We start from the raw sequence: 60,948 nt of genomic DNA, 5'->3' as shown, positions 1-60,948 counted from the left end.
GCAAGGTTTGGAGGAATATCAAGTTTTTAAAGCCAATGAAATTTCATTTTCGGAAATTTTCTTGAATGTCATGGGCAATCCAGGCACTTAAAGAAGTGAACCCCATATTGGGGTGTCCTCTATATCAGAAGTGAACCCCATATTGGGGTGTCCTCTATATCATTCAGAGGGAAGTGGCAAACCTTGAACTTTTAGAACCACATCTTGAGGTATGATAGTTGATAATTTAGTCAAATTCCAATCATTTGAATGGAAAATGAAACTTGAAACTAGTAGATTACAATCAATAGCTTCTATGCTACGATTATAATAAGTCATGAGATTACCCTGAACGACCAAACTATCTAGCCAAAAATTAATGGATTTCCAGAAGAAATTTCAATGCACTGTAATTTAGTAGGGTGATAGTTTTTTTGTAGAAGAAGGAAGAACAAACATATGCCGGTAAACCTTCTAAATTACTTTGGAGTTTGGATTAGGATAGTCCTTCCCGCCTTGGAGAGATAATTTGTATGCGATGGGTTAATTCTAGTTTCATTTGCATTATATTGTTGTAATCAGCTTTTGTGAGTTCATAAGATGAAAAGTAGGCACCCAGATATCTACCTTTGTAATACAATATTTGACAAAGTAACAAGTTATTCTTGTACAAAAGTTTGAAGAATTTTTGCATTTCCTGCAGATGTATTGAAATACAACTTAATAACAATAGCAATTTGCTAAGACATTATACTAAATCAACTCCCAAGAAAAAAAAGAAAGAAACAAAAAAAGGATCCTAGAGAAAAATAAATAAAATTAACCCATCTACACACTATTTTCACATAGTATACAACCACAAAGATCCATCTAACACCACCAAAGAACTTCCAATTTGTTCAAGAAATAACATCTACTTGTATTTAACACTATTTCTCACATAGTATACCACAACACCGATTCGCCTAGTAACCACCTAAATATAAGATATATTCCAATTGTTGAAGAAATGTCATCAACCAACATCTCCGGTTACAAGTTACCCTTCTTCCGGTTATGTATTATAGAAACAGTCGGAAACTTTAAGGTGATCTGCAAGCCGATGAATACACGATTCAACAGCTTCTGTATCAGGTGATACAAAACCGGGTAGCTGAGGTAGACAATCAGGCATGTATGAATCCCTTGTGTTGGGGGGGTGGAAGAGAGATAGCACAGCTCGGCAGAATATAAATCTGAATGGAATTAAACACACAAAAAAACAGTGTAAGCTTTGTAAGTCTCGAAAAGATTTTTTTCATGTTACTTTAAACTCCCTTCCTATATATAGTTCCCCTTCTTACTTTGTCTCAACCTTTCCACTCTGAGAGCATGTTTGGTATAGAGGTTTTAAGTGATGGAAATGGAATCAATTAACTATTCCCATTATCTAATGTTTGGAATGAGAGAAAATGGTAACTGTTACCACCCTTTGTTACCTCTCCCTACCATATGGTAACAACATTGTTACCCTCCTCAATCCCCAATTTCTTACAAGTGATTCCTTACATAAGGTATACCAAATAACTAATATTGGTAATAGCTAACACTACCCTTTTCCCCTTCTTATCTATTTCCTTTCCATTTCCTTTCCAAAGTTTATACCAAACATGTCCTTAAGTGTAATTAGTCATCCTTTACTACTTTTCTAAATCACCGTGCCAAAAGCTAACACGAGGATTACTTTGAGATCTTCATCCGTTTATGCGTCATTCATCAAAGAGTACTCAAAAGCCCAAGATATGATACATCTATCCAATTTTTTCTATGGGTGAGGAGTGATCTCAACTAAAAATAGAAAGAAGACCACTCGGCCTGTTATAGAGCTATATGAAATCATGAATATCAAGGAAATGAAACTTTTGCTTGTACATTTTCTGCAGGATAACAGTTGATCAGTTCAATGTGAATAGTTAAGTTGGAATTAGCTCAGTTAACATTCAGCCTCTCTATATTCAATTCTTCATCCCCCATTTCCCCAACATGTCAAGGCTCAACTCTCGAGCCTCTTTGATCCTTCTCTTGATCTAAGTTGAAAATTTACCAGGAGATGTCTTAAAGCAGATAATAAAAGGACCGAAATACTGTACCTAAGAATAATGCGACGGAGAAAAGGATCTGGAAGTACTTGAGCCCAAACAAGGTCGACTTTCGTTGATGAGCATAACATCACTTCCCATTTGGCGAAGGTATTTGCAATTATGTTTTCAGCCTCATCATAAATGTCCTGAAGAAATGCTTGTTGTTAGTTGTTACTTCTAAATCCAAACAATATACGAAGTAATTGAATTAAGTTCGCCAATCAAAAATTAAGAAGTTCAGAGTAAATGTTGAAAGCTCACTGTATCTCTATCAGATGCAGAGAGGCCAACCAATTGGCAAAACGCTAGCAGAGGGGATGTCAGAAACAGAGTGAACTGACTCCCATATTCAACTGCATCGACACTAGGCGGGCTCCTGAATGATGGCCTTGAGGGTGAAAGCAACAGCGCGGATGGCTCCCCTCTTTCAGAACCATGAATAACCTGCAGATAATATGAACAAAGCATGATCACCTCAAAAGGAATAACACATGTTTACATGAGATAGTCGGGGGAGAAAAAAATGTAGGGAAAAAAAAAACTTTTTTTCTTTTGCCTCTCAAAACTAAAGATAGCTGTGGGCCGACCCGGCACGAAAAAGCCCAGCCCAGCACGAGCATGAAGTCGACCCGGCACGAAAAAGCACGACCCGACCCGACAAAACACGCTAAATTTAGTAATATTAGACTTAGGCACAACGGCCAGGCCCGCCACGGCAGCCCGTGGGCATGGGCCCTGTTTTGAACTTTCTCGGCCCGGCACGATGCAGAGGGACCTAGCATGGGCCCGGCCCACGGCCATCTTTAACCATAAATGTCAAAACCAAGGGTCAATGGAACTTCAGAAGAGCAACTTTTAAGAGAAAAATCATCTGAAGCGAGTGATATACTCTTTTTTTATATGGATACTTGATTCCCTGTTTCCGATTTGTGTGCAATACATACCAGAATAATAACAAGGACAGGTAATAGAAATTTTGTAAAAAACAATCCATCTAGCAAGAACAAGTTTTGACAAACCTGCCTTGAATGCATGGCTGTTATCACTATCAATAACCAAGAAGAGAGGCCTTCTAGTGAAGGGTAATAGATCTCCAGGATAGAGGTTATTGGAACCTGAAAAACCCAAGAGTATTCTCATAAGTTACAGTTGAAGCTAAACAAGAAAGTTCGAGCCACGCCTCGTGAAATAAAGTAATGACAAACTTTTTCTGCATTGTGCACACCTCCGTTTCCACGTGGACTTAAACACAGGGAGTTATCATAAAAGCTACTTAAGTATCCCTTTTTATTATTATCTCCAGGAGACAGGGTTTGATCATGAACAGCTGAAAGCAACACTTTACTCTTTGAAAACCTTCTAGAGCCACCAGAGCTTTCAGCACTAGTAGAAGTAGAACTAGGTGTTCCTGCAAAAATATAGGTTGATCACAACATTAAGAAGATGAGACACCAAACGCATTATAAATGATGTTAAAAAGAAGCTATTTTACCCAAAGATGAGGACACGTATATTAGTATAATACTATCAGGTGGGAGCTCCTCACACATTGTTGCAATTACCTGCCAAAGAAGCATAATCATCAAAAGAGTTCCTGACCCGAAGATTGTAGACAACCCAAAAGAAAGAGGTCTATCACTATGACACCATTATGAACAAAATGATGTTGCTTATTGCCAATTATGAACGAAATGATGTTGCTTATTGCCAATTATAAACGAAATGATGTTGCTTATTGCCAATTATGAACGAAATGATGTTGCTTATTGCCAATTATGAACAAAATGATGTTGCTTATTGCCAATTATGAACAAAATGATGTTGCTTTTTGCCAATTGTGAATAAATGATGTTGCTTATTGCCAATTGTGAACAAAATGATGTTGCTTATTGCCAATTATGAACAAAATGATGTTCTTATTGCCAATTATGTACATACGAAGTACAACATTTCCCAGCAGTATCAAGCAAGATCATGTCAAAGACATTAAGACAACTAGACAAGGTTCTCAACATTTCATGCCTCCTATGGAGCAAAGTTCTGAATTATTAGCATAAACTATTCAGTTAATGCCCCTAAACCCAGAAACTCAGCAAAGAAAAAGCATAGAAGGAGCTATATGTTGGATACTCACAGCAACTACGTGTGTTGCAGTCGGCCGATACAGAACTGCTTTCCTTGGATTTGGGGGCAAGGTCGGGTCAGTCAAATCAGCAGCCAAATTTATGTCAATTAACCCAGAAGTGCCAGAAAAATCCTTATGAACACCATTTCCAATAGGTTCATTTTGATTCTTTTGGTAAAATGATCCGCTTGACTCCCATTCTAAACATTGCAGCATTCTATATGTGTCTAACGTAACTTCCGCAAACTTAACCTGAAACATATAGCAACCAGTCAAATGATTCTGAATTTAAAAGCTCTGCTTAAGAGTCCGACAGAGGTGGTCATCAAAGTCAACACAGCTCCACATAAATATGGCACTCACCTCATTCCGGTGATAACTAGTCAACACTGCATCTTTTAACTTTAATACTTTCTTTGCATGGAATCGAGCCACATACGGCAACGAGTCTGGATGAGTGTCAAACATGGCACAATAACGCAATGGCCGAGCATTTGGTAATGGCTTGTCAACATTTACAAAACGGACAATCTCTTGAACCACTTGCTTCCATTCTTTGAAGTTAGTTTCCTGAGAACACACTTTTTTTTTAAAATAAAATAAAACCTCAATGGGGAAAAATTCACATAGTATAAATATGATTCCGTGGAACATAGTCGCAACTAGTAGCAGAAAATAAACAGCCAGGCTGGCAATGGTTCCATAAAGTTATCCCCCGCAAAAGAAACTAAAACCTGCACTGGAAAGATCATAATTTCTTTTCTCCTATAGATGCTGAAAAGTTCATGGTAGTTACTTGACAACCAACTTAATCATTAATGAATAATCACATTGGATAGCCCTTTTCTAGAAATAAGTCCTTTTCAGCATTGACATGTGAAACACAGCTAAGGAATCACTTAAACCATCCAACCAACCCCAACCCCTTCTCAGATGCAATGTGTTGATACAAGTCAACGACAACGGAGATTGTTAACTAAAACCTTTACAGTGAACAATGTCAACAAATGAGATCAACCCCATTTTCTTGTTACTAGGTGGCAAAAGGACAACGATGTAGAAGTCATTTAACCTAAATTGTTGGAATTTACCCTCTAGAAACCTTAAAGCCCACATCTATTAATACTCCCAATTCTTCATCCCATCCTTCTTGCAACTTAAGAACCTAAACCCAGCCTAACCACAATTCCTTAATCAACCCGAAAAATACCCCACGATTTCGAGCAATCAAAGAAATTGCAACATTGAAAGCTATGGTCAACCCTGATCTCAACAGGCAACAGCAGTTTCACACTTTCACCTCTAAGCAAATTGCAACATAGTTACACAATCAACCCCATTTTGTTGTTACTAGGTGGCCAAAGGACAATGATGCATTGATACGTCACTTAACCTAAATTGTTGACCTTAAAACTCACATCTGTTATAACTCCCAATTCTTCCTCCCGTTCTTCCTGCAACTTAAGAACCTAACCCGAAAAATGCCTCACGATTACGAGCAATCAAACAAATTGCAAAATTGAAACCCATGGTCAACCCTGATCTCAACAGGCAACAGCAGTTTCACCTCTAACCAAATTGCAACATAGGTACACAGTCAACCCAACATATTCAATCACATACCATAAAAATTCAATTAATCATTACCCAATTCCTCTAAATTCAGCAATCGTAATCATAATCATCACAATAACAACCAAATCTTAATCCCAAAATGATTGGGGTTGGCTAACATGAACCATCATAAGAAATGCTAATCATAACAACTAAATTATAAAATTAAAAGGGGGAAAGAAAGAATTACCCGAAAAGTAGCACGGCTATCATCAACAAGAGCTTTAAACCGGTCAACGAGCAAATCAATAACATTACGGCGATTCAAAATCAAAGCAACCAACAAAAAACGAGCATAAAACCTCAATTCCTTAAACCTAACACTAACCCCACCATGTTCTTTCCCACCTTCAAAGTACCCTCGATTAAGAATAGCCTCATAGAAAACATACGACTCCAACAAAAACCTAGCCTCACTACTCCTCATGTACTGCCCGAAATACAGCTGCCCGATCCGAGACGCGATCTCCCCGATTTCCCACCTCTGCAGACCCGACCCGACAAGCTTCGCCCGGTTCTGCCGCTGGTACTTCCACACCCTCATGTACGCCTTGAACACCTTGTTCAGGTACCGGGCCGGGTTCGGGTCGGGCCCGAAGGACGGGAGGTCTCGAACCCTAGAAAACTTGCGGTCGGCCTTCTCCACTAAGGCCCGGAAGGTTCGGGATGGGTGGTCTTGGGTAGTGGTGTACTGTTGCTCCTGTGTGATTTCGACTCCGCCGTTTCGCAGGGCCATGTTGAGGGTTACTGCCGCCGCGTGGTGGCATTTATACGGCGGTGCGAGGTTGTGGTGTGCCGGGAACTTCCGCCATTTTTTTCTGGAGAGAGAAAATCAAAGTTATGTTCTGGTTCGATTGAGTAGTTTGGAGAAGAAGAAGAAGAAGTGGGTGGTGGGAATTGGCGTGGGCGTGAGCTGGGTGGTGTAGGTGAAGTTTCCCGGGAGTTGAAGAAGGAACACTCTTTTGTTGTGCTTAGCTATTTTAAGTAGTTTTTTCTTAATAAAAAATAATATACTTATGTAATTGAAAAGTACAAAATTAAGAAACCACTTTAGTTAAGAATCTACCAACTAATTTTGCTTTTGAAAAGGATAAGTGTTTTATTAGATCAAAAAGGTGTTGTGTGTGTAAGGAATTATGACAAATAACGAGAATAATTAGAACAAGCTTAACTGTAATAATGTTGAGGTGTGTGACATTAATCCTTCTCTAAAGTTGATTTTGGTCCGTTAAGTAGTAAGTATACGTAGCAACCGATTTCAGGGATACCGGTTATTTCTGTGTGCATCGTTTCTGAAAGTGAATGTGAAAATATATGGGGAAAAACAAAATCAAGGTAGTAAAAAAGGTCACGGCCGACCAGCACGTTATGGTTAATAGAACCACCTCTATTGTTTTCTAACAAGTCATCATTGAGTGGTAGTATATACGGAGTATAACGGAGGTAAGGAAATGTGTTTTTTTTTTTTTTTATCAATATGGAACAAAAGTAAGTTTCCTTCTTTTGAAGCATTATATTGGGGGAACAACTTCAATCGTATGCATCTGTAAGCGTTATAGAGGGACATATGATTACAAACGAATTTATATTATATCGGAGTAACTTTTAAGTACTTTTAATGTTTTTTTACATTCTTTACAATATTTACTGTACAACCGCTTTAATGTAATTGTTTGTGTTATTAGATTGGAACTAGTACTATGGACTAGACTTGTTTTACATTATGGAAATGTTGAGATAACTTTTAAGTATTTAAAAGCTAATACTTCAGTGTTATAATATTCATGATATCTACTGTTGTAACTTATTTTCTTTATCAAGTATGGGATATCAACATTTTCTCCCCCATAAATTAAACTTTTTGAAATAATTAGGAACAACATTATGAGATAAGACGAGCATACTTTCGGTCAAATGAATATAGTTAATCCGTACATGTTTTATGTTTTTTTACTATTTGTGTCTTAAAGAGTTAAGACCAAACTCGATTTATCTTTTTTTTTTCCCTACTATAAAGGGTTCCCCCCGCATTTACGAGTGGACTAATCTCTCACGGGAGTTTGCATGGGTACCTCGATGGACAACATCCCTTCCAGTTGAGATTTTTTCCATTCTCAAAGCTCGATTTATCTCATTTTAAAAGTCCTATTCGATTGTCTTAAGACCAAAATGTCCGGGTTAGTAGATGTCAATTTATGATAATTTGTTGTTGTAATGACTAAACACAAATTCTTATTTACAAGGGTTGTACAATAAATATTGTACACTGGAGTTAAAGTTAACTCAAAATGCTTAAAAGTTAAGGTATATATGTAAAAGTTATCTTTTTTTAGTGATAAATTTTTTTATTTTAATAAAACTTATTTCTTCAAAATCACTAATAATGTATAAAATTAATCATTTAACCCTTTGAAATGTTTATCTATCAACTATTTTTTTACTAATATAAAAGTTAATCAAAATTAAGTTAAAGTTACAAAAAATGGGTAAAAGTTATCTTGGTGTACAATAAATTTATTATACACCTTGTGCGCGCAAGACCTTTTGATGACTAAATGTGCTAAATTATTTGAAAATGCCATATTTTAATGTGCATTGTAGTATAGAAAGTGCACAATATCATTAATCGAATAAATTAAACTATAGATTTACTTCGCACAAATGGAATTAGAGGTTAATCAAGTGAGATGGATAAAGGTCATGTTCTTTTTGTATGGTCTGGATTTTACTGGTCTAATCTGATTTGAATTTTTTTTATTTTTTTTTCCAACTTGATCTTTTTTTCTGGGTTAGTCTAAATTTTCTTAACTAATTTAACCTGATCTAATTTAGAAAAATAAGTATAATACTCATATTTCGTATAAAGTAATCCGTAAACAATAAGAATAAAGCGAAGAAAAACTAGCATAAAGGAGGGAGGAGAAAGTCAACAGACAACTCGTACACAGTTTAAGTTTGATTGGATGATTGATCGTGGAGGTGACTTTGGATCCTGTAAATAATCAACATAATCAAGCACTTCTCGTGGCATTATTCAAATAATGGCCGACTTTGGGGACACACTTACACAGTTAAACACTAAAAAGAGAGTGATAATTATCATCAGAAAATATTACAGATGAAACTACAATATCTCATGTAAATATGTTTTTTTTTTAAAGTATAGATTATTAAAGATAAAATAGAGTATGTGGATCGGATATTAAAAAGCAAAGTGTTGCAAATAAAAGAAGCAGATAAAGTATTTTCTACGGTTTCGGTAACAAGGTTAAATATAAAGTGTGTATAAGACCTTGTAATAGCCTAAGGTAATGTTTGATTAACATGAAAAATCATTAGAAGTATGATTTCCTAAGAAATTGAAGATTGTAGGATTGTTTGGTTGACAAAAATATGAGAATTCATACTTCCTAAGAATTTCCACTTCCTATAAAATGGAGGAAGTTGCTTACCTAGGTTCCCCTAGGTAAGTTGAACTTCCCATGGGAAGTAAATTCTCATGTTTAACTAAACAACATCACCCAATTCCTAGGAAATGCTTATACATGGAAAATACCTCTTCCTAAGAAGTTCTATTTCCCACGATCAACCTAGGAGTGTGCACAGTCCGGTCCGGACCGGACCAATAGATTCCGGCCTGGTCCCCGGTCCTTGAAAATATACGATTCCGGTTTTCCGGCCCGGTCCGGTCAAAATCCGTAATTTTCCGGTCCGGACCGGTGACCCGAAATATAATGTTAAAAATATAAATTTTAGATAGAAGATCCCAACTTGTAGCCCACATACATTAATCTCGCCCAAAAAAAAAAGACTTTGGAGATTTTTTGTATGTCATTGGCCTTTATCCCCTTTAAATTAAGTTTATGATGTGATGTATGACATACTTAAAGAGAAATATAGGTTGTAAAAAGATAAAATGTAAAAACAATTTGAGTTTAAGATTGTAAATCGCAAAAAATCTGTCCGAGCCGGTCCGGACCGGATCTGAATTTTCTGGTCCGGGTCCGCTCCGGTCCGGTCCTCGGTCTGTGAATTTTGAAAATTTCGGTCCACCAGTCCAACCGATTCCGGTCCGGTCCAGTTTTGAACCTGTGCACACCCCTAGATCAACCAAACGACCCCTAATACTATGTACGACGTTGGAAATAGATCAATATAGGTGTGTTATTTTCATCTGAAATCTCTTAAATTTATTTAAATTAGCTTGATGGTCTCGTTGGGATTAGTAAATCTAAGTGCCATAAAGTAAACTTGATTAGGGAAACTTGTTGTACATGATTGGAGATAATTGCAAAAGAATAAACTTGAAAGAGAAAATATATAAGTGTTTTTTAAGTTCATAATTCAATGTAAATCATATAATTTGTAAAATAATAAAACAAAAAAGTTTAAAACTGACGGTGATACCGAACGAATTATGTAAAATCGGTCCCATTGGTTTTGGTTGGACCTTCTGAAAGAAAAAGATTATGTTGATTCTCGTGGGGTACAACTCCAGCTTTCTCCATAGTACAATGACTACAATCAGTTACTCCATAATCTATATGAGGGAAAAGAAAGTCATTTCTTTTGCTCTGCAACTAAGTACGTAGCACTTACTAGATGATAAAGGTCGCAAGTTGCAACAATATTTATTTGTCGCAATTTTACATGTCGAAGTTTAATTGGTACGTATAGGCGCCACGTAGATTATGCATCATCATAATATTTTTACTATCAATTCAATAATTTTACTATGAAAAAATGTAAATAACGTAGTCGATATAAAGAAGAAAATAAATTAGAATATTAAGATTTTCCTACCTTTTTTTGAAACATTTATAATAGGTTATATAAGTTAAATATTTTACTTTACAATTTAAATCATGACACATAAGAATGCCATGTCATCATTGTGACACGGCTTAAAGGTCGCATGTTGCGACCTTTATCATTTTCGATTGAACTATTGATATTGAACTAGTTTTTTTGGCCCGTGCGACGCACGGTTTATATATTATAAGCAAATTACATAATGATGTTGATATACAAATTAAAGGGGCAATGAACTAAATAATCATGTGTTTATTAATTGGGAGTTTTAAGAATGTTAAAGTTTTTCCATTCAATATTTAGGAGAGTTGCACAAAATAAGTTAAAATATACTCCTAAATTAAAAGAGATTTTAAGGTGGTGACAAGTTGCATGCAAATCTTCCTGGTTTAAAATATTAAGATAGGTGTATAGAAACAAAAAAGAAACAAAAACATTTTGGCCTCTCATTCGACCTGATAAGTCTGAGTCTAAGTCTAAATCTGGGTCTGAATCCCAATCCTATCGATTTTGAATACCTTAACCATAATTCTTGAGATTCGAAATGCTGTTGAATAAGTATAAATGGACTTGTTCCCGATGAGGATTTAGAACACTAATGGGGCCGACCAGATCTTCTCTGCTTTATGTCACCGACTGTAGCCTGCACAGTAAACGAGATTAACTAGATAGCCTCGGGGTGATTCAAGTATCCCATCCGATACTTACCTTAGTTAATATACATTGGCTGCTCTCTAATAAATGTAAACTCTAATGAACTAATGATCGTGGATTACATACCTTTGACAATAAATGACGATCCATATGGACCATATATATAGACGGGCGATCCGTATCGATAATAAGGTCTATAACATGTAAGATAACGATATGTACCTTTAGAACTGATGTGACTTATTCGACCTAATCAGTCCGAGTCGATCCGAGTCCATATCAATTTTGAATACCTTAACTATAGTTGGAATTTTTAGAGTAGTATTATCAGTAATTTGACTAATAGTTACAAAGGCATCAAAATTAAAGCCGTTGAACGAAATTGAATTGAAGTTAGCATAGCTTATGCGCTGTAAATCACATGGATAACGGATTCATCATAGTTGTGGTAGCAATTTGCCACTGCACGTCTGCACGTTTATAGTTGTGTAAGCTTTATTTAATTAATTCTTAATTAAACAACACCGTGAAAATAAAATAAAATAAAATATTTGGTCCCTAATAATCTAATACTCCCTCCGTCCCTTAATACTCGATCTGTTTTGACTTTTTGCACTATTCACGTTATTCACTTTGACCCCTATTTTATTTCTAGTATATAAAAATAAATGTTAGTATATAATTATATATTGTTGGCTTCATCTTAATATATATTTTCAAAATATTATATTTTTATAAGTTTTTATAATATGTAGTTAAAGAAATTGGTGGTCACAATTGTGCATCGACAAACGTGTCCGGTCAAAACAGGTCGAGTATTAAGGGACAGAGGGAGTAACAAATATAGTATACAAATGAATCATGATGCCTACGAGGGTGGTTGAAAACTTGAAAATACTCTTTTGGTTTCATAAATTTCCTCACAAGGAAAATGAATAAGTTAATGTAAATGAATACTTGTAAATTAATTTCCGAGAAAATAATTAAACTGTAACGTGGAAACTAGCACCATAAAGTGAATCAGGAACGAGTAAATTAATATGGAGTAGTTTTTCTTTGGCATGAATGAAATTAAATGAAAATAAGGAGACCTTTTTGAAACAGTCGAACCCGAACTTATATTTACATCACGTTTAAGTGTTTAACAATTAACACTTCAATAGTTTCATTATTTTGTGAAGTTTAAGAGTAACATACCCGTTAAAATGATGTGCATGGATAGCCCGTTAAAATGATGCTCATGTTAATTTCAACGTGGCTCTGATCGTGTTGTGTAAGACTAGATCTGGTTATTGGACACGGTAGTCCAATGAATATAGGGTTAGGGTCAAGTTAATAGGGCTTTTATTGGACAGGGCTCTTATTGGACAGGGCCAAACTTATACTACAATTATTTTGAAAATTAAAATCGTAATTATACAAAAAATTACGTGCATAGCTTCGTATTTACTTGTACTTGCACATGGCTCTTTTGTTTTTCATTTTTCATTGCTCGTTTATTGACCCGCCCACTAATGACCCGTTATTGACCCGCGACCCGCTTTTGACCCGCCTATTATCGACCCTCTAAAAATGACCCTTTCAATACCCGACCCTCTTTTGACCCGCACCGACCCTGACCCGCACCGACCGATAACCAGGTCTATGTAAGACTACTAGCAGACTCATGCAACTCAACTGCATCGGCCAATGGTAAGGACCACGTACGCGTGTTATCACATAATGAACGAGTTTAGCAATAGGTAGGTTAGGTAACCAAAGTAAACTGATAGAAGTGTCTATTTACATATTCTGAATACCTCGAGCAATTAGCTAGAAGACTATGTTATAAGTCGTGATTAAAACTGTAAACGAGACTATAAACTTTTTATAAACATCGTCGATCTTATAAGCAGAAAGCTACATATACACTAATATGATTAAATTGTTGTACTTTATAACTAGAAAGTTACACTAAATAGTACTTTTTTTTATATAAGAAAATAGTTATGTTTAGCTATTTACCTTTTATTAATAAAAAAATATGTATTAATATAAGTGTTAATAATATCAACATTTTACACAAAACTTAATCAAGAAGACGCACTAATCTTTGATGCGATGGTTTATGAATTTTCCAACACGAAATTCTTCATCATAAGGAATCTTCTAAAGTTCTAAAGCCACCCCCTCGACTCCTATTTCCAAAGTCAAAAAGGAGTAAAGTGAGAAAATAATAAAGAGATAAAAGGAGCATGAAAATATGGATAAATGATTATGATGATTACAATAACTTAAAAGAAACACCACAATATTGTTTTCAATTGCATAAGTAAACGCTTAATATGATAAAAGTTTCATTAAAGGTACAAATTTGTTTAAGTTCTGTTTTATTCCTTTTAGTTTCATTTATTTCAAGTTTAATAATAATAAAAGAACTAATAAGTTCAGAAAAATTAAGATAAGTTTAAAGGATATCTATTTACACCGATTTTTAAATGTACTAAAGTTATTGTGGACTTTGCCTAAAAGAAACGTCAATAGCTTGCTTTTAATTTCTTTTGGCATGTTTTTTTTGGTTCTACTACGAGGAGTTCCCACCGACTTTGGCGAGTGGACTAATCTTTCGCGGGAGTTTGCATGGGTACCTCGATGAGCAACATCCCTCCCAATTGAGGTTGTTTCCATTCGCAAGGCTCGAACCTGAGACCTTGGTTAAGGAGCAAGAGGCCATTAACCACTCATGTCAACCTCATTTGGTATGTTAATTGGGTTATTATGACATTAGTACAAGCCAAGATCGTTCACTTCAAAGGTCAATAAGATTAAAAAAAAATGTGAATATAATTGAACGGTACCTAAGTCGGTGGAAGTCATAGCTTAGACGAGAGAAGGATCTGAATGACTGACTATATATAAGCATGACATAGTTTCATCCTGCTCTATTTTTCAGCATGATAGTGAAAAGATCGGACGAAGTATCTCTATTATATAAGCCAACTCCTGGGGACATTTTAGTAAATTAACTTTTCGTGTCCTCATGAAATTTCTAATATACCCTTCAAACTTCAGCTCTTACCCAAACCCTTCGCACTCCCTCCCATAGTCCCGTTCGTTTTGTTCTCTCTCTCTCTCCTCCATCAGATCTCAAACCTCGCTTCTCCTTCGATCTTCGCCGTCTTCGCTTCTCAAACCTCACTGACCGCACAATCTCTCACACCTCTCAACTCACGCCTTTTCTCTCTCCTCTAAACTCCATGGTAATTCTGCAACTCCCAAACCCTAGAAATTCAATGAAGAACCCTAACAAATTTCGAAGATCTAGATTCCTCATTGTGGAAAAACAACGATGCAGGCGCACAAAGTACGGATTGCAAAATAGGGTTCCAAATCAAGACGGCATGTCGATTCTCGCAGCGGAGATGGCAACAGCGGGCTTCTCCTCCGCCGGGCTCTCCCAAACCCTCCAAACCCTACAATAAAAAATGAAATGCGATCCATAAAGCTATGAATCCGAATTACAGTATCTTTACAAATAATTCAAATCCTTACTCAAGCTTTTCGCGGATCAAGCGGCTCTCAGCTTCAATTCAGTTAGCGGCATTGCCTCTGACACACCTTGGTGATAAGGCCATGTTCTTGGCTCACATGACTCCGTTTTACCCTAAGGAGCTCACCGTTCTTCTTCGAACTTCCGGGAAGTCATTGTAAGTTCCCTTACAAACACTGATTTTATATTATGAATTTTTGCTATTTTTTTCCAGATTTTTTAAAATAGGATTCAACTGCAATTTTGAATTTTGCTCCAGAAATTTGTGGGTTCTTTAATCCGAAATTGAAGTTATATGTGAATTTATGAGCGTTAAACTTTGTAATTCTGAGAATTCTGGATGAAAATTCTGTTTATTTAGGTTAATTTATTGAACATCGATATCAATTTCTTTAAGCGTTAAACCGTTTAATTTGATTCCTGACACATACCCTAAATTTCTCGCTTTCAAAGAGGTAAGCTCCCTCCCTCTCTTAATTTCTTCGGGTTTGGCGACGGCGGTGATTGTTCAAAAAAATTGGAACTTTTTCTTTTTTCCAGTGGGATTGTTCTTGAAATTGTTAGATTTATTTGAATTAAGCAATGTGAAATTGGGTAGGACTCTAATATTTGATAGCTTGACTTGCATTTGCTGGGATTTTGATTTAAAAAAATCGATTTTTTTTCCTGGGTAATTGCAATCTGTCAAATTTCTTGCTGTTTGTTGCTGAACAGTCATTTGAATATAATATAGATTTGTTCAGGATTGAAATTAGTATGATAGGTTTTGATTATAAGGAAAAGAATTAAAATCTATCTAGCTGTTGATTCCTTCTGCCATTAGAATTTAGGAGTGGGAATGGTGAAAAGTGTCTCAATTGTTTGTAGGTGGGAATTTAATGATCAGGACAGGAAAGCGTTAGAAGAAGACCCTTCCGTATTTGATTATGATGATATAAAATCGAAAATGGTTCAGCTGAAAGCCGAAAATAAGCAGCAGCGCCAGGTAATTGTCTAATAATTCAGTCATGGTGTTTGTTAATTTGGATATCAATAATTTTTCTGATCTTTTTGTTATTTCATGTAGTTATTTGAACAAATGGAATGAATAAGAATGAAAATGCAACACAAATCCAACAGAGCATCTACATCTGGCACGACTACATGTATATTCAAATTTGCACTTATGTTCAACTTTTAGGTACTTCACGCTTCATAATACGTATTGTCAATATTTTGAACTAAAAAATTACGAATCAAGTTTACTAGACAACAGTTTAGTGTCATATTATAGTTTCTCTATGAATCATGGGTTTGTGCTTGACATCAGTTTAATGGACATAAATTTAGATAGTTTAGTGTCATATTATAGTTTCTCTATGAATCATGGGTTTGTGCTTGACATCAGTTTAATGGACATAAATGTAGCTTGGACTATTGGAGAAAATGTGATTTATGTCGTGTCTGCCCGATCATGTGTATTATTGGTTTGCTGAAGGAATGCAGTCATTTATGGTTCATCCTGTTAGAAATAAGTACTAATTTATGTAATTCATAGATTTTAATTATGGAATACCTACTACTTTGCAGTGTTTATCTTTTGAAATCGGTGTTATGAATCAATTAGACTGCATGTGTAACTTTTAGATTGTATATTTTGTTGATTTATTTGCAACGATGCCATTTTTAATTTAGAGTGAACGATGATGCGAAATTATACGGTAAAAACGGTGGATTATTTACATGCCATTTTCCGCCAAGAGGAGGAGAGAGAGTGAGAAAAACATGGGAGGAGGAGAGTGAGAACGTGGTTTATGGGGAGTGTAGGGGGAGAACTAGAAATGTCTGATTACTCAATATATTGCTGTAAAAATTATCAATCGAGCTGTAAAAATTACTCAATATTGTTTGCAACAGTTATTATTTGGATCGAATGATTTCTGGGAATATTTGTTGTTTTGATGCTTTATATGATTCTATGTTCATTTTCCTGTGAGTTAGATTACGAGTTTCGTTGATTTTTGCTGGTAATTTGATATTTAGGTTAAAAATGACTACAAATTCACTGTTTTGTTGTAGAAATATCAGAGATGTTGTATTAATCGATGTTAAAGTTCCCAGAAATTTTAGCAACCTAGCTTCTTCAATTCAATTCAGTTTTGATCAAATTGTGTGATTTTTCAAAATTTTCATCGATCTTTGTCTGGATTTGGTTGAATTTTTTGCAGGTCGAAGTCGAAGGATGACTCTGTTATATTTTTTGAGAGAATATCATGTGAGGAATCCGAAAAAGTTGAGATGATTAGCTTCGAGAAGAGCAGTGATACGACGCCCTGTCAACTCATCGCTCGATGCTTATGGCTTTTGTTGTTGCTCAAAACTGTGAGATAAAGGTTAAGGTAATTTTTCTGGATTTCCCCCCTCTCTCTCTTTAGCTGAGGTCTTTTTGGTGATTTGGAGATATTGACAAAATCAGAATAACTGGGATTTATTTAGAATGCAATGGCAATAGCCTATTATAGACTTAGCTCAAATAAATGTATTTTTTTTGTCATATTGACATTATAGAAACTTTGTATCTATGATGTCAATATGAGAGAACACTCAAATGGTCTGGTGACTGCTGTTCTTATTGCAGAAACCTCAGCAAACTAAATCTCCTCAAAATCTCCGCATGTTTTCCTCAATCATTAGACCAAATTTCAAGGCAAATTACCAATTTCTTTATTAGTAGAAGACATTTGTTTCAGTAATTCGTTCATAAGACGGGAAATTTTGAATAAATTATGCTCCAGTATGTATTCCTGAATAATTACCTAAAATGGAAATGTTAATCTTGGTTGATGTGAAGGCCAATAAATTAACTGAAGCAATAACCTGGGTATACTGATGTTTAGACATTCAACTCATTTTTTGTCTGATTGAATGTTTCAATTGTTATTGTGATTTTCCTGTTGTGCATTTTGACTAAGAGCTACATTATTGTGTTTGTTGTTGTTATTGTGATTTTCCTGGGTATACTGATGTTTAGCAAAATTAGACTGATGTTGTTTGCTATGCATACCTGATTTTTTCGTGTTTGTGTTGAGTAATTTTCTGATGTTGGTTTGTTGTCTGCAAATTGATGTTGCAGAACTTGGATTGTTGATTGTAAAAGAGTTTCCACAAAAGTAACATGCAACCTTATCTTCATCCGTGAAGATGAAAGACTGGAGCAAAGCGTGAATCTCCTAAATGCCGTCACTTGATTGACAATAGTGATGTAAGACAAAGTTTCCACCTGCTGTTCTAAACCTATCATATCAGTAATTTGATTACAGTAGCAAGATTTTAACCTATAAGAGAATCCTGATGGCAGTAAATGTGCCTGCTTTTGCGGCAGAAACAAACTATTTTATATTTTTAGTTACTTTGGTACTAAGATTTTGATTTTTAGTCATGTAAGCGCATGAATATTAAATTGTTTTACTATTTAGATTTTTTTAAATAGGGACGATTAATTTTTTTTAGGTGTATTTTGTGATCATTTTTTCTTGCATAGTGCTCCATATTTTTGTAATACTACAATCTCCATTATATTCGCACGCATCTCACGGTTTAAGGGGATTTTTTTTTCTTTTTTCTTTTTTTGCTAAAAATATTTCACCATATTATGGTAACTTTTTTATTGCCTATTATCCGATGTATTATAAAAAAAAATTGGTTTTATACTCACGCACGCATCGCGTGCATATAAGACTAGTAAGTATGATAGAGTAGCCCACCAAGGTTTGTCACGATTCCTCAAATTTTTTCCAATGTGAAAAAAATAGTCTAATACTCACATGTGGATTAATTATACTCTTAAAAATATAATTTTTAACAACATAATATTATTTCTCCTGACAAAACATATACTCCCTCCATTCCTTAATGTTCTATCCGTTTCCTTTTTAAGCGTTTCTTTTGTTCTATCCGTTTCTATTTTTGGACATACATTTTATCCTAAAATACCTTTACATTTCTATCTAATTACCAAAATACCTAAAGATTTTACCCATATTTCCACCTAAATTTCCCCACCCCTATTATTTAATTCTTTTCCCTTCCCCATATACCTACTCTCTCACCTCCTTTATCACCCATCATTGCCACTCCTCTCTCTTACCTTATTTCTTTATTATTTTCTCTCTTCTTTTTTTATTATAATCTCTTACATACAATTATTTTTCTTACACCCAATCATTACACTTATACCAATACAAACCAAGATTCCAATTTTCTTAAAAACCACCCACTTTTCCAAATGGATAGAACTTAAAGGAACGGAGTGAGTACAAGCATGATAGTGTAGTCAACGATCGTTATAATTCGTAGGTTGGTCAAGATTTCTCAATTTTTTTTTCAACGTGAAAAAATTAGTCTAATACTCATATGTGAATTATACTTTTAAAAATATAACTTTTTTTTAACAAGATAGAATATATCTCCTAAAATAAAGAAAGACAAGTATTGTTTATTTTCCATCATGGCTGTGGACTACTCGATTGCCATCTACTAAGTCACCAGGAACTACGGATAATGCTTGACCTTGTCATTTTTGCAGTTAAAAGATTTATTATCTGCAAGCTGGGCTAGTTACTGTTTTACTGAAACTGCACCAACACGGAAACAAGTTAACCAATTTAACTACGTAGATTTTGACTTGAGTGAGTTGAGTCACTCACAATCATTGCATAACTGATGGAGCTCGAACCTGTGATCAGCTTATGTTAGTTTAAAAACATGCGATGTTATGTCTGTATTATACTTTGTATTGTATTAGTGTGTTTGTGTATTTTTCAAACAGATTTAAGCTCTACGTAAGATCGACCTATATAAAATGATTGGATGAATCATTGGTTGTTACCCTTCCCTTCAGGCTTCAGGAGAGGGAGGCGTTCTAGACCTCAATTTTTGTGTGCGTGTGTGTGGAGAGAGCCACAAAGGGCATAGCAACAAGTGATGTAGACGAGATTCGATCTTAGATCTTAGGTACCCCTCTCAAAATTTTACGTCTTTACCAACTAAGATAATTGCATCCACCTTTCTAGACCTACTAGCATGTATGTACATATTCATGGTAAATGGCATGGGCCGAATGGCACATATAGAATTATAGAGCCATATAGCTATGGGCTATTTAAAACTTCAAGTCTATTCCAATTCTCCTTACAAACTAAAGCCCGCAAACTTAATTATTTTATTTTTCTGCAAATGTATACTCCGTAAGTCCGTATCATGTATTCATGTGGATTAACACATACTCCTTACTATAAATCTTATTATTAAAATCGAATTAAGGTATATTCTATTCACTTGATTTTCACAATATAAGTATGAAATTATTTTAACTAGTATTGAAGACCGTGCGATGCACGGATTTGCAATGACGGATTTGTAATGAAAAGTACATATTTCTCCTATTATATCATCATATACAGATAGGTATTTTATAAATTATAGCCATGATATAAAGTTAAAATAGGTTATTTTTAAGTTGGAGTATAAATATGTTATTAATATTTAAAATGTTTATGCATAAGACATGCATATAATTTGTATAAGTATATTATTACGAATATGCATAAAACAAATAGTCCGTAATAAATTTGGAATAAATCGCATCAATTTCTTACAAACCGCATTTTAGGGTCCTAGACCTAGCCCCTATTGGCCTTAACATTCCACCTTATCAAGTTGATTATGAAAGTTTAAAGTACCTCCTATTAACGCATGTAATTGTATAAGCATAACTTTGAAGTTTCCTTTAAATTAGAACATTAGTTGATAAATTATCTTTCATAAATGACCCCCAATTAAACAAAAAATAATAATGTATTAATAGCACAAACATGGACACATGAGTTTTTACCATAGTTTGATATTTTGTAGTCATATTTGTCAATCAATACTTAAATTAAATTATACTCCGTATTAAAATATTATTTCATTGACCAAGTTTTTTCAAGCAAATTAGCTTAGATAATTTAATTTGCTTGGCCAAGTTAATTTATCATTTCAACTCCAATGATCAAGCGAGTAGCTTAAAATTTCAAAAATTACAAGCAAACCCCTAACTATAACCATTAGAGATGCTTTAAACCTTTTTCTGACCCTGCCTACTTGAGACGGATGCAGTACGGGTCGGGTGGGAAATACGGATTAGTTTAGAAATTTAGAATATGGAGCCCACATCATGAACCGCACCAAACCACTTAAAGTGGGTCCACCATAAACTGCTGACTAGACCAAACATTTTCATCGTCATTAAGTAAAACAAAAACAAACAAATAAATAATTACTCGTAAGAAACAAAGAGACGCAAAGACCAGACTTGTTGCAGGTGCAGGATAGACAAAATCTTCATCTTTTTCCTGCAATTTGCAGCGATCAAAAGAAGAAGAAATCGACGAAAAAGAAGCGCCATTACTATTTTCGTGAAGTCTGAGCTTCGAATTCTCAGCCCAAACCCTAATTTATCGAAAAGGAGAAACGAAGGGGGCAAATTGGGGGTGATTTGGGGAGGAAGACGAAGATGTGGGTGTTTTATTTGATATCGTTGCCGATGACATTGGGGATGGTTGTGATAACCCTAAAATACTTTTCAGGACCTCATGTTCCTCGCTATGTTTTCCTCACTGTTGGTTATGCTTGGTTTTGTTCTCTCTCCATCATCATTCTTGTCCCTGCCGACATTTGGACGGTATTTTTTAGTTTCTCCTCTTTTCTCTGATTTCTATTTTGGATTGTAATTTGAGATATTGATCGTTTGATTCGGATGAATTTCTCGAATTTTGCACTTGCATGTTGGACTAGGGTTTGATTTTTTGTTTGAATTGTATGATCGAAGCTATGTTCGTTAGTTTGGATCCAATTTAGCTGTGGATGAGTTTATATGGGGGGAGTATGTGATTGATTATGCATTTAATGTACTTGATTATAGTGGTCTGCTGATGTTTGATCTAAACTATACCTGAAAATATATTATAAAGGAGAATGGCAAATTAGGGAGTTGGGAACTTGGGATATGAGGTTTGATCTAAATTACACCTGAAAAAGTATTATAAAGGAGAATGGCAACTTAGGGAGTTGGGATATGAGGTTGATTTCATGTTGTTTTTTTTTTTTTTTTTGTGTGAATGAGTCACAAGGGAAACAAATTACAAATGGGGTATGGTACACAGGCCCTCAGTCTTAACCACTAGGCCAATACCTCGTTGGCGGTTTCACGTGTGTGTTTCGGTTCATGTTGGATTAGTTTGGGAAACGGATAGTTGGAGAAAATACTGGTGGTGTTCGTGGTTCATGGTTGCACCGGTCACGGCTAAGATATGTTTTCGATAATTTTTTCATCTTGAAATTCAATTCTAGTGTAGTCTGATAAAAGATTGTTGGTACATTTATCATTCTCCATTAGTTACTTACATTTTGATGGATGGTAGCGTTCATTTGGAAGGTTCGTATCTTGGAGTACTTGTGAAATCCACAATACCGAATGCAATCACTGGACTTGTTTGTTAAGGATCTTTTATGTGATGAAGGAGAAAGATAAATAATGTTATTTTCTATGGAGTACCTATTTGGGTAAAGAAAAAAAGAGAAGAAGGTAATAGCTCATTCAAACTGAAAAGAATGGAGTCTGCTGCTGCCTATGCTTTGTCTAGAAAGTCAGTTGTAAATTAGTGATTGTCTTCCCCTGAGTAGTTATTTGTCTATATCGCTATGCAGATCATGTATTATTTTACAGGCTTAAGAAATGTTTCGAGTTAATATGCCCTCTAAGATCTATAAGTTATGTGGATGGATGTGTTGTACAGAATGACAGGAAATGAAGCTCTAGCTTTTAACAGATTTTCTTTGACATCCATTTTTCATTCACATTTAGTTTTTTTTACTTATCTTATGTTTCCTATTTTTTTACATTTCTATCCTCAGTATTATGCAAAATGTTTCAAGCAATTCTATCCTTTTTGTCAGATTCTTTGAAAATATGGTATATCTTTGCTTCTGTTGCGCTTTGTCTCCAGTGTTAAGACTTGTTACAGGATTTTAAGAGTAGACTAGGAAAAGAGCTTCTTATGGGACTTACACTGGGTTGTTGATATTGATCCTGCAGACAGTTAATGGACACTACAATGGGGTCATTTCGTTCTTTTGGAGCTGGTCATATTGGAGTACATTTTTGTTAACTTGGTATGATTCTACACCAAATGTCCCACCCTCATTATTGGGTTTATGCTGATCGCTGATGCAGAAAATGTTGCAGCCTATATGTTCTTGAAAATTTTCATAACTTAGTGATTCAGATAGCCTTATATATTTGGATTATGTGATTTTGCTAAGCAGGGCTGTGGTCCCCCTTATTCAGGGTTATGAAGATGCTGGAGACTTCACAATGACAGAAAGATTAAAAACAAGTGTTCATGTGAACCTTGTCTTTTATCTTATAGTTGGATCTATTGGCCTTGTTGGACTCATACTCCTTTTCACTATGGGCAGGAACCTGTAAGTTGCATCCTTTTCTTCTTGCAATTTCTTCGGTTCATTTTTAAGGGTTGTCCAAGACCTATGTATATTGTATCTTCTGCTTGATGCCCTTTTTCTGTGGAGTTGAACCAGGAAAGGAGGTGTTCTTGGTTTTGCAATGGCCTGCTCAAATACTTTCGGACTTGTCACAGGAGCCTTTTTACTTGGATTTGGTTTAAGTGAAATTCCCCGGAGCCTCTGGAAAAATGCAGACTGGACATTTCGGCAGAAACTGTTGTCCCATAAGATTGCGAAAATGGCTGCGAAACTGGATGAGGCTCATCAGAATTTCTCAAATGCAATTGTGGTAAGTTACGTGGAACTGGTGCCTAAAATATGATTTGTTCAAGTGCCAGATTTGACTCTTTTCCAATAAGTTGTCATATTTTTCCTGTATATTCAAATGGAAATTGTTTATATAAATGCTGAATCGATATAGTGTTTAAAATCATCTCCGTGTGTCAAGCAATTGACATGGGATTATAAGTACAAAAGAATCCATCCAGCAGGCTGTAGTATGCTAGAAACAAAATTTCGGTTATTCAAGCTGAGTCCCTCCGTTTTGCATCTGCGGTGTTGTATTAATGTCGAGCCCTCCTTAGATCACAGCCTTAGTCCTTGGCTTCCATCCTCCATTCTCGAGTACAACTTGCTATAACTTCTGGTTGGTTATCCATGCACCCCCATTGAGCATTTTAATAAAGGTTTTGGCACATGTTCCATGCCAGAAAGTTTGAGGAAGCAGGCCTAGAAATAGGGAAGTTCGAGGACCCCTATTGGTAAATTATGGTTTTTGCTTCAGCTTTAGAGTCCAGGGGGATTCCTTGGATAGCAGGCATGCTAGAGGGCTTCTCATTACTTGCAATTTTTTCTTTTTTCTGCCATCCTTGAAGTCTCTCTGTTTCTTATACTGGCTAGGATAAAAAGGACTTTTCTAGATATTGCAAGTGTGCAAGGGGTGGAATCATAATTCATTGTCTTTGTTGTAGTATCCTCCCCATCTTGACAATGAGTAAGGGCAAAGAAGATTACCGAAAGAGAAGCTTTTGGAGGAGACAACAGTGAGTAGAATGTCATGATGTGCACTTTGGTTTTTACCTCACCATATCTTTGAGAGAGATAACGTAGGATTCTATAGGGCTCTTTGAGACCTATTGTCGTTTACAACCCTTGCTTTGAAACTTTGGCGGCTTCTAGAGTTCTCGTGTAGGAATTTCTCAAGATGATCACATAGTCTGGTGCTTTTGGAATTTTGTTGTGGCATGTACCATAAATTTATATAAAGAGTCATCATTTGTATTTCTTCTTAGACATCTAGGAAGAGTAAAAAATCAACTATACTTGTCGGTTATTACCAATGTGAAACTATTGTCATGTTATGTGCAACTCTTTCCAAAGTAAGATGGAGGGAGACCTTTTGGTGGTTTGGTCTCAGAAAGAGTGACTAGATGATTTTTGGGGTTTATAGTATCAAGATATGTAGGAGGGACTCTTTTGTATATAATATTTTTTTGGATTTTTGGTCATAGATACTGTAAGAGACAAAAAATTTGGGGTTGGTTTTGGTTAGTCCTTTAGTCATGTATTTTGCAAGGTTTTGTTTTTACGGAATTGTACACTTTTATTCGTTTTCGCTGGAGCAATGTGCATCTATTGCTTTGGATATTCTGCATGTCCTTCTAGTTTATGAATTATGAATGGAAATAAATTCTATAATTGTCTTCTTAAGTTCTCAGCATCATTGCTATTCCTTTTTATGCTGTCCTCTACTAGGTTGCTCAAGCAACCTCTAACCAAATGTCGAAGCGTGATCCTTTACGTCCTTACATGAATGTCATCGATAAGATGTTGGCTGAAATGGTATGACAACTTTTCTCTCATGACTGTGCCCTAAAATTATACATTCTTCTAAGTGTAGCTCTTGACATCCAACTTTATCATTAATGTTAGTTCAAAGAAGATCCATCCTTCAAGCCACAAGGAGGGCGATTGGGTGAAAATGACATGGATTATGATGCAGATGATAAATCAATGGCTGAGCTTAGGCGTCAACTTAGAGTAGCACAAGAGGCGTATTATCGGTACAAAAGGTAAATTGTCTCTAGATTAGGAAGGAGTCTTCATATGCCAAATGTTAATATGTAAAATTTGTGGTTTTTGTTTGTTCTTTTCACTGATATCGTTCTATGAGATGCTATTGCATTCTGATGATGTGCAATGCACTCACAAATCCCTGCCTCAACAAAAGAGATTTAAACACAGATAAATATAGACAGAAGGAAACTTTTGATTAACAAATACAAAATAGTACGACTGATTACAATCTCAGTAGCTTTAGGCCACTACTCTCCGGGTTAGTAACTTGAGGTTACAACTCTGCAAATGCTAATACAAATTACACAATGCCTTTCTCTCCCTTCCTCTCCAATACTTATGCACTAAAGTTGATGCTAGTAACTTCATTAATTGCCTCTGCTGCTCCCTTTGGTTCTCTAGTTGTGGTAACGGTTCTTTTCCACCAACTTCTTACTCTTGATCTCTGACTACTGCTGTTGTTGTTGTTGTTGTTGTTGTTGTTTGTTTCTTTTTCTGCCTCCTGATGTAAACCAAGGGAACACATGGCAGGTTAGGTGGGTTCATTGCATTACCCCCGTCCCGGAGACTCACCAAATCACTGCCCATCTTTCACAGAATAGAGTCTCTGCTAGAGTACTAAGACTATATTTAACAATATAATCACAGTTCTTTTCTTTTACATGGAGTATAATAATCGACAATTTCTCATTTGTTTATCCTTCATTCACATTTCCTCAAAATAAAAAGAGGTTCCTCCACTCACAAAATTTAAATGTGACATTTACATCTTGCATGGACAGTGACACCCCTTTAGGAGAATATCATTTCAGTTTATCTAACTTGCAAGTTATAGCTGTAATCTTAGCTCAAAGACTGCTAATATCAAGAGCACCAGATCATAATTGGCGATGTTTAAATCAGTTGTGTATAACTTAGCTAAAAACAAGTAACCATTTTGAAAATAATTGTCAGTCAAATTAGCATCCCAATTTTTAGAAACCAAAAATTATCTTGAACGATGTATATACTACATTCTGTGAAGTGAGACGACCGTTTTACTTGAAAAGCATTGATGGATGAATGGATCAAATGAGAATTGTTGTGATGAAATTAGGGGCGTAAGGAGTGTTTAGGTCTGGAATGGGGTGGGGTGGGGTAGGGTGAGAAAAGGAGGGACGGGGGATGGGGAGACAGTTTAGCAACAACAATATCAAAGCCTTAATTCGAATAGGATGAGGTTAGCTACATAAAATATGATGTCATTCCGTGAGCCACTCCTGTGTATCCTTCCTTCCTTCTATTTGCTTAGGGTCGTTTGGTCCACACATGAGAGATCGAAAGCAATAAAAAACAAGGAAATAAGGAGAAAGGAAACAGGGAAGGGAGTATAATAGTTTTGTTTGGTTAGAGTGAGAAAGGAATATTTATTCAATTTTTGATGTTTGGTTTACAAAACAAAAGAAAGGGTAACCTGGCTGTTTTCCTGTGTCTTCCCTGCAACACAATAAACATCCTCAGAGTCAAATTTCATCTCTCCTTTGGAGCCTTCAGTGTGCTTCCAGGCACTCTACTACATAGTACATACTCCTCCGGTGTCCGCTTCTATCTCTCAGTCTCTGCCATGTTTTTCGGTGGAAATTACTTTGTACATCCGGAAACTGGACTGCACTACTAAGGGGTCGAGCTTGGGTGGACGAAAACTATCGGCGTTGAGTATAGACCTGACTGGTGGTGGTGGTTCTTAGTGGTTGTTGCTCTTGGCTAACTGTGACTCTGTGAGTGTTATTGTTGGCGCCTAGGTGGTGGTGCTGCCGTGATTGTTGGTTGGGCCTGGGCTAATTGTGGGTTGGCGGTACTCGGTAGTGGTAGGTTGTTTTTTGTGGCTTGACAGTACTGTTGATGGTGGTGTTTGGAGAATGAGAAGTGTTGGGGATGGGTGAAGGGAAATAGGGTAATCCTCAAGTGGGGGATGAAGTGGAGGGGGGATGTGGGGAACTCCAAGACGGAAAACGGGGAAAGGGAATAATAGCCTACCAAACCACCGCTGAAGGATTAGGAGCTTTAGATTGTGTTTCCCGTTCTTCATTCCCCACCCATAGCCCCTTGCTAACTGACCTCTGACCAGTGCAACATGATCATTGGCTTTTTTTAAACCCCTTTTATCTATATCATTTTCGTATATTTGACATTTTTTGATACCTCCATTGTCCTTCCATTCAGGTCCTTGATATGTACAAATCAACACTGTTGGTTCTTCATTTTGTCCTTGATAATTGTTACTCCAACCCTACCATGATTTGTATTACGACACTTCCCTTCAAGTACGCATCTCAAATACATTCATAGTTTGAGCATGATCTTTCTTGAAAGCTTAGGATAGCGGTTTAGTTGAATGGATTTGGTCATGTCCGTCGTTCTAGGCCATGCCAACACCTCTCCCTTAAAATACAGCACAGGCGTGTGTGAGCATGCCGGCCTTTGTGTTTAGCTTACTAAACCAGGGTGGGTAATGCTGTGTCTTATGCCTGCTTTGCTGCAGCCATTTATATTGTTGATTGTGCAGTATATAGTGACTTGGTACTTTTATTGGTCACATGAACCTTTATGTTAGTTTTCATAGTTTTTAGGTGCAAAATAACTTTCAATGTGAGAGAGTATTAAGGTAGTGCAATCTTGTGTTTGAGGTTATTTCAGTCAATTAACAAGGCAAGCTTCTGCAGATCTCAGCCATAGACTTTTTAGTGGTAGAACCAGCATTTGAACTCAATGTATTACCAGATCTCAGTAAATCAAACCTGAACTCGTAAGCTTGTGCTGGGTTTACCTCCTAGTTTGTGCTTATAATTAATTCTTAAGGTTGTAACTGGTGGTCGCAAATTCTTTTATTTGGAAGATTATTTTTAATTGTGTTCTTAACAATTATCAATTGTGTCTCCTTTTCAGTGAATATATGACCTATGTCTTGGAGGCCCTTGAGTTGGAAGACACCATAAAAAATTATGAGCGACGCCATGCTACCGGATGGTATGTCATAGCTTGTCTTTCCATTTTCATAGTCTTGAAAGTGATAGTTTGACATGCTATTCCCACTAATAATTTTCTCATTCTTGTGTATTCATAATTGTACTTGTGCCACCCCTCATGAAATTGTTACCTTGATTGCTAATAAATTTGGTGGATGTTCTTCTATAAACAAGTTGTAACTTATGAGTATGTTGTGACATAGGATTTGGCTTGGTGGTTGGTTTCGGGGGGCGGGGGACCAATTTTCACTACATCCTAATCAGTACCCTCTCAAGTTAGCTGAATGTAGCTGTCGCTGATCTTTGTTAGTAGTAGTGACTGGATTTGGCAGTTAGCTGTTATCTCAATTCCCGATGCAAGGATAACTGGATAAGTGCACTGTCATATTGGATACAAGCATCCTGAGGATAGAAATGTTATGAGTATTGAGTAGTACCATATTGGCCTTGGTTAGCAGATTAAGGTTACGTTCTATTCACCCGATTTTCACTTATTTTTTCTGAACTTATGTTATCTGAACTTATCAAAACTTATCAAAACTTATTTTAGTTATATATTGTACTTGGGTAGCCCTTATTTTTCCTGAAGTAAGTGAAAATAAGGTGAATAGAACAGAGCCGAGCTTTATTTAGTGGATAAAAGATTGTTTTAAAGTCTGGTTTGTTAGGAATCTAGCAGTTCTCTGTTAGCAGTTGGTGCATAAGGATACATATGCAAGAAACTAGTACATTTTCTCTTACATAATAGTGTAAATTATCTGCTTAATATTTCAATGAATAATTGGGTTTTAAAAAATAATAATAATTAATACTTCCTTCGTTTCTTTTACTTACAACACTTCCCTAAAATGGAAATGTCACAATACTTGCAAACCATACTATAAATGGTTAAGTTTACCATGACATCTATTCCCTCGCTTTACTCTCTTTATCAATTCTTTAACTACCCATCCACCAAATAAAGAATGAACTTACCATTTATTCCCCAATAAAGTATTTTGATTCCATTTTCTTAAAGTGTGTGAATAAGTGTGGGTTGCAAGTAAAAGAAAAGAGAGGAAGTAGCAAATATCCTCTTCATTAGGATCCTTCTCCTAGCATAGTGGAGAAGAGTTAATTATTCTCTACTATTAACATCAAGTCTTTACCAAACATTACAGAACAGTAGGTTGAGTTGACTAATGAAATCTACAGTTTAGGGTTGAATCCACTCTTCATTTCCCTAATCTTTTCATTTTCAAACACTCCCTTTGTACTAATAACATGTTTGAGTTGGTGACATGTTATTTTCTAGAAGGCTTCCTCAAGAACTACATCTGGAATTGCCTAATATTTGAATTTCAAGAGGGGTGGAGGTGGTTGAAGTGACTGAATTTGTTGGCTTTCCTTTGGTTCTGGAGTTTCTTTTCATAATTTATAAATTTATAAAAAGGAACTCAGCTTGGGTATTCTTAGATGAAGATATGAATATTGAAAGGACAGGATATGAGATACTTTTCACAGGGGTGTTTATTGCTCAGGATTTTACCTGTATAGTAGTCTTGTTGAGAGTTGATGGGACATGTTTCTCATATTGGACCTCAACGTTGAGAGTTGAGGCTTCTACATAAGCTGATTTGGTTGAGGAAAAAGTTAATTCGGTAGAAGGACCCATGCATTCTTGTGCAGTATTCTGTTTAAGACTAGACTGAGTTTCGTAAATGCCAACTGCCAAATGTTTAGCTCACGTCTGTTGGATATGTTTTTCTAATGGTTCTTGTCCATCTTTTCCCCCCTTTTTCTGGGACAAATGTTGGAATTGTACCTAATGTGAAGGTCAGAACTCAGAAGTAATAACAATAGCACTTAAGTTAAGTTTTTGCCAATTGCTGATATTGGTTTTCCATGTAGGATAATAGTATGTCCTGCGGTATTCTTCTTTCACCATACGCCCGTTATAGCATATTAGCAATTGCTTATCATCCATGCATCAATTTGTTAGCTATATTCTTAGATTTCCTATCAAGTACGAAGTATATAAGTCTTATTGCATTCTCTAATATCATTGTTAAAGGTGGGTCTATTAGTCACATAAACTTAAATTGTACCTGCAGGAAATATATTTCAAGCCTGAGAGGCAGTCGTCCTGGCACAATCGGCTCCTTCTTAGATACTATAGGTAATACAAGAACTTCAAAAGATTTTCACTTTTGAATAGCTGCATATGGCAATACGTGAACCAGAAATTCTTGTCAAAAGAAGCTTGGATGATAGTTAAATGATTTTTTTGTTGCTTCAGATGTGAAGCATTTTTAAAAAAAATCGCGTCTCCTTTTAGGATCTCTTTAGCCATGCTCATTTTAGTGGATCGACAGAGATCATATTTTTCTTCTCCTTGCTGGTTGTAGTTAAAGCATCATCAAGCTAACTGAGATGGCTGTTCTTTCCAGAGTTGTTATGGTGCTGTATCTTGAGGAAGCAATTGCAGAAACTTTTGGCTATCATACTTGGTTGCATGTCGATTGCAATTCTTTTGGCAGAAGCGACGCTACTTCCCAGTGTTGATCTGTCTCTTTTCTCAATTCTTATCAAATCTGTGGGAAGACAGGAGTTATTTGTGCAGGTATTTTCGGGAAAACTGTACTGCGTAACTATTTGTACCCTCAGTAATTTTTCTTTCTTTCTTCATCCTCATTATCTTTATTTTTCCATGTGTCATTCATGACGTAGCCATTTTGCGACTGGAAGCTTTTCTGATTGATGAGTGTGATTACAAATGTGTTGCAATGATATTTAGGATCCACAATTGGAACTCCATCCTTCCCTAAAGTACACCCTGTTGGTGGCAAATGTTTCTGTATTTTGCTGAATTAATGCTACGTGTTCAATTGAATTTCGTTTTCTTTCGATACCTGGGGAGGAAAGGGGCTGAAATGCTAGTTATTGGATGTTTGAATTCAGACTTAACTATTGCGTGATTGGTTAGAAACTGCATCTACATCAATTCATCTGTTGATACATGCTGAAATTAATTGTTTATACCTACAAGGGATTTTTAAATTGGATCACCTGTTATGTGAATTTGACTGTATCCTTTTGCTGGCTGACAGGTTTTTGCATTTATTCCTCTGATGTACATGTGCATATGTACATATTTTTCTTTGCTCAAAATTGGAATGCTGATGTTTTACTCACTGACGCCAAGACAAACAAGCTCTGTCAACCTCCTTATGATTTGCTCGTAAGTCATATCTCTAATATGAGAACTGGAATAGGGATGTGGCCTTAATATCATTATCTACATAAAATGTGCCCCTTAGTAATTCTTTATTTTGTTTTGACAGGATGGTCGCTCGTTACGCCCCGCCAGTCTCTTACAATTTTCTCAATCTCATCCGCCTTGATGGGAATGCTAAAACTATCTTTGAGAAGGTAATTCTCAATATAGCTAAATACCCTTAGGTTCTGACATTTATGATTAGTGAGTAAACCATATCTCTGTGGAAAAAATGATATGGTGCCAGGCAGCATAGATAAAAAATGCAGTATCGGTCACGGTCGCGGAGTCTCGGTAACGGAAATGATGCGTTATTCGTGGAGTGTGTCGCGGTTGTCGCGGTACGAATTTGAAACATAAAAAAGAAGCCCCATGTCAGTCCCACTCACCACCTACCCTAGTCCCCCTTCCCTAAACAGTACACGTGACATAGTTAAATGAATTCCTTTGTCCACCTTCTCTCTCCTCTCTTGTTTCAGATCTGAAAATGGATTTCTCTACTCTATTTAAGAGGAGTTTCTCCATTTCTTTCCTTTTTCCTTTTCTTTTTGTCGAAAACATGGGGAATTCGGCTGAAAATTGACTAGATGTGAGACTAATAACGTTTAATGCGGACAAAATTGGTTCGGATAGTTGAACCAACTGAAATCTGGCCGTTTTTAAAAACACCTTTACAAACCGGGATATATCGTATCGCCAACCTCCAAAACATAGTTAACTCAGGCGATACGAGTTAACTTGGTCGAGTTTTTACACCATGGTGGACATACATTTCTGTGGGGGTGGGGGGGGGGGGGGGGAGTTTGTTGTATTGCAATAGCATTCTGGAAACCTTTGGGACAGCAACAATTGGTCTAACATGTGAATGCGCGTGGCAGTAAACTGAGGCACCATTGAAGTTGGCTGACAAAGAAAAAAGGGTCTCTACGTTTTTATTCCCTTGACATCATGATATCATACATTTTTGTGTTAGATTCCCCACCCCACCACCCCCAACAAATATACTTAGAAGAGTTGCCAAACAGCTGAGATAAAATTTCTGTAGTAATGAGATCCCCATCATGTAATATAGATAATAAATTAGATAGCTGATGACTGGGAATAATAGGAAGTATTGGCCAAATCCACAAGTCATATCTGGTGTAAAATATAAAACATTTGTCGCATGGCCCGTATTGCAACTGCTGCAGTGGTATGTTTATTTGCACCACTGTTTTCATAGCTTCTGCATAAGCTAACCGAGTTTAATCGCGGTTATATCTGCATAAGCCAAGGCGTTTCTCGTCTCCAATCTTACATACCTATGCCAGTAATGCCTCCGGAGATGAAAGAATGAGTTGTTAGTCATGCTAGAACTCTTTGCAGGATATTTTAAAGTAATTACGATGAAATCTTTTAGGGGGACATTATTTTCTTTGCAACGAAGCCATTTTTTGACATGCTGTTAGTTAATTGATTTTCAAGCGGTCAAGCCTGAGTTACACGCAGAACATTATAACAGAAAAACTTTCTTCAAAAAGTTTGTTTTACTAGCGATGAACTTTTGGCAGCATCTAATTTGATCAATCATTCTGCTACTTTTAACTTCTATTACAGCGAATGGGCAACATCGATGATGCTGTCCCCTTTTTTGGGAGGAAATTCAACAAAATTTACCCGCTCATTATGGTTGTCTATACAATTCTGGTTGCTAGTAACTTCTTTGATCGGATGATGGATTTTTTCGGAAGTTGGAGAAGACTCAGATTTCAAGGTGAAGCCGAGGAAATGGATGGTTTTGATTCATCAGGAATAATAATCTTGCAGAAAGGTAAATATAGCATAACTTCATGCTTTAGATCTTGTTTGTTCTTTAGCGGCTACTCCTATCCAACGGTAAAGAGTTAGTCGTTTAGAGCCAAGTAGTCAATTACCCTAATATCTTTAACACTATGTTTGGATAAGTAAAAATGGAGAGAAAAAGGGGGGAAGGGAAATGGAGGGAACAAGCTCCCTTGTTTGGATGAAGGACGGGAGAGGTTTCCCTCCCTGTTCAATAAACACCATTCCTCCAAAATTAGAGAGATTTGGAAGGAAAATGGACTTCACCTTCCCCCTCCCTCCCTTTCTTTCCCCTCCCCTTTCTCCTAATTCCCTTCTCTGGTTCTCTTCTATTCCCTTCTATTTTGTTATCCAAACACGTCGTAAGGGGCGGAGGGAGTATTTTTGTTGTGGTTCCATAGGTTAATAGTGTACGGATGATGGAACTTAGAAGGAGAGGGAGGGGAAGGGAGGGAGAGGGAGCGATGTATTTCCACTTATTTGGATATGCAACGGTGAAAATAAGGGAATATCAAAGGCAATTACAAAAGGTCTTGCACGCACAAGATTTACAATAAATTTATCGCACACCAAGATAACTTTTACCTTGTTTTTTTTTGTAACTTTTACCTAATTTTTTGTAACTTTTAATATGTTTTGATTAACTTATACTAAATAAAAAAAGTTTGGTCGATAAACATTGTAAAGGGTTATATGATTAATTATATACATTATTAGTGATTTTGAATAAATATTTTTTATTAAAATGAACTAAAATATAGATAACCTTTACCTATATAAGAGTAACTTTTAAGCATTTTGAGTTAGCTTTTACTCCGGTGTACAATATTTGTAGTACACCACTTGTAAATAAGAATTTGTGAAGGCATTTAAGGGTTGCATTTTCCTTCCCCTTTCAATAAACTAAATCCTTCCACTATTTAATAGATTTGGAAGGGAAATGGAAGTACACTCCTACCATCCGCTCACCTCTCTTCCTCTTTCTCTTCCTCTTCCTCTTCCACTTTTACGTCCCTCTCCTTTGCTCCCGTTTCATCCACTAATGCTATGAGCTTATTTGCTCGTGTGCAGAACGTTCCTGGCTTGAACAAGGACACAAAGTCGGTGAACAAGTTATACCATTGGCGAGAAACTTCAACAATGTCAACGTGGATATTGAGACTGGCATAAATAAGAAGGTAGTCTTAATTTATTTTTGAAGGAAGGCTTATATTATTTTGATTTTCCTGGGATCATGAACTAATATTTAGGCAAATTTGCCCAAAAGGACCTTTTATAGCTCGAAATTTATGCCGGAAAGTGGGAACAAGTTGTCTCTCGCAAAGAATTTTTACTTAAGGTCCTTTCTCGTAAATTTTGAACTATATAAGGTCTTTTTTGGCAAATTTGCCTAATATTTAGGTTATCAAGTATTCCTATGCATTTGGGAATTCGATTATGCTGTCAACTTACTCAACTTAATAATGCAAACTTATTTTAGGGCAATGATTCTGTTGAGATGAAAGGATCTTCATCCATGGATGATATTAAAGGTAGTCTGGTGAGAACATCGAAATCCGAGGCTCGGCAATCTAGTGGGAACAGGGATGTGATTAGCCATAAGTACGCCGTAATTAGAGAACAGAGCAAGCAAACATCCAGCTCAAAACCTGCAGAAAATAACACTATAGCTTCTGCTAAAGTCTCATTGTTGAATTCTGAGAATCCCGTTCCAGGAAATGACCTAGGACGAACATCTTCTTCCGGCATGTCTTCCACGTGGCAGTCTATGAAATCGGGTTTCAACAATTTCAAGACAAACCTCGAATCAAAGAAGTTTCTTCCTTCAAGACAACTTCAAGAAACAAAACCCCTCTCCCACGATTCCTCTTCTGAGTCTTTGGATGACATTTTCCAGAGATTGAAACGTCCTACTTTAGATAGCTCGACTTATGTTGATAATGATGATGGTGTTGATGATGATGATGATGATGATGATGATGATGATATGGAAATAAGGAATTTTGGGTCAAAAAGATGACATTTTTTTCAAAATGAAGAGATACTCCACATTTTGTATAGGAACAGATGATTGTATAGGTCCAGTGAAGGGGTTAGACGCCCGCGCACGAGCAATTCTGATGCAGCCTGTGATTGTGAGATTATTTGATGTTGCCATATTGCAGATGATCAACTGGAACTAACTCATAGAGTAACAATGTATGTATACGTACATTTTGAAAGATGATTTATACCATGAAGAAACCCAACATTACCAGAAAATATTTGTGAAGTTTTGTGGATGTAAATTAGGTTTTGGCATTTTGGCCTTTAATAGTCAATTTTGAGTATGTATCTGGAATACCATTTATACATATTGGTGTTATTTTTTTTTTTTAAAATTCACTGAGTTGATTCTCCTGTGCTTCCCATGATCTAATTTTGGCTGTTCAATTACGTAGTTTACGGTAAAGATGACTGTAGGTCGGGTCGGGTTTCGGGTCACTGCATGGCCCACGCAAAGCCTACTCTGCATCGATAAAAAAATTTCGAAATAGGGTCAGGCCCTTGTGTCGGGCCGGGTTGGGCCATCATGTCTAAGCGTAGTTTTACTAAATTTAGCATGTTTTGTCGTATGGGGCTGAGCCGTGCTTTCCCCAAAAAAACCACACAGACGCAGCCCGGGCCATGAGCCATGACTTCGTGCTTGGTTTTTTGTGCCCGTGTCATACCGGGCTGGGCTTTTTTGTGCCCATGTCAGGCCGGCCTAAGCCAAAAACCACTAGATTATTTGATGTTGTCATATTGCAGATGATCAACTGGAACTAACTCATAGAGCAAAGATGTATACGTACATTTTGAAAGATGATTTATACCATGAAGAAAACCCAACATGACTAGAAAATATTTGTGTAGTTTTGAGAAAGTAAATTAGGTTTTGGCATTTTCGCCTTTAGTAGTCAATTTTGAGTATGTATCTGGAATACGATTTATACATATTAGTGGGATTTTGTCAAAATATACCGAGCTTCGCAGGATCTAATTTTGGCTGTTCAAATGTTCAATTACATAGTACAAGGCTTCGAGAGGAGCACCTCTTAATTTATTTCTTTTAACCTTTCAAAAAAATAAACTACATGATATATACACTACAAGAATTTGTATCTTTAACGACAACCTAATTACGACGGGTCAAAAATCCCGTCGGAAAAGGCTAACAACCAAACAAAGACGGGAACAACCGTCAAATGCCTTTTACAACGGGTTAATGACGGGATTTTCTATTAACGACGGCCCCATTTTATTACGGGTTCGCGACAGGAAATCCAGTCGTTAATCAACCATTATTGGCCTTTCGCGACGGGATTTCCCTTCGTTAATGGCGTTCAAAAAAAAAAAAGACCTCGGTTTAGAATACTACAGAGTAATATATGGTTGAATTTCTTCAATTAAGTAGACGTGCTCCTTCTGTTTTGATATAATGGTTACACTTTGTTTTTCGACACTACTTATGATAGAAATTTGAGATCCATCAAACTTCCGCGTGCATCCTCAAATTTCTATTATGGTATCAGAGCCGGAAAAGTGATTACGACAAATTTGAAGACCGAAGATCCAACACATGAAGGGTTACAAGATTTGAAGAAAATATGGAGGAGAAAAGACGTAAGTTCTAAATCTAAAATTTCTTAAAGAATAACAAATATGGGAAAATTAAACTAGAAGAAAAAATTTATGGAAGAAAATGGAGAAAAATAAAGTTAATGATAAAAATGAGAAAGGATGGAAAAAGCTGAAGAAGAAAATATGTTTTGAAGAAGAAATTATTTGAAGGATGCTAATGACAAAGGCATTAGCAGAGTACATTGGTGAGAAAAAAAAGGAAAGAAAAACAAAATTCACAAAGAGAATTTTGGAGTTTGCTAATGACATGAGTATTAGCAGTGCTAGCTAGTGACATAAGCACCACAACAAAAGAAAAATATGGAGAAACAAATGACATTGGAGCAAGTTGGTAACTAGGGTACCAACACAAAGAGTTGAAAATATGCAAGATGTGAAGAAGAAAAAAATTGTTGGGATGGTGGGTGACATGTGTTAGGTTATGACAAAAATAAACAATATATTTCATGTGGAAAAAACCATAAAGCCAGGAATCCAAATTAATTTCCACATAGTCAATTAGCATAATTAGGATACATACAATGTGATGCGTGCCTTCCCTAGTTGCTCCCGAACCGAACAAGAACAAGTTTAGGAATCCAAATGTCGCCCCTCCGTAGATAGTCCACAGCACGTTCGGATCCGCCTTAGATTCAACCAACTAGAGTATTCTATAAGGTATTATGTTTATTCGGAAAGCTTAATTATTAATTTAGGCAAATTATTAAATTCTCACTCGAACTTAATCTATGTGAATACTTATTGAATTGTCGTATAAATTGTGATTATGAACTACGCATTTATAGGGTGGAAATAACGGAATTAGAATACTACTAGGATTCCAATAACTAAATCCATTAGGATTCTAGTTGAATTAAATCATTAGAATTTAATGTTTAATCAAACAACTAAGTGTTTCAGATTTAACAAAAACATTCAATTCGAGTAGAATTAGGAAAACGATATTAAGCAAGCAATCCTAAACGACCAAGGACTCGGTCGTACGTAGCCTCGCAGCCACGCAGCCCACAAGGGGCGTTGGTGCTCGGCTCGGCCCAAGGCATGGGCGCTGGCAGCACGCGGCCCATTGTTGGGTGCTGCTCGCTGGGCCTGCCTTTCTCGCTGCGCTGGGCCTGCCTTGCTGCTCGCTTGTGCGCGCGGGCTTCGCTAGGCGCGGGCCTGGCTTCGTGCTGGGCCTTGCGTCTAGCAAGCTCGTCCGACGATAGTTTCGTACGTTGCGCTTCCGATTCGAACAATATTTAATGTTTCCGATTCCGGAATTTATTTCCGATTCGAACAAATATTTAATATTTCCGATTCCGGAATTTATTTTCGATTCCGACAATATTTCCGATTCCGGTAATATTTCCGTTTCCAGCAATATTTTCTATTCTGGAAGTATTTCTATTTCCGATAATAATTTCCGATACGTACCATGTTTCCGTTTCCGGCAACATCTACGACTTGGATACTATTTATATTTCCGTCATGTTCCATATTTCCGTTTCTGGCAATATCATCATTTCTGGAGTATTCTTTATTTTGCCTTTTGACGATTTCAGCTCCCACTGGAACCGAGATCCGTCGTTTCCGAATATTCATAAATAGAGTATTTAATTCACTTAAATACTTGATCCGTTCACGTACTATTTGTGTGACTCTACTGGTTCAGTCAAGAGTAAGTTGTGGATTAATATTATTAATTCCACTCGAACTGAAGCGGTCTCTAGCTAGGCATACAGCTCACTTGATCTCACTGAATTATTAACTTGCATAATTAATACTGAACCGCATTTATTAGTCTTAGTATTAAATGCATACTTGGACCAAGTGCATTATTTCCTTCAACATGAGCACCAATAACAAAATAAAATTTGAAGAAAAAAATCAGGAGAAGGCTGGTGACATGTGCATCAGTGGGATAGTTGGTAACATAGATACCAACGAGAAGATGATCAAGACTAATAAAACGTATCGAGAAGATACCGGATGGTAACACGGTGCTAACATTGGAACTCAAGCGTTCATATCGTTTGGTGGTTGGTGACAAGTGCATCAACGAGATTTTCAAAAGATAAACATTTTGGAGTACAAGATTTTTCATGATTAAGGGGGAGTGTTAAAATATTAATCTAGAAAAATCTAGATAATATGTTTGTGAAAATCTAATAGTGAAATGTATTGTGTAGAAAAATCTAGAAATATGATTGTAAATTATAATATAGAATAATCTTAGGAAATGTCTAGAATTATCCTAAGAAAAATCTAGTTAGAAAAATCTAGATAAATGACAAGTGTAGAAAAATCTAGAAATTAGGATACAACCACTATAAATAGGTTGTATGTGCATAATTTGAGAGGTGAGCCAATCAAGAGAGCTCCCACAAATATGAGGGATAGAAACAAGGTTCTACCAAATAGATAAGTGAGAGACATGATCTCTCGCATATATTATTGTACAATTCTTATTAATGTAATCAATGATAAAAATGCAATTTTGTTATATAATTGATACAAACTTTTGTATAAGGCGGTTTTTCCTGTAAGACCACCTTATACTGGGTTATATTCGCGGGTCATTAACCAGGGATATGGGTCACGAATTTTTCTTTTCGGATCATTTAAATACCTGATTTACCCCATCCCAAACCCTAATTCATTTTCTCTCTCCTCACAAACTCCTCGCCGTTCTCTCTCCTAAAAACTCCTCGCAAAAACTCCTCGCCATTCTCTCTCCTAGACTGTGGCTCTCTCCATGAGTACTCAATATGGGAGGCGACATAGATTCCGGCGACCGAAACCTTGCGGTGGTGGCGAGCTTGTGGTGGCCTTGCGCGGGTCGAGGCAGAGGCAAGAGAGACGGAGGTGCGGCGGTGGACCACGACGGAGGTGCAACCTGAATCCTTCTCCTCTGACATTCTCTCTTCTCTCTCCTTTGAAAATCTTCATTTTCCTCCAATTTTATTTTCGAAACACTAATTTGTTGATGATTTTGTAACAGAAAAGGAGGAGGTGGCGGCGGTGCTTTTGATTAATGTTGCAGGAGGACTCGTTGATGACTGAGCTCCGGCGACAAGCTAGGGTTCCAGCGAACAACCATAACAAGGAGAGAAAAGTCTTGCGGTGGCCGAAGCAGAGGTGGAATGCGGATTCCTAGAGGTAGGGCAGCCGGAGGTAATGTCATCCGCCGAGAAGGACGACCAATACGCCTCATTCGTCTCCGACGCCTGCCTATACTTTCCGTCGTCTCTTCGGTTCTCTTCTTCTCTTCCTCTCTCCTCTCTTCGTGAATTCCTTTCTTCTTATTGATAGAAATTTAATCTAGATTTTAGGTTCAGTTGCAATTCGCTACCATTTAGTCATTTTGCTCTTCAAATTTGTGAATAAATTGTTGAAATATTGAGGTTGAAATTTAAGCATTATGATTTTGATTAAATGCTTTTGGATTTTGATTTTAGGTTTTGATTTTTAGCCAACAAACATGGCATGAAGGAAAAACACAGGTCCCTGCGGCCGGCGTCGCCATCAACTTCTGATATGTGTGGCCAGATCTCGTTCGTGTCCTTTGTTTTTGGCTCATGTTGGTGTTGTTCGACTTGCAGTGGTGGCGTATGGTTGTGTGGTGTTGTTGCTGCTGCGATGAGAAGGCAGGTAGAGGAGTTGAAGCGCGGCGGACGGTGGTGCTTGGCTGGTCTCCATCGAGTTGCTCACTTGCTCCTGAGAATTATTTTAGTTAAATTTTTGTTGTACTTAGTTAAGAAATAAAATGGTTTAGTTAGATTCTTTTCCTCCAATTATGTCAATTAATGTTTTAGTTGTAACTAAAATGGTTTTAGTTAACATTTATTTCGTTTTTGTTAAGAATAATTTCATTTTAGTTATGAATAAAATTCTGAAGTTTAATTATAATTTTAGATTTTTTAAAGTTATGATTTTTTGTGTTTTAGTTATAATTTTTGTAGGTTTAGTTAACGATTTTGATTTAGTTAAAAATGACTTCTTTTTAGTTAAGAATAATTTTATTTTAGTTAGGAATGAACTCCTTTTAGTTATGAATGAACTCCTTTTAGTTGAGAAAACATTTGTTTTAGTGTAAAATACGGAGTAGTTAGTTAAGCAATTTCAACTAATTAGTTAAGCTTGAACTTAAATTAGTCAAGTAATGGGACTAACTAGTTAATCAATTATTTAAACAATGTATCTAATTAGTTAAATAATAGAATCAATTGTTTAAGTAGTGTAAATATTTTCCGAGTTTTAGTTACGTGCCTTATTTAAGCTTTTCTAGGTTTAGTTAAGGATTGAAGCTACTTACTTAAGCTATGAAACTAATTAGTTAAGCACCGGAACTAATTAGTTAAGCAACAGAACGAATTAGTTAAATATTGGAACTAATTAGTTAAGCAATGAAACTAATTAGTTAAGCAATGAAACACCGCCTTGTTTAGTTACGCTCTGTGGTGTTTGAGGTTAGACTTCTTGAATGATGTCTCTCTGCTTTAGTTTGTGGCATGCTTAGTTATGACTTAAATTAGTTAAGCAATGAAACTAATTAGTTAAGCACCGGAACTAATTAGTTAAGCAATGGAACGAATTAGTTAAATACTGGAACTAATTAGTTAAGCACCGAAACTAATTAGTTAAGCAACAGAACGAATTAGTTAAATACTGGAACGATTTAGTTAAAACAATGAAACTAATTAGTTAAGCTTGGAATTCAATTAGTTAAGTTTGAAATCCAATTAGTTAAGTAATGGAACTAATTAGTTAAGCAATGGAACGATTTAGTTAAAGCAATGAAACCAATTAGTTAAGCCTTAAAATTCAATTAGTTAAGAAATTGAACCAATTAGTTAAGTTTGAATTTCAATTAGTTAAGTAATGGAATATTTTATTTAAGCAATTGAACGATTTAGTTAAAGCAATCAAACTAATTAGTTAAGCATGAAATTCAATTAGTTAAGCAATTGAACCAATTAGTTAAGTTTGAAATTCAATTAGTTAAGCAATAAAACCAATTAGTTAAGCAATGGAACGATTTAGTTAAAGCAATTAAACCAATTAGTTAATCCTGAAATTCAATTAGTTAAGCAATTGAACCAATTAGTTAAGTTTGAAATTCAATTAGTTAAGTAATGAAACATATTAGTTAAGCAATGAAACGATTTAGTTAAAGCAATAGAACCAATTGATTAAGCAATGGAACGATTTAGTTAAAGAAATTAAACCAATTACGATTTTCTGAGTTTTTAGTTAGGATTTTTCAAGTTTTAGTTATGGTTTTTGACGTTTTAGTTAGGATTTCCAAAAGAAATATATTTAAGTTCTAGTTACATATTTTTAGTTTTAAAAAATTAAGTATTAGTTAATTTTTTTTGAGCTTTAGTTATGATTTCAGCGGTTTTAGTTTCTTTATTTTGCGTTATAGTTAAATTGTTTTGAGTTTTAGTTAGTTAATATTTTCGAAGTTTTATTTAAGATTTTTTGAATATTAGTTATGATTCAGTTAATATAAATGTATAACTTCATCTATTAAATCAAATCTCACATATTCAGAAAACTGACATCACAAGACATTGATAATTTGTTGCTTATAACCAATTAGTTAAGCAATGTAACGAATTAGTTTAGCAATGGAACCAATTAGTTAAGCAATGTAACTAATTAGTTAAGCAACGAAACCATTAGTTAAGAAATGAAACCAATAAGTTTACAGATATAATGAAAGTATTAGTGAAGCTTGAAATTTAATTAGTTAAGGCCAAAATCCAATTAGTTAAACAATGGAACGAATTAGTTAAAACCATGAAACCAATCAGTTAAGCTTGAAATTCAATTAGTTAAGCACTACAAATAATTAGTTAAGCACTTAAAATTCATAACTAATTTATATAAACTCTTAACTATTCTACTTATAATTCATATAAACCCATAACTAATTCACATAAATCCTTAACTATTTTTTGAATTGTAACTAATTCATTATAAACTAAAAATAATTCTTAAATAAGACAAATTTAATGGTAACTATACCCAAAATATTCTTAACTAATTCAAATTCATTCATAACTAAAACAAATTAAACTGAAAGCAAAATTAATCTTGACTACAAACAAAAATACGGAATATCAAATAAATTTACACAGTCCTTAACTAAACCTAGCCACTGCGCTCCGCTGCCGACGTTCGGCCACGACTGTCAGCGCCACAAGCCCACCACCGCAAGGCCACACACTTGCGACCAAAACCGCAGCCCAGGTCCCCAGCCAGGCTTGTGCAGTTGTTCTTCCTTCGCGTCGCATCAGTAAATCGAAAACAAAATTCTTCGATCTACAAATTCGAAAACAAATTATTCGATCTACAAATTCGAAAACAAATTCTTCGATCTACAAACCGTCATTTGACTCGTAAATGGAGTGACCGAGGTAGCCGGAGATTGAGGAAGGAGAATGAGATTTTCTAGGGTTTTGGAAGGGACGGCGACGAGTGCAACGACGGCGAAGAGGGGACGACGACGGCTACAAGGATGGGACGGTGAGGAGGAGATGGCGTCGGCAAGGATGGGACGGTGAGGATGAGACGGCGGCCGAAAGAAGGTGACCGTGACGACGAGTCGACGGCGTGTCCGGATTTTGGAGGAGAGAGAGAGACGGAGAGTTTCGAGGAGAGAGACTGAGCGAGAGAGTTTAGAGATGGGTTTGCAGAAAATGAGAGGAGAGAAGAAAAAAAGTTACTTATACCGCGCGTGAGACCACGCGTGCGGCTTTCTCACATGGTCTTTCCTACACGCGCCTGTAAGGCGGTCCTACCGAAAAGTTACTGTATATATAATTGAGGTCCATCAAAACTTCCGCGTGCGTCCTCAAATTTCTATCAACTTATAAAATTCAATTTGACTATTATTTGTGATTTACAAGGTATAGAAAAATATAGACGTATTAACAGAGTAGAAAGAGAACATAATTTGCATTATAATCGGATCAATTCTAGTGAAGAACATGTTGTACTTTAATTTTGTTTTACAAGATCTATTATTAATGGAGTAGATTAAAAGAGAACATATAATTGTTTTATAATCATAGCGGTCCTAGTGAAGTCAATGAATCAATGATGTACCTTAATTTTGTTTGACAAGGTCTATTATTAACAGAGTAGATTCAAAGAGAACCCATAGTTATGTTATAATTACATCAACCCTAATGAACAAAATGATATACTTTAGTTATATTTATCATGATCATTTATGAATGGAATAGATGGAAAGAGAACATACAATGATACAAGTATATAACGGTGTTATAATTAGGGGTGTGTATAAATTGGTCCGTATCAAAAAATGGACCGGACCAGACCGTTCCAAATCGAATCGGACCGGACCGAAGGCAATCGGTCCGGTCTTCGGGTTGAGAAATATCAAATTTCGGTCTTCTATCCGGTCCGGTCCGGTCCGATACAAAATCCGATTTTGGACCGGATCGATATGTCTTTAATAAAATATAATATAAACTATTCACAAGTTTAATTCTCTCCTTTACTATGTTGTAAATATTACTATATTGTGTATATATTATTTTATCTTACAAAAAAGGCGTTAAACAATTGATTTTTTTATACATAATTTTTTCTTTTTTACCATAATTTATAGAAAAAATAACAATTAAATAGATCTACAACCGATCCAAACGGTCTGGTCCGAATTTTGGATCGATTATTTCGTTCTGATTCGGATTCGATCCAAGCACGATCGGTCCGATTTTCGGATCTTAATTATCAAAATTTCGATCTTCGATCCAATCAGGGTCGATCCGGTCCGGTCAGAATTTGGACCGATAAAAACCCCCAGTTATAATGACATCAATTACTTGACGGAATGAAAATATGATGTTGAGATATCCGGGCCAACCCGACCCTATCACATACATAATCTAACTTTTCCAACTAATGTTGTCCCTATGATTCATTAGACGTGTTGACTACTACTAGCGCTAAACATGACATGATTGGTCAAGAAGAGCACTTGGACAGTTAACAAGCCAATCAATTAAGAGTTTAAGACAACACTAGTACACTAGTCTTGCCCCCATTGATTAACATTTAGGGTCTACGTACGATAGGTCTCTGTTCAAATTCTTTTTCTTCCGTTATAATTTATATTATTTTTATAGCTCATTCATGCACATACACACACAAAAAAAAATATTACAATTAAGACAACACTAACCTTAGAATTTCCTAAGGTAGTCCTCCGTTCTTTTTCAGGGTTATATTTTAACCGTCGTATAGTTTCAGAAGATTGAGTTGAGTTTTATAAATTAATAGGCAAGTGGATCAATTATCTATATAAAAAAATGGCGTAAGTGTGAGAATCATATTGATATAATTATGAGTAGATACAATAAGAGGAAAGAGGTATTATATCAAAATGTACAAGTGTGACACTTAAAAAAGCGGCCAATTTAATAAGTGTAACACTTAAAAAGAAAAGAAAAAAAACCCAGAGGGAATATGATTTTTTGGGTGTATGAACGGTTTCTCTAACTAGGACTATTATATTGCTTAATAGCGTATAAACAACTATTTAAGACTGTAATCGAGAATATGACTTAAGAACGAGTAAATAAGGCCCAAAGACCATCAAGGTCCAGTTCGGAAAAATTGACATAAATGTCACTAATAAAATAAATGATCAATCAATAGAGATTCCAAGGTATGTTCTTTATTTCACTGGTATACATTTTGACGCTCAAAGGCTAGTTATGGAGGGTTTCCTCGTAAACACTTCGAGACTAGATCACTAGTCACTACATGTATTGTGTGTTCATGTGATTAAGGGCGCTAATTACACTTTAATGAAGATAGAGAACCATTCTTAGGTGATTGTTTATACCCTAAACAACATGTATTTGATCACATTGATTCTTGTACACTTGACAACCAAATGTCTATTGTGGATCTTGAACTTTTGGGCCCTTGATTCTAAATTGAACACCTTTATAAAAAAAATTGATTCTAACACCAACGATACCTTAATTTTCCCTACAAAAATGCGAAGTTATAGTATTTTGGATCAAACTTTGAAAGTTTTCATCACAAATTCTCACTAATCTATTAGAAATAATATATTCTTATTCATTTAAGATCTTGTTAGATAATTCTTTACAATTTGAATTTTCAGATATCTAGTTTTTTTTTTATATATACCTTAAAAAGTCAAAAAAAAAAACAATATTTATGGGACGGAGAGAGTACGTAACAAAGAAATGCCAAAATCTTCAATAATAAACCTTTGAATGTCCTTGATGCTTAATTTTGTGCTCTTTACCTTTTAATCTATTGAATAAATGCTCTTCTTGTCGGCCTTGCGTTTTATTCTTATTTCATTATCCCAATTTTTCATTTTTTTATTGCTTTTTGATATATAGAATTTTCAAGGTTCACGGTCCCAACCTCTTCTGTATGAGTTTGTCAAACTCAATTTTAACGAGTTTAATAAAGGTGATAACATTATATATTTATTCCATTGTTTACGAATTACGAGTACACGAAAAGTATACACTACTACTACTGCCTCAGTCAGTAAGTCTCATTTTACTTGCTCCATTTAATACAAAATATTTCATAAAACATGGTCAAATGGGATAAATAAAACGAGACGGAGGGAGTATTTTGAAACAACAAATTAAGTTACAATAAAGAATTCTTATCTGAAATAAAATTTGGCGTTATGTAGACTTTTTGAGCAAACATTATGCATACTTAATTAAGCAATGTAAATAGTAGGGTGTCAATCTGGATAAAAGGATAGAGTTTGAGTTGACCCATGACTAGTTAGGTTTAAAACGGGTCAGGTTCTGACAAGGCAATTTACCTTGTCAAATCAAGTGAGGTCTATGTTCGGGTCGAATTTAAGTCGTGGCGGAAACAAATGGCGTTGATCGTTGACGAATTTGGTCTAGTAAGATTGGATTTTTTTAGTTCAGGTCTAACGATTTTTTACGCGTCAAATTGGATTTCAATAGTGTCAAATATTGTGTAATCTCGTATCATTCTCATTAATCACAAACGTATATATAGTACAACTCAGTTACCTAAACCCTAGGTTACATATTAGGTAACATACCATAGTTAGGACTCTACAGAATATTCACAGAATAATATCTAATATCTGAACATCCCCCCTCAAGGTGGAGCATGAAGATCTCGAATGCCCATCTTGGTCAAAAAAAAACTCAAATTGCGCCTTCTCCAACGCTTTGGTGAAGATATCTGCTAACTGAACCTTCGTCGACACGTACGACGGACTGATGATCCCTTCCTTGATTGAATCTCGAATGAAATGACAATCTGACTCGATGTGTTTTGTCCTTTCATGAAACACCGGATTCTGTGCGATATGCAACGCAGACTGACTATCGCAGTACATCCTCATACCTTGGTCGTGTGTCACCCCCAAGTCGCGTAGTAGTTGTTTCAACCACTTCAATTCACACGTCAGAGTTGCCATCGACCGATATTCTGCCTCAGCATACGACCGAGAAACAGTATATTGTTCCTTAGTCTTCCAAGAAACTGGAGACATACCAAGTGACACAAACCATCCAGTCACCGACCGACGCGTCATTGGACAACCCGCCCAATCCGAATCGCACCACCCCTCCAACTGCAACGCACTATCCGGCCGGAGTAATATACCTTGACCCGGACACTTCTTCAAGTATCTCACTACTCGCAAAGCTGCTTCCCAATGTGCCTCCTTTGGTGCTTGCATGAATTGAGATAGGTCATGTACGGAGTAAGCGACGTCTGGTCGCGTGACAGCCAAATAAACCAGACGTCCGATCAGACGCTTATACTGCTCACCATCCGGCAGGTCTGGCCCGTCTGCCAATGCCAACTTATGATTCTGTTCCATAGGAAAGTCCACAGGCTTTGCTCCCAACAATCCGGCCTCTGAGTTGATGTCGAGAGCATATTTTCTCTGACACATATAGAACCCTTGACTACTACGTGCCACCTCTAACCCAAGAAAGTACTTCAGAGCCCCGAGGTCTTTCATTTTAAAGCACTCCCTCAAGTATGCCTTAAAACTCTCAAGCGCAAACTTATTATTGCCTGTGATAATCATGTCGTCCACATAAATGAGCACATTCAGCTGCAACGTTCCTTTAGACAGAGTAAAGAGAGAATAATCCGACAGCGACTGTCGAAAACCATAGTGCGTCAGTGCAATCGACAACTTCTGGAACCAACATCTAGGTGCTTGTTTCAACCCATACAACGACTTTCTCATTCGACACACCTTGTCAGAGTTATTCTTCTGGAAACCAGGTGGAATCTTCATATATATCTCTTCCTCCAAGTCACTGTGCAAGAAAACGTTGTGTACGTCCATTTGATGCACGTCCCACTGTTTGACAGCTGCGACAGCTAGGAAAGTCCGAACTGTCGCCATCTTCGCGACGGGAGCGAATGTCTCATTATAGTCCAACCGTTCCTCCTGATGATTCCCTAGACATACCAATCGTGCCTACAGTCTTAACAAATTCCCATCCTCATCACGCTTCTCAGTATACACCCATTTACTTGAAGGAAATAATGCCCTTGGTCCAAGTATGCATATAATATTAAGTCTAATAAATGCGGTTCAGTATTAATTAACAAGTTAATAATTTAGTGAGATCAAGTGAGCTGAATGCCTGACTAGAGGCCGCTTCAGTTCAAGTGGAATTAATTATATTAATCCACAGCTTACTCTTGACTGAACCCGTAGGGTCACACAAATAGTACGTAAACGGATCAAGTATTTAATGGCATTAAATACTCCATCTATGGATATTCGGAATCGACGGATCTTGGCTTCAGTGGGAGCTGAGATCGTCACAGGCAAGAAATGAATACTCCGGAAACGATGATATTGCCGGAAAAGGAAATATGGATCGTATCGGAAATATAAATATTATCCAAGTCGTAGATGTTGCCGGAAACGGAAACTTGGTACGTATCGGAAAATATTATCGGAAATGAAAATATTGCCGGAATCGGAAATATTGCCGGAAACGGAAATATTGTCAGAATCGAAAATATTATCGGAATCGGAAAATAATTCCGGAAACGGAAATATTAAATATTTGTTCGAAACGGAAATTAATTCCGGAATCGAAAATATTAAATATTGTTCGTATCGGAAATAATTTCCGGAATCGGGAATTTAATCGGAAGCGTATCGTACGAATAAGCATCGGACGAGGCCTGCCGGATGAGGGCCCAGCACGAAGCCAGGCCATCGCCTAGCAAGCCAAGCGCGCCACACGAACAGCCAAGGCCACGCCAGGTCCAGCGCAAGGCCAGGCCCAGCTGGCCGTGGCAGCGCGCGCAGCTGCGAGCAGTGGGCTGCGAGCATTGCTGCAGCTCGTGTGGGCTTGTAGCTCGCGTGGGCCGAGCGGCCGTGTGGGCTGTGCGCGGGCATGGCCTGCACGCTTGCGGGTCATGCTCGTGTAGAGTTTGTGTTCACATACGAAACCTAAAGAGTATAGGATTTGTTTAATGATTAAAATTCCTAATCCTAAAAGATAAATTAATTAAATAAGAATTCTACTAGGATTCTAATTTAATTAACGGTTTTTTCATGAAATGCCCCCGAGGTTTCACGGAATGCACCAAATACACCTGCGTGTTTCAAATTACATAATATACCCCTATTTTTAAAAAAATGCACCAAATACCCTTGGATTTAACGGAAGACTAACGCCGTTAGTGATTAGCCGATAATCAGCCTTAATTAACCTTATTAACTACATATAATTAACCCTATATCAATTCCAATGAAATATAACTAATATTTTCTTTTTTCTTTTTTCTTTTTTCCTTTCTCTTTTCTTCGATTATTTCTAATCTTTCGATCCCTTCTCTTTTCATGATTCATCTTCTCCAGTGCCCTTCACCAAGAACAACACTCCATTGTTCTCCATTCTTCCTTCAACTCCATCCTCCAAACCCAATATCAGATCAGATTGCCTACCTCCAACATTACATTACCACCACTGCTCCCCAATTAAAACCCCAATTTCTACAATTTCTACAATTCGGAGTATTAATGAAGGGGACAAAAAAATTTTGAGGCGGAGAAGTAGTAGCGGCGGGGGCGAGGAGTTGACAAGGGTGGTGTTTTAATACTTGATTTTTGATCAAATTGTGTGATTTATTTAGTCAGTTTTGTTGGTAATATTTGAGTGAATTCATGGGAGATCGGACGAATTATGGATGAGATTAGAGGAGTTGCAGCAAAACGAAGAAGAAGGAAGTGAATCTCAATTGAATTGCACCAATTGAATTACTCAAGATTAAATACTCCCAATTGAATCTCACCGGAAGGAAGTGCCCAATTGAATCTCACCAACTGAATTACTGAAATACTCAAGATTAAATACTCCATTTTCTATGAGATTCGAGGATGGATGTGAACGGGGATGATGTCGGTTGTTGTTAAAATATGGGCATTAATGGCTTCTCAAAAACAAGAAGACCGAAGAAGAAGGAAGAGGAGGCGGCGTCAGGGTGGTGGTTGGGTCGGGGAAGTGCAATAATGTGGATGGCCAGAGGAGAGATAAAACAAAGAAGAGTAGAGGTCAGAGGTGAGAAAAAAAGAAAAAAAAAAGGGGAAAAAAAGTTAATGAAAAGTAATTAGATAATTAAAAAATGGTTAAATTTAGGGTTAATTAGGTTAATTAAGGGTTAATTAGGATAATTAAGGGCTAATTCAAACTAAATACTAACGGCGTTAGACATCTATTAAGTCTAGGGGCATCTGGTGCAAATAAGTTTAAATAGGGGTATATTATGTGATTTGAAACACGCAGGTGTATTTGGTGCATTCCGTGAAACCTCAGGGGCATTTCATGAAAAAACCGTTTAATTAATTCGTATCCTAGTAGGATTCGATTACTTATTCCATGGTCTATAAATATGAGTTAAGGGCTCATAATTTATATCGAGTATTCAAGTATTCAAAGTGAGTTTTTGAGAGCAAAATTCAGTCATACAATTGCCTATAGAGTCCGAAAATAATAGTACCTTAAGGGCGATTCTAGTTGGTCAATCTTAAGGCGGATCCGGACGTGCTGTGGACTATCTACGGAGGGACTACACTTGGAGTCCTAAAGACTTGTTCTTGTTCGGTTCGGGCGCAGCTAGGGAAGGCACGCAACAAAGAGTATGCATCTAAACTATGCTAAATGATTATGTGTAAATAATATGTTTTCCTAGCTATATGGTTTTTCCGCATGATTTATGAATTGTCATATGTATCATAACCTAACAGTGGTATCACGAGCCTCTTATTATTTTCATAATCTAAAATTGCATGAACATGGTTAAATATTACAAATTTGCAAGAATTAAAAGGGGTGATTAATTTTCGTAATTGTTAATTAATTGCAAATTGCGTTTATTTAATTATACGTACGCAGTTTTTCGGCAGTTTCTTCGTTACTCATCCAAATCGAGTGATTTTTGTGTCAATTCGGCCGAACCCAGAATTCTCAAATTCGAAGCCTAACTATGACTTTTCGGAGGTTTTAGTTTTTCGAATGCAAAATTTCGTAAATTTAAGATGTTAAATTAAATATTTGCGATTCTTGTTGATAAATCTTGAATTTTTGATTGACCTACTGTATATGTTTAACAAGTTTGAATGCCTAGCCTTGTTAATTATGCAATCTAATTTGTAATTATGATTAATTTGTTGAAAATTGGAATAATTTAGAATTAATTTGATTTTCATAATTAGTTATAATTTAATTAGATACCTATGATTAAAAACCACCATAAAAATTGTAAATTTATGATAAATTTTAAATTTTTATGACCTAGACTTGAATCCATGTTAATCGGAAATCAATTGAATAATAAATTTTCGATTTTTTCGCCCTAAAATTATGAAATTAATATTATTTATTAATTTGTCATTAATTTTAAATATAAATTTTTAAATTTTATGCGATTCGCTCATATAACTTGCACGCACAAAGCAATGGACGCTACGTGTTACCCTTAAGGGGTGTTGTATAGTGCGGGCATGTGACGACGAGCAAGGGAGCTCGTCGCCCATGCGGCACGAATGCAATGAGCAAGGCCATGGTGCACGAGCACAAGGCAGCAGCCCTGCCTTGTGTCGTGGGCTGTGAGCAATGGACGAATGGGCGAGGGCGAAAGCAAGGCAAAGCAGTCGCGTGTGGGCAGCAAGCGAGCTGCGCCACAACGCGCACTGCCTCGCGCAAGCGTGCGGAGCCTCGCGCGCAGCGAGCGCAAGCTCGCGTGCCACGAGTGCTACGCCCAGCGTCGATGCCTCGCGCATCGAGCGATGGCTCGCAGGATCGAGCGCTGGCAAGCGTACGCAGCAAGCGCCGGCGAGCGCGCGCAGCGAGCAATGGCCCGCACAAAGCGAGCGCTGGCTCGCATAAAGCGAGCGCTGGCGAGCGCGCGCAGCGAACGCTGGCTCGCATGAAGCGAGCGCTGGCGAGCGAACGTAGCGAGCGATGGCTCGCGTGCATCGAGTGCTGGCGCGCGCAGCGAGCACCAGCTCGCGTGATGTCTTGCGAAGGAGAGCAGCAGCAGCGATGCGACGCAGCGCATGGGCTGCGCGCACATGGCCAGCGATGGCTGTGTGCGTGTGGCCCATGGGCGTACGTTGCGTGGGGTTGTTGCGTTGCGATTAGATCGTTTTGAGATTTTAATTTGAAATTTTTCAGTTTACGTAATTTTAATTAATTTTAAAATTAATAATTTAAATTATTTTCTTGGATTTTAATTTCGAATATTGTAATTATAATAAATTTTATTTATTCTAATTATTTTACTAAAATTAAAATCATGAATTAATTTAAATACGACTGAAATTAAATTAAACTTTTTTTTTTTGGGATTCAATTATAAATTTATATGAGCTTTAAATTTTAATTAAATTTGTATGTTTCCGGTTAGACTAGAAATACATTTTTATGTTTAAAATTAGTAAAGCATATGAATTTATTGGTTTAAGTGGGAGCCCTTTTAGTCATAAACTCTTGATTAGGTATACAAATCCTTAAGGTTAAAACAACTTGATTAGAATTAATAAGGACTGAATAATTGGTAGATTATTGGTGCCCTTGATTAATTGCTGCAAATGTTTACGTGATGCATAATGTGTTTTACTAACCAGCTATGTGGGTCATTCATGATAATGAATGGGTGAATGGTATATATTGTATATGTACTGTTTTGCAGGTTATGAAGTGACTAGTATGGCCCAAATAGGATAGAAAATATGGTATGCGTACCATTAATTTGAATGTAATTGGTCTAAAGTACCAAAATTGTTTTTCAATTCAAATATGGTCTGCGTACCATCAAATAGTTGTAATTAGTTTTAATTATAGCTTATCCTATTTGAAGAAAATGGTGCCTCCCACGGAGATTTTCAAGACGGACTTTGAAGTTAAAGCTTCAAGATGAAGTCGGACCATACTAGATCACATTTATCTTATGCATGCTTTAAGTTATTTATTGCTTTAAATATGTCTTAAAATATGCATGAGATCAAAGCTTGATTATGTTGCATGATTAAGGATTTTAGTTCACTTAAAATCTAACCAACATAGTAAGAGCCTTAAGTTCCAAACTTAAAAATTGAGTTAAAAGGTGCCATGCCAAAATATACACTTGCTTGGATATCCTTTACATCAATCTAGTAATAGTTTTCGCTCAGCGAGGTGTTACTTATTGGTCCTAAAGGGGCAAGGTACACAAATAATTGTGAGTACATGTTAGTTTTGGTGAAACTCAACGATATAAGTAAGGAGTCCTTTTATGTCGTGGCAAAATCGATAGGTTTACCTAATAAGTTCTTAGACGTACCTATCAACCAAGAATAGTTTCTAGACTATTAGCAAAAGGCTTTTGCTTACCTAAAATGTTTTAGAATTGAGTCGATAAACTGTGATTAATTCTTCAATGGTTTTAGGGTCTTGGAATCATTTTATTCACACCTGCCGGAACAATAAATTCGAATAAAATGCTAATAACTTGTTGAAATTGCATGATTGCTTTAATTTTCAAGTTATTACTCGTGATAAATGTTTAGACTTTGCATGCTTCAATGTATGTTTTAATTATTGTTTATAATTAAATATCTTGCACTGCAGTAAATCCTTTTAGAAAGGTAACAGTAAATTTCCTCGATTGGTAGTGAATCCAAGAACGATTCACGGAAATGAGAGAAAGTGAGCAATTTAAAATGTACGTTTCTTATAGCGACTTTTATGGTTGTTTTCGAACATCAAAGTCGAATGGCAAACCAATTGGTGCTTGTGAATTCAAAATACACTGTAGTTTTGAGATCATAAAGCATTGAGTTTAAACGCTCAGCTTTACCAATGGTTAACAACCTAAAATATTTTTTCCATTTAATTCTCGAATGAGTCTAGTCCCTAGACATTCGAATAGATCGATGCTTAGAGAACTTTAGAAGCTTATGGTAAGATCATCTAGTTGAAACAGAATATTCAACATAAATGGTAAGAACTTTGATAAAATGACGTTGGACATGTCTAACAAAGTATAAAAGTCAACACTAGAGAATTCAATTCTTAAGACTATAAGAAAGGGTACAAGAAATAGGAAAACAAAGGAACAAATGAAAGGAATTTACGATTCCGGTTCTACCTATAAGTTTATGTTTAAAGAGAAGTGACCTAGCAATCAAACTTCCTTGGTATCATATACCGCTTGAGGTTCTTACTTCGGTAATAACTCAAATAATGGAAGCTAGGCTACACTAATGGCCTACAAGTGAAAAATGAAGCATGGCAATGCTACATTAGTTGTAGGGTCATCTACTTTGTTTTAAGTCCTTCAAGGCTGGAACTTAATGGTTATTTTGTTCCATAATTAGCATACCTAAATTTCTGTTTCAAACATAGAAAGACTTACATTCAAGAAAACAAAACAATGTTTGTTTGTTTATTTGAATGAAATGGTCAATTACGGGCTGAGTCAATATGCTTGATTAAAACAAACAACTCTTTAACAATAAAACTTTACTAGGTTCAAATCAACCCCTTGATTTGAGTTCCACTAATCTTTGGCATTGTTGCTTAGACCATATCAACAAGTTAACATTCAAAAGCTCTATTTTGATGGACTTTTGAAAGTTGATTGATTTCTAGATAAATTTAAGACAACTAGTCTTACTTGTTGAAAGTAACAAAAGATATGAACTATTGTTAGAACGCCTAGACGATAGAGTTCAAAGCTAAAGAAAGATTTTATGACTTTATTATTTCACATGGATTTGAGTGAATATAGGTTTATTTACTCAAATGTGATATAAGTTGAATCTGTTTGGCTAGTTCAAAGATTCAGAAGTATAAAATCCACTTGGCAAGAAATCATAAAGATCTAGGTTAGATCATGTTGATGATTACTTGAGACCAAATATGATCATCAATGATTGTGTGTTGTAATTTCACAATCTAGGTCCATAAGATATGGCATATCTTAGTTGGAATAATCGAAGTCAATTAGTACTTGATTCGATTAATGATGAATCATAAAGACTTTTCCTATAATTTCTAAAACAAAATGCTCAACTACCAATAAACTAAACCAAATTCGTCAAAGCTATTGAAAAGTAATTTCAGAATAACTTTTCATAAAATATATCTAGAGAGTTGCAAAACTCAGTGGGAGCTTAGTGTTTGTCATTCGACAAACTAAGGCCCAAGTATAGATATATGTTTCATTATGATTTATTCAAATGAGACACAAGGGTATTGTTTCTACCACGAATTTTTGAGAACATAATGTTTGTTTGCTCGAAATAATGTCCTTTTGGAGATTCGTTTCCAAAATGACAAGTGGGAGAAAATAGACCTCGAAAGTCTTCGAGGTGAACAACAAACATAAACGGACATTCCGGAGGCTTTTCGAAGTGATTCAGAAAATCCGAACTTATTCTGTAAGGACTTTACAAGTGGCTTTAAAGAATAGACATCTCTTAGAAGACTTTACAAGTGCTTCAAGGAGAACAGAATATTCAAAGGACTTTCAAGTGGCTATTGATATTCTATTGTTTGATGTTCTATACCCAAGTAGGCATAGAGTTCAAATCACTAAAACTATGCAATTCTTCTATTAGATAGTGAAGAAACCTACAACTTGCAGTCAAACTATTATCATGTAGATTAATGAGTTTGTGACCTGTAAGAAAGCTATGACGAAACCCAGATTCCCTAAAATGGTTAGAGGCCATATATAGACTCAAATGTTTTAAATGGTTAGAGGCCATAAAACATACTCAATGTTTTGATGACAAAATTGAAATTTTGTTGATTTGCAAGAATAGTTTCACACCTATTGGTTGCAAGTTTGTTTTAAAGGATAAAAACCATCAAACATTGAATTGTGTTCACACAGAAAGCTAGATTAGTTGCTAAAAGTTACAAGCAAATTCACGGTGTGGATTGTGTTGAAACCTCATTCATAATCGTAATGCTCAAGTCTATATTCAAGCAATGATTGCATATTGGTACATATAGTAATTGGATGACAAAACGTATTCCTCAATCAAATGTTGGAATAAACTTTGTACATGGTATGTCATAGGATTTGTGGATCCAAATAAATGCTTGAAAAGGAAAGCTAGCTTATAAAATCTAAGTACAGATTTAAGCAAGCAATTGGGAATTGGAACTGTATTTTAGTGAAGCTAATAAGTATTTTAGTTTCATAAAATGTACATGATTCTTATAGATATATAAGAAGTTTAGTGGGAGTACGTAAAACTTATTTGGTCCTATGTGTATCACACATATCTCTCTATTGTGAAATAACATTCAAATGCTAATGACTTAGGTTTGAAATTATTCATCAATGATGGACCAAGGCGAAACTTAGTACATACTGGGTATTAAGATCTATTTACAAAGATCTTATGATATTGTTTAGTAATGGCATTTACTAAATCAAACACGAAAGACTCCATTGGAGATATTCGATCCATATGAATAAATCTAAGTAATGAATGTTTGAACTATGTATAAGCATTTACTAAGTTAAACATCAAAGAATCTAATGAGATTCTTCACCTATATTATATGTCAAAGAATTTAGTTGGATTCAGTATCTACTGTAACTGAATGAGCTAAAGTTACATGAATAGAATTCAATTGGGAATTATTCTGCAAAAGAATTTATCATGTATATAATATAAAATGAGGATCGCCAAAAACGTATCGTATGACTTTAGGCATGACGAACATATACCAATCTCTATTGATCTAAGTGAAGATCAACTAGATTGAAATTAAGAATACTTATGGTACTTAAAAAGGTACATAGGAATAGTCCTTGATTCAAGGAAATAAAGATATGCTAAATATTGATGCTACACGCATAAACACTGGCAAAGGATCAAGCAAGACCCTTTGGTGTTAACCATTGATAAGGACGAGCTATAGAGCATCGTGTTTTGAAATGGCAACATGGATTGGAGACCATGAGTTGTTGCGTGGGATATTAAAATATTAATTTCTATGTTCTAAGATACAGCTGGAAAGTATTCCACATATCTTTGAACTGCTTGGATAAGTAATTCCAAACAAAGCATCACTAGCAACCTATAAAGTTGAAGTAAAAGTAATTATTGCCTAAGAAGCAATAAAATAGAGTTGTTTATATGAGTTCTTCATTGAACTTGGGAAGATCACATGTCTGTTGACTTAATGGTTCTTCATTGCAAAATGCGTAGAACCACTAATGTAGCAAGAAAGACTAGATCACAAAATAAACATACTCAAAAGTTCTTATCATCATATCTCGAAGAACATTCGATGAAAAGGATGTTAAGATTGGCAAAGCGTGATAACTAAACCTATGCAACAAGTGAGAAGCAACACTCACGTTGTAGCACTGGAAATCAAGCATAGCTTTGAATTCCATGAACTGTTTTAAAGATGGGTGTGAGGCCCATGGTTGTAAAACAATGGGGTTGAACATTTATCATATATGAAATGTATTTTCATATTCCATTTAATCTTGGTTTAGTATTAAATGATGAGTCCCTTCAATTTGACGATATATTCAAGATAGACTGTCAGGACCAGTCCTGTGACTAAGAAATGTCTATCAAGTGAACTTGAATGTCAAAGGTTGAAAATGGTCCCTAGTCGGAGTTTTCTATAAAATTGGACGCATAGAAAACGTTAGACGATTAGAATGCAAGATGACTAGTAGTTCTGTTTCTTGAACTATGTGGACATGGCAATGTCATAATCATTTGCATAGATACTTACTTTGGGAAGACTAGTATCGGACAAGACCTACGAAACTTTACTGTAAGAGATGAAAATCTGTCATAAGTAAATTTCATTAAAATTATTAGACACTAAATCCTCAATACCTGAGTGATTTGAGATTACTTGTTTGAGAACTGGTTGCTTTAACGTTGACCAACCGTCGCACCGTAAAAGGAGGCTATAAAGGCAACGCTCAGGTAATCACCTATCAAACGAAGTCTAATCTCAATATCGCAAGATTGGGATTGTCCTCCCATAAATCGGGATGAGATGCTTAAAAGTTGTACAAGGCCACTCGGAGAGCTAGAAACTGTGAAATGCATGGCCGTGCTCGGATGAATCATAGGCTATGATTATCTGTTTATTTGATCAGTTGAACTCTGAAACCGAGGAACACCTCTGGACATAATAAGGATGACAACTCTTACCTTATGTTCAAGAGAAAGCATCGAGCGACAAAGGAATTAGGAAATGCACACTTGTCCCTAAGGACAAGTGGGAGACTGAAGGAAATAATGCCCTTGGTCCAAGTATGCATATAATATTAAGTCTAATAAATGCGGTTCAGTATTAATTAACAAGTTAATAATTTAGTGAGATCAAGTGAGCTGAATGCCTGACTAGAGGCCGCTTCAGTTCAAGTGGAATTAATTATATTAATCCACAGCTTACTCTTGACTGAACCCGTAGGGTCACACAAATAGTACGTAAACTGATCAAGTATTTAATGGCATTAAATACTCCATCTATGGATATTCGGAATCGATGGATCTTGGCTTCAGTGGGAGCTGAGATCGTCACAGGCAAGAAATGAATACTCCGGAAACGATGATATTGCCGGAAAAGGAAATATGGATCGTATCGGAAATATAAATATTATCCAAGTCGTAGATGTTGCCGGAAACGGAAACTTGGTACGTATCGGAAAATATTATCGGAAATGGAAATATTGCCGGAATCGGAAATATTGCCGGAAACGGAAATATTGTCAGAATCGAAAATATTATCGGAATCGGAAAATAATTCCGGAAACGGAAATATTAAATATTTGTTCGAAACGGAAATTAATTCCGGAATCGAAAATATTAAATATTGTTCGTATCGGAAATAAATTCCGGAATCGGGAATTTAATCGGAAGCGTATCGTACGAATAAGCATCGGACGAGGCCTGCTGGATGAGGGCCCAGCACGAAGCCATGCCATCGCCCAGCAAGCCAAGCGCGCCACACGAACAGCCAAGGCCACGCCAGGCCCAGCGCAAGGCCAGGCCCAGCTGGCCGTGGCAGCGCGCGCAGATTCGAGCAGTGGGCTGCGAGCATTGCTGCAGCTCGCGTGGGCTTGTAGCTCGCGTGGGCCGAGCGGCCGTGTGGGCTGTGCGCGGGCATGGCATGCACGCTTGCGGGTCATGCTCGTGTAGAGTTTGTGTTCACATACGAAACCTAAAGAGTATAGGATTTGTTTAATGATTAAAATTCCTAATCCTAAAATATAAATTAATTAAATAAGAATTCTACTAGGATTCTAATTTAATTAATTCGTATCCTAGTAGGATTCGATTACTTATTCCATGGTCTATAAATATGAGTTAAGGGCTCATAATTTATATCGAGTATTCAAGTATTCAAAGTGAGTTTTTGAGAGCAAAATTCAGTCATACAATTGCCTATAGAGTCCGAAAATAATAGTACCTTAAGGGCGATTCTAGTTGGTCAATCTTAAGGCGGATCCGGACGTGCTGTGGACTATCTACGGAGGGACGACACTTGGAGTCCTAAAGACTTGTTCTTGTTCGGTTCGGGCGCAGCTAGGGAAGGCACGCAACAAAGAGTATGCATCTAAACTATGCTAAATGATTATGTGTAAATAATATGTTTTCCTGGCTATATGGTTTTTCCGCATGATTTATGAATTGTCATATGTATCATAACCTAACATTACTCCCCAGTGATTTCTTCCCTTCCGGCAAATTTTCCAACGTCCATGTCCCCTGTTCCTCCAACGCGTCGATTTCAGCAGCCATTGCTTGACGCCACCCCTCATGTTGCATCGCCTGTTTAAAACTCTTAGGAACTTGCCCTTCTTGCAACGCTGCTATATAATGCCTGTGTTTTGACGAGAAACGCTCATAATTAACAAAATATGTGATAGGATAAGGAGTACCTGAGGGTGATGACGTCGTAGGTGTTTTGTTGAAAGTACTATATTTTTCCCGTATTGTATGTATCACACAATCTTTCAGCTTTGTCGACGGAAACTTCGCACGCTTCCCCCTAGCTACCTAACTCTGTATCCTCCGCACACTGCCTTTTCTCACTCTCATCATTACCCGTCGTCTCATCACCACCTGTTGTCGATGAGACGACGTCTGATTCTACTCGACTAGGTGTATCATGTTGTTCCTCCCTCACAGGCGACGGCACTCCCCTGTCGTCGCCACT

At 36.3% G+C, this 60,948-nt stretch overlaps 3 protein-coding genes and 1 long non-coding RNA gene across 7 annotated transcripts; 3 read left to right on the top strand and 1 right to left on the bottom strand.

Moving 5' to 3' along the window:
* Positions 1-601: 601 nt before the first annotated feature.
* On the bottom strand, positions 602-6,819 carry LOC110791866 (uncharacterized). Of its 2 annotated transcripts, XM_021996636.2 has the most exons (9): positions 6,029-6,817; positions 4,588-4,794; positions 4,234-4,476; positions 3,592-3,661; positions 3,325-3,507; positions 3,123-3,214; positions 2,361-2,543; positions 2,109-2,245; positions 602-1,214 (listed from the first exon to the last, which is right to left on the bottom strand). In XM_021996636.2, exons 1-9 carry the CDS (start codon positions 6,572-6,574, stop codon positions 1,034-1,036), a joined length of 1,842 nt encoding a protein of 613 aa, XP_021852328.1. In that variant the 5' UTR covers positions 6,575-6,817; the 3' UTR covers positions 602-1,033. The 2 variants fall into 2 exon arrangements, with proteins under 2 accessions (XP_021852328.1, XP_021852329.1); XM_021996637.2 differs by lacking the exons at positions 602-1,214; positions 2,109-2,245 and having other exon boundaries at positions 2,378-2,543; positions 3,119-3,214; positions 6,029-6,819.
* Positions 6,820-14,535: 7,716 nt separating this feature from the next.
* Positions 14,536-17,193, top strand: LOC130470221 (uncharacterized). Of its 2 annotated transcripts, XR_008930143.1 has the most exons (4): positions 14,536-14,990; positions 15,701-15,818; positions 15,900-16,013; positions 17,041-17,193. XR_008930143.1 is itself a non-coding variant. In XM_056839872.1 (3 exons), exons 1-3 carry the CDS (start codon positions 14,791-14,793, stop codon positions 15,918-15,920), a joined length of 339 nt encoding a protein of 112 aa, XP_056695850.1. In that variant the 5' UTR covers positions 14,536-14,790; the 3' UTR covers positions 15,921-16,277. The 2 variants fall into 2 exon arrangements, 1 of the variants encoding a protein (XP_056695850.1); XM_056839872.1 differs by lacking the exon at positions 17,041-17,193 and having other exon boundaries at positions 15,900-16,277.
* Positions 17,194-21,130: 3,937 nt separating this feature from the next.
* LOC110791867 (uncharacterized) lies at positions 21,131-35,904 on the top strand. Of its 2 annotated transcripts, none has more exons than XM_021996639.2 (14): positions 21,131-21,536; positions 22,950-23,026; positions 23,180-23,338; positions 23,453-23,666; positions 25,133-25,219; positions 25,310-25,449; positions 28,379-28,459; positions 30,552-30,616; positions 30,888-31,060; positions 31,548-31,678; positions 31,782-31,869; positions 33,311-33,524; positions 34,607-34,713; positions 35,016-35,904. In XM_021996639.2, exons 1-14 carry the CDS (start codon positions 21,369-21,371, stop codon positions 35,553-35,555), a joined length of 2,244 nt encoding a protein of 747 aa, XP_021852331.1. In that variant the 5' UTR covers positions 21,131-21,368; the 3' UTR covers positions 35,556-35,904. The 2 variants fall into 2 exon arrangements, with proteins under 2 accessions (XP_021852331.1, XP_021852332.1); XM_021996640.2 differs by having other exon boundaries at positions 21,475-21,536; positions 23,202-23,338.
* Positions 35,905-39,566: 3,662 nt separating this feature from the next.
* On the top strand, positions 39,567-41,061 carry LOC130470220 (uncharacterized). The gene is made up of 3 exons (XR_008930142.1): positions 39,567-40,066; positions 40,179-40,431; positions 40,636-41,061. It is a non-coding gene; the product is annotated as an uncharacterized lncRNA (long non-coding RNA).
* Positions 41,062-60,948: the final 19,887 nt, after the last annotated feature.

This window comes from Spinacia oleracea, chromosome 3, assembly GCF_020520425.1.
Source record: "Spinacia oleracea cultivar Varoflay chromosome 3, BTI_SOV_V1, whole genome shotgun sequence".
Taxonomy (NCBI): domain Eukaryota; kingdom Viridiplantae; phylum Streptophyta; class Magnoliopsida; order Caryophyllales; family Amaranthaceae; genus Spinacia; species Spinacia oleracea.
The sequence above is the reverse complement of the archived record's forward strand: the minus strand, read 5'-3'. Positions and strand labels throughout refer to the sequence as shown.

What these genes read in the sequence shown, in the direction of transcription:
- LOC110791866 (XM_021996636.2), bottom strand. Translation starts at nt 6,574, where the DNA reads ATGGCCCTGCGAAACGGCGGAGTCGAAATCACACAGGAGCAACAGTAC. An exon ending in ATACGTGTCCTCATCTTTGG is followed by an intron (nt 3,508 to 3,591) that starts GTAAAATAGCTT and finishes ATATTTTTGCAG; the next exon opens with GAACACCTAGTTCTACTTCT. An exon ending in ATAACAGCCATGCATTCAAG is followed by an intron (nt 2,544 to 3,122) that starts GCAGGTTTGTCA and finishes TATTATCTGCAG; the next exon opens with GTTATTCATGGTTCTGAAAG.
- LOC130470221 (XM_056839872.1), top strand. Translation starts at nt 14,791, where the DNA reads ATGAATCCGAATTACAGTATCTTTACAAATAATTCAAATCCTTACTCA. An exon ending in CGAACTTCCGGGAAGTCATT is followed by an intron (nt 14,991 to 15,700) that starts GTAAGTTCCCTT and finishes AATTGTTTGTAG; the next exon opens with GTGGGAATTTAATGATCAGG. An exon ending in AAAATAAGCAGCAGCGCCAG is followed by an intron (nt 15,819 to 15,899) that starts GTAATTGTCTAA and finishes TATTTCATGTAG; the next exon opens with TTATTTGAACAAATGGAATG.
- LOC110791867 (XM_021996639.2), top strand. Translation starts at nt 21,369, where the DNA reads ATGTGGGTGTTTTATTTGATATCGTTGCCGATGACATTGGGGATGGTT. An exon ending in TCCCTGCCGACATTTGGACG is followed by an intron (nt 21,537 to 22,949) that starts GTATTTTTTAGT and finishes TTGATCCTGCAG; the next exon opens with ACAGTTAATGGACACTACAA. An exon ending in CTAAAACTATCTTTGAGAAG is followed by an intron (nt 31,870 to 33,310) that starts GTAATTCTCAAT and finishes CTTCTATTACAG; the next exon opens with CGAATGGGCAACATCGATGA.